The 72,089-nt window shown below is 40.6% G+C and overlaps 1 protein-coding gene across 1 annotated transcript; it reads left to right on the top strand.

Moving 5' to 3' along the window:
• Nucleotides 1-16,994: 16,994 nt before the first annotated feature.
• On the top strand, nucleotides 16,995-65,757 carry sytl5 (synaptotagmin-like 5). Its single transcript, XM_034186213.1, is given in 20 exon segments — nucleotides 16,995-17,259; nucleotides 17,262-17,358; nucleotides 19,911-20,016; nucleotides 20,018-20,127; nucleotides 23,906-24,018; nucleotides 24,149-24,266; nucleotides 29,458-29,589; nucleotides 30,427-30,535; nucleotides 30,941-31,070; nucleotides 32,565-32,665; nucleotides 39,054-39,149; nucleotides 47,412-47,477; nucleotides 49,985-50,163; nucleotides 50,329-50,431; nucleotides 56,305-56,466; nucleotides 56,594-56,723; nucleotides 60,069-60,144; nucleotides 60,146-60,199; nucleotides 60,280-60,488; nucleotides 62,507-65,757. Coding segments are annotated over 20 exon segments (2,253 nt in total). The 5' UTR covers nucleotides 16,995-17,240; the 3' UTR covers nucleotides 62,650-65,757.
• Nucleotides 65,758-72,089: the final 6,332 nt, after the last annotated feature.

The raw sequence follows: 72,089 nt of genomic DNA, 5'->3' as shown, positions 1-72,089 counted from the left end.
CATACAAAGCACCAATCAAATGACAAGGATCCACTCATACGTTATATAAAACCAGTTATACGTCTCATGTGCGTGGATGTGCGCAAGTTTGCTGTTTGGATTTAGGGTTGATTGATTTTTATTTTTTGTTTTAAAATTTGAACCATATTTAATCTCTAAAACATACTGGATTTTATTGACAATCTTTACCTTTATGGTTCAAAAACAATTATGTGACATACATATTATTAAAGTCTGCAAATGCTTGTAAGATGTGTTTTATCACATTTTTTTTTTTTTTGTTAGAACTCAATTTTTTATCACACGTTATGTACATATCATGCCACTAAGAGGTGAAGGTAGTTGGTAATATTTAAAAATTGTATTAATTCTTTAATATGGGACTTGATTGCTGGAGAAATAATTTTAATTTGCACCTGTTTTTTTTTTAATCATTCTGCTGTCTGTTAGGCCGACCACCTGCAGAATGAAAAAAGCGCTACCAACACCCGGTAACATCTTGACTTTTCGACCTCTTTCCTCTGTATCATTGACGGATAAACAAGACAGTCGGTGTGATTACATATGATTGTTGTATAGGGTGAATACTTTCCCTCATTCTTTTGTCAAAGCAATAGGTCACTGCACTTTCCTGGAAGATACACTGAAAGTGGATCTTAAAGCTGACTTTCTGCATTTCCTGCTCTCAGAAGCCAAGGTTTAAACATGTCCTCACTTGTGTTTACTCGGGGAAGAGTGATGGCAGTGGGAATGTGTGCTGTGTACTCAGGGCGGGATTCGTCAGGACGCTACGCCTACTGCAGCTCAGATGCCACGATAAAGACAGGAGAGCGTTGTGCTCACAGTGTGGCAATAATATGATGGAGGCTCTGATAATTGTTGGTTTCAATTTGGTGATGTTGTTGACCAAGTATTAGTCACATACAAACAGCATTCTCCCACTTTTCCTAGCTAGCTAATGTTTGGTTGTATGTTTGGTTCCTCAAAAATTACTACGTTTATGTTTGCTGTCTGTCTCTGTACTTTTCTGCCACTTTTGCGCTCTTTTTCATACTTTTCACTCGTTTCAAAAGTTACCGAACGCACTTTACCGTAATATATGCAACATATAGCATACTGTTGGAGAGCACGTGTTCTTGGCTTGCTGTCAGTGTTGAAATTTTTCAGATTGAGGGCTTACATGAGAACTTACGGTAATGAGAATCAGTGGCGCACTAGTGTGAAACGTCCGTGTTTGTCCTCTGCATTATGACATCACAGGCTATGTTTACTGTAATACACCATATATCATTGGAAAGCCCTTGGTGTTAGCTTTACAATGCCCTTTGAATCATTCAGATTGGACAAACTATGGCGGAGTTATGGTAAAAAAATACGCATATGGAAAATATGGCGTGGGCGCCATCGCCGTAGATAAAGGATTAAATAGCTGGTGGAGCCAATGTCAGAGGTTCCGGAACGCGCTCCGGCTTGCTCCCCCTCAAATTAAGCCCTGGTTAGCATATGAAGCTCAAGGTATTTCTCAGACACAGTTTCTTTCTTCTGCCTTTCTGAAAGGTTAACCAGGTTACTAAGATAGTTAAATAGTGTATAGAGTTGTAGGCATTAATTTATTTTATTTAAAATCTAGTGATTTGCTTGAACAGATCCCATGTAGGTTTGACTGCATGTCATGGCTGATTACCCTTTGAAAATGTATTTGTCAGGCTTTTTAAATTGTTCTTCTACTTTCCAGAGGTCACCTCAGGATATTGTGTCCTCTCTATCATGAGATACGGTCTCATGAGCTACAAATAAGGGCGTCAAACAGTTGTCTTTTGTCACTTGATGGGCATTCCCAGGGTGTGGCCAGCTTGTTATTACTTGGTTTAATAATAGCTCATAAAGGATGGAAAAACCCGACACTGTATGTGCTTTTACTTCATGCTTGACTGTTTCACAGTACCAAGGTTTGCTTAATTTGTTTCAGTCCAACGTCTTTCACAGTGAAGGCCTTGGATCGCTAGTTAGCATGCTAACATCTCCTTAAGATGCCTTCTATATCACTTCCGAGGAATTATCTGGTTACAAAAAACAACATTTTTAGACATAGAAGTGTTTATTTCTTGCTAACTTTTACAAAATATATGAGAAAAATGCCAAACGTATTAGATTTATACAGAAGCGGCTGTTTCGGCACACATTCCACTATCTTGGATTATTTAGTTTGAGCAAGAAACGAGCTGACTTTTTACTTGGATTAGCAGTTGCTGTGTTGTGTTGCTCAGCATTTCTATATAAAATAGACTTCATGTCTATTTGGGCCTGCCTAACTGGCACCATATGAAGGTTTGTCTCATGTCTCTGCAAAATGCCCCATCTACTTGAAAATGAATGAGAAGTCATCACTTTGTCTCTGTCGCTTGCTGTTGTTTGTAGCTAATGTGACCGTAGGGTAAACTTCCTCTCTGGCCTCTCTCGTCTCCTGCCTGGTGGCTACATCCTCATCATCCTTCTCCCAGTATACCATGCATCCTTCCTCTGCACATGCCCAAACTATTTCAGTGTTACCCCTTCTCACTTTGGGCTCTATTTCCTTGAAATCACAATGCCATTTTCAGTCATGTGGGCGTGTTGGTCTAATTCGCCCTATTGAGGTTTCAAATCCTGCAAAATCTCGCAAAACTTCAGAGAGTTCACCGTTCTGCGAAATGCCAGTAACGCTGAAAACTGCATTCCGACAGTCTGATCAGGCTGCAATTTAAAATGCTTTGTATATTGTGCCTAAAACTCTTGTGAATATATTCTCTGGGTTAATAGATGTTGTTATTGTGTTTGTTTTGTGTAAAAATGCAAGAAGCTCAGGTTGTTTCTGTTATTTTCAATGGGAATCTGTGAGCTGCGATCGCTTTCTGTTCATGTCATTCTGGAGGAAAGTGAAGTTTGCTCTTTAACGTCCTGCTTATTGTCCTTTACAACCCTGTTTGTCCTGTTTGTTCCAGAGTAATATATATAAGATGTCTAAAATTCGATTTGCATTTATGCATTTATTATTTGGAATATTTGTTTGAGCAAGATTTCAGGGTCTTATGCATGCAGTGTCTTAATAATGTGAGGAAAAGCATAAAAAAATTACATTTTGGTAGTATAATGTTCATTTGCAATTGTCGTCGTGGATTTTCTATGTTGTGTAGACTGCAGCAACTCTCTGGCACACAAAGGATTATGGGATATCTCAGTAGGGTGAATATGAGGTGTGGTAAGTCACAGATGATGTACAGTGATATTGTCTATCACTTCTGCCTTTAGGACCAGCTCTAAAATCCAGTGCTGTCTAGCACTTGTTTAAAGAGTTCAACACTCAGACACACCTTACAAAAGTGGAATCTCAAGGCACGTGGTCATATTATCGCCAGACGATTGATGTTTTTTGTGTAATATTCAATGTAAATCCAACCCCTTTGTGCCAAGCGCCCGGCTTTGCATCAGTGTTTGTTGTGCTCCAAAAGGATTTGTGCTCACTGAGTTACTCGTCAACATAGAGTTCTTTGTCTTTGTCAAATTGTCCTACTTGCGCTTTCCATCTGATATCCTCCTCCTAATGCTGTCCGTCCTTGTCACTACCAAGGAAAATCGCTGCATCTTCAGCTCTGCCACCTCCACCTCTGCCATCAGCCTTTTTTTTCCGAGCACCACTGCCTCTAAGCAAAACAACATAGATGGTCTCAGTGGTCTTGTCTTCTTTCCCTTTCGCTCCTGCAGATACCCTTCTATTACAAATCACTCCTGCCACTGTTGTCCACCCACTCCACCCTGCCTGCACTCTCTTCTTCAACTCTCTACCACACTCTCCATTATGCTGGACAGTTGATCCCAAGTACTTAAACTCAACCACCAACCGTGCTCCTTGCAAATGCACCATCCTGCTGCTGCCCTCCCTCACATTCACACACGGACACTCTCTCTACATACTATTTTTTTTAAAAAGGATGGACAGGACAATATCTCCTCAAAATTGTAGACAAAATATCTCTGTCATTTTCTGGCTGGTTGCAAGAGCCATTGCAAGTCATTTTGACATTGGCAAAAAGAAGAACATGTTGCACATGTTTTGGTTTGCTTGATTTATTTTGAGAGTCAATAACAAGACAATACAACAAAAATACAAAACGTGTTAAAATGGAATAAATTACAAAGGTCACTGAGATTTTTTTTTCAAAAATTACCATTCCACGCAATTATCCCTCATCTGTGATAAAGTTGATTTTTTTTTTTTTTTATATTCATAAATGGATGTTTAATGCTTTGCTGTTCATATTCATAAGGAATATAAGTTAATCATAACTTACATTACAGAAAATGTAAAAACAGCTCTGCTAAGGTCAAGTTATAGTGTCTTATGGTAGCTTTTTTTTTTTTTCTCGCTACGTTACTAACAGCTAGCGTGTTGCCGTGGGGATCCACGGGCTCTACATTGGGTAGTGTTCATAAAATAGCTGATATTTTTCAAGGGTGGTAAAAAATTGTGAAAAGTTTCTATAATGAGTTGGAATGGTGTGTGATTCCAGAATGTTTTTAGAACCTTAAACCTCAACAGTTTTTAGAACAAGAACTCAGCCCTTTTATTTCCTGTTAATTACATAATTTTTTAATGTTAATTTACTGTCTTAATGTATTTATAAATTGTTTAGGTTCTTGTTATCATAAACACATTATTATTATTATTATTACTTCTATTTTTCATTTGATTTTTAAATGGACCACAGTGGAAATAAGTGTTTTCACTTTCTTGTGTCATCCATGTATTTTTAACGTATTTACAATTATATTATGTACTTACATTGAGCTTACTAAATAAAAGCACTCACGCATGCACTCACGTTTTTAATATATAGATTATTACCACCCCTGCTAGAATGGTGTGTGAGTCCAGAATGTAAATAATGTCCTTTGTTCAGTGTTGTAAGCTAATATACGAGGTCTGTTAGAAAAGTATCCGACCTTTTTATTTTTTTCAAAACCTGATGGATTTGAATCACGTGTGCTTGCATGAGCAAACCTTGAACCTTCGTGCGCATGTGTGATTTTTTTTTTCACACCTGTCGGTTGCATTATTTGCTTGTAAGCAGCCTTTGTGAGGATGGGTGGAGTCTCTCATCGTTTTTTCTTTGCAAGGAAATGGCGGATCAACTGGAGCAGCACGACTGCATCAAATTTTGCCAGAAACTGGGCGACAGCCAGGTGGAAACCATTCGGATTATTCAGACGGCTTTCTGGGATGATCCTCTGGGCATCACACAGATTAAGGAGCGGTACAACTGGTTTAAAGACGTCCGCACAACGGTGGAGAGCGAGCCGCACTCCTGGCGGCCATCAACATGCTGAAATGACCAGATCATTCCAAAGTGAACGCTGTGATGATGTGGGACCGTTGTGTGACTATCCAAGAAATTGTGGAAGAGGTGGACATCAGCACTTTTTCGGCACATTCCACTGTGACAGAAGATTTTGCCATCAAAAGAGTTGCCAGCGAAATTCATCGGCACGAAGCTGATGGCGCAGCAAAAGCGCCACCGTGATGAAGCCTCACAGGACATGCTGTGACATGCCCACCTCGTCCACAATTTCTTGGATAGTCACACGACTGAAAAGCCACCGAAAGCTGTCTGAATCTTCTGAATGGTGGAAGAGCTGGGCATGTCCCAACATGTCCTGTGAGGCTTCAACACGAAGGCGCTTTTGCTGCACCATCAGCTTCGTGCTGAAGCCATCGGCATGAATTTCGCTGCAACTCTTCATGGCAAAATCTTCTGTTACAGTGGAATGTGCCGAAAAAGTGCTGATGTCCACCTCTTCCGCAATTTCTCGGATAATCACACGACAGTCCTACATCACCACAGCGTTCGCTTTGGAAATGATCCGGTCATTTCAGCATGTTGATGGCCGCCTGGAGTGCGGCTCGCTCTCCACCGTTGTGCGGACGTCTTTAAACCCGTTGTACCGCTCCTTAATCTGTGTGATGCCCATAGATCGTCACCGAAAGCCACCTGAATAATCCGAATGGTTTCCACCTGGCTGTTGCCCAGTTTCTGGCAAAATTTGATGCAGTCGTGCTGCTCCAGTCGTTCCGCCATTTTCCTTGTAAAGAAAAAACGACGAGAGACTCCACCCATCCTCACACAAAGGCTGCTTACAAGCAAATGATGCAACCGACAGGCGTGAAAAAAATCACACATGCGCACGAAGGTTCAAGTTTGGCTCATGCAAGCACACGTGATTCAAATCCATCAAGTTTTGGAAAAAAATAAAAAGGTCGGCTACTTTTCTAACAGACCTCGTATGTAGCTTCTCTAAAAATATTAGACCTATCAACATTCAGTTTTGCCACCATTCATCCTTGACCTAAAATACATAAACATGCCAAATGGCAAATGCCAGCTCTTCTCAGTTTGTGCGTGATCAAAATTGCATACACGCACACAGAGCTTTTTGTCTTTTCTGCATTCTTCTGTAAGTGGGTGCTTTTAATTTGACAGAGACTGTGGTGGAAGAGATTAAAAGCTACTACTACTACTTTTTACTTATGGTAGTGGGAGCATGACAATTAGGTCACTCATGGTAACAACAACATAACTCTTAACTAAACTGACTAAACCAATTGAACTATTAAAAAACCCACAATAAATCAATAACATTAATAACACTGTTAAACTAACATGAATCACAATAACAGCATTTAAAACCCCAAAGCCCAGAAATCCCATGGTGCATTGCAGCACAGTGTCCATTGTTTACTGGTTAGCTAAACTCGCTAATTTCTCAAAAAATATTTGTCCTAGCCACTTTCCATTTTTGCAGCGTTCATCCTTGACCCAAAATACGTAAACATACAAAACAGCAAATGTCAGCTCTCCCCGGTTTTGCCGTAATCGAAGTCATACTCACGCAAGCATGCACACAGAGGCGACTTGGCTATTAAAATATAGATACTAGCTATATTACTAATAACAGCAATTAATGATATTGAGCTTAATTTACATTACTGACATTGTAAATACAACATGAAAGTCAAAGGGTAGTGTCATAGAATAACGTTTTTTTTTCATTTCTTTTTCTAATTTTTATGTTTTTGCTGAGACATTGAAGTCAATTAGCGACTCTTAATACCTACCCTATAGAATGGATGCACTCATGTTAAGAAGCCCAGTGACCCTTATCTGGAATAAATGGATTTTAAAAATGGATGGATGGAATGATGGAGGAACAGAATATTTTCCCCACTTTATTTTACTGTTATTATTGAATTTTTGCATGCTGCCACTTACTCTTTTGGGGAAAAATGAATCAAATGTATTTTGCAAATATATCAGCCCACATAGCTCAGAGAACTGTGCATATTGTGCATCAGCATCTGTCACATTCTTTAAGCTCTCGTTTTTTTACCCCCCTGCGCTGCACAATAGCAAAAATTGAAGTCACACAATTTACTTCCTCCAAATTTTAATTTTTAAAAAAACCCAATGAACTATATTTACAACAGTGAATAATTCTCAGCCTCAAAGAAACATTCTGCCTTTTCCACAGAACTGGAGCATCAAGGACACAAAAATATGAATTAATAATAAATAAAGATGTTTTTCTTCTGCACTCCTCTGTTTGTTTGCTTCCTGTTCTTGTCTCTTGGCCAGATGGGCAGTTTTTGCGGTATTCTAATATTACTCAGCCTGAGGACAGTTTGACCTCCTGATGGCACTTTGACCTTAGTGACCTCTGCTGGAGCAGAAAAGATTGCAGCTTCCTGTTTTGAAAAACAGACACTCCTCAAACAATGCACAGCCGCTGATGTGTGAAAGCATTAACAGTGTGACATTTGCAACATTCTGTATCATTAACGACGTGCAGCAGCAGTAATATTGTGACTACACACATTAAAAACATCACAAGTAATCAAAGCAAAGGTAATGCCAATGCCAAGAGGTCACTCAGAGAGGGCACACACTCAAAAAAATGGCTCTTTGGATGAACTAAATTCAATTATGTGCAGGCTTTCCATCTAATAAATATATGTAGTCCCAACTCAAATAAAACACATTCATGGAAGATAATATAATTTAATTTAGTTGGGACTACATATATTTTAGGTGGAATCCATCCAGTGAGTCAGTTTTTTGAGTGTATAACGCAAAGAAATGACTCACTGGATGAACTCAATTCAATTATGGGCAGGATTTCCATCTAATAAATATATGTAGCCCCAACTAAATTAATAAAATTAACTTGCATGGATGCAGTTTATTTGAGTTGGGGCTACATATATTATTAGATGGAAAGCCTGCACATAATTGAATTTAGTTCATCCAAAGAGCCATTTTTTGAGTGTGTGCCCTCTCTGAGTGACCTCTCTTGGCATTGGCATTACCTTTGTTTTGATTACTTGTGATGTTTTTAATGTGTGTAGTCACAATTATTACTGCTGCTGCACGTCGTTAATGATACAGAATGTTGCAAATGTCACACTGTTAATGCTTTCACAGCATCAGCGGCTGTGCATTGTTTGAGGATGTCTGTTTTTCAAAACAGACACTCCTCTGTTTTGAAGGAGTGTCTTCCTCCTGAGCAGGATCCATCCTGCTCAAATATGAGCAGGATGGAAATCCTGCTCATATTTGAATTGAGTTCATCCAATGCATGTTTTTTTGAGTGTACCACCACCAAATCCCAGCAGGGGGTGCTGTTTTACCAAACCACAAATAACAATAAAACCAAACGAGAACTTAAAGACTGTACAGCTGGCAGCTCAGTGGGATCAGGAGTTGGACTACCAACATGTACACTGGGTTTGATTCCCAGTCATGATACCTGTCTGTATCTCTTAAAAAGACACTTAATCTACTTTGTTCCACAGCCTTGGCTGGGGAAGTAACCCGTGATAGGTTGGGGTCCTATTCAAGGGGAGTCCTAGACTTTCATCTACTTTGCTCTATGGTATCCAAAGATATCACAGAGCCCCAGGGCCTGTTACTCTCTTACACAGACTTACATTCAATTTGTACATAATTTTTAGTGTTCAGTTGTCAGTCATGTGCCAACTTATTATTCAAAATTAAATGAATACTGAAGAACTATTGTCGATTTAATGTAAAGATCTGAGTCTACGCTGTCGAAGATAGTGTTTTGGTTTTTTGTTTTTTGTTTTGTTTTTTCAACCAACGTTTAAACTCAAGCATGATATGCAATGCTCTAAAGCCTGACAACTTCTTACATCTCTGTACAGAAAGAACGCATACATCTTCTGCACAAAAAGGTTCATAGGGCTTAACGAGTTCTGCAAAATAGGTGTGTGTACAGCCTTTCAGTGCCTTATAACTCAACAACAAAAGCTTAAAATTTGCTCTAAAGTCCACGGGAAGCTACTGAGGAGAGGCTCAGTGCAGTGTGTAAAACAGCGCCCTCTGTGTTTGTCCGAGGGTAGCTCATAGTCCCGGGTCATTTCAGAGGATGAGTCGCATCAAACTTTTATGAGCCACATAACAAGAAACAACAAAAGGTTCAATGCAAAATAAACAAAGTAACCTTTTTTTTCCAGAGAAGTCACACAGTGAAAAAAAATGTTGTTTTTGTCTTCAGCTGTGGAATCAGATCTTCATTAAAACCCATCAAGGTGACGGAAAAATCTGTGCTTCTGCTCCAGTGCAGCTGCAGCTCAACTTAAAGCAGTGTAATCACTGGTGTCTTGATTCATCGTCTGCTGTAAATGAGGCCACAATGATGTCTGCCACTTCATTAGGACTAATTCATGCAAAGTGAAGAGTAGGGGGGAGAGGATGAAAGGGCTGGAATGAATAAGGTCTTAGAAAGGCTCATGCAAATTATTCCTCTTTATTCAATTATACATTTGCATAAGCACTGGCAGAATTTCATCTGGCTCCTCTTTTGGATCTTATCACCTGATATATGTATCAGTTACCAGTCGTCACAGATGACATCATTAGTTTACTGGCAGCACGGAAAGCGGTTTTTGTGCAGTTCGGACTATTAACTTCCTCACAGCAACACTCTGCACCTTAAGGGACAGTGGCAAAGAAGAGAATACTGGACAAACTGCTGGACACATCGTCATTAACCAGAGGAGCCTCTTCAGCCACAGACTGTTCCTTCCCAAGTGCAGGACCAACAGACTGAAAAACTCATTTGTCCCTCAGGCCATCAGACTGTACAACTTCTCACTCAGTGGAGGAGGAGTAACAGGAAGACAGAGGTCGGGAATGAGAGTAACGGTAGTAGCCAGTAAACCAGTATTCTAATCCAATTACATTTGTTCCGCAAATTTATTTTAACTTGCACGACTAAACCCTTGAGGTTTATAATCTTGTTTTCAAGGGGGTCCTCAATAATAACAACAAAAACATCCAATGGGCAAGACAGATGCAGCAGTACATCATAACAAATATACAAACAGAGCCAACAATACAGTTACAAACAATTACACACAAACATGTCTACACGCACACCCACAACCAATCACACCACACACGCAAAACACAAAGCTCTCTAACACTCTCCCATTAGTACTACCACACAAAATGAATTGTTATGGACAAGCGGAATCAAAAACAGTTACATATGTTTTTAAGGTGTTGTACAAGGCCACTTTTAAATACAGACAAAGATGTTGAAAATTTTCCAGTTTCCTTATTAATTCATGTGACAACAAAAAACGTTTGAGGTGCATGTCTCAGACTATAAGAAGAACCAAAAGGAGTAAAATATTGTTTTAAATATTCTGGATAACTGAGATTAATGCATTTAAAAATAAATATCAACCAGTGAAATTGTCATCTGGAGGATGGAGTGAGCTAAGACAACTATTTATAAAGGTCACAATGGTGAATCATAAAGGGGCAGTGGAGAATAAACCTACACAGACTGTTGTAAACTACATTAAGAGTTTTAAGATGAGAAGATGAAGTATTTGATAAATGATATCACTATAATCAAAAATGGGAGTAATAATTGCATGACAATCCTCTTTCTTACAGAAAAATTAAAGCAATTCATTGACTGATAAAGTAGTTTCAATTGATATGTAATTTTATTGGTGAATAGGTTTGTAAAAAAGAGAAGGATAATGCCCCAATTGTACCTGCTCAACAGGTACAATTGGGGTATTATCCAAAGAAGTAAGAATGAGCTCACCTACTGATATAGAGCTTTTCTTGAATAACATTGAGTGAGATTTTTTTTATTAAGAAGAAATTTGTTAGCTTGAAGCCATAATTGAACTGAGTCAAAATCATGTTGAAGCGAGTGCTGAATGTCAGCATATTAGGTTTAGAACAATAATAATAGTATCTGCATAGAGTTGAATATTACAGTCTTTGCAGATGAGAGGAAGGTCATTAATAAAAATTGTAAATACAACCCCTGGAAAAAATTATGGAATCACCGGCCTCTGAGGATGTTCATTCAGTTGTTTAATTTTGTGGAAAAAAAGCAGATCACAGACATGACACAAAACTAAAGTCATTTCAAATGGCAACTTTCTGGTTTCAAGAAACACTATAAGAAATCAAGAAAAAAAATTGTGGCAATCAGTAATGGTTACTTTTTTAGACCAAGCAGAGGAAAAAAAATATGCACTCACTCAATTCTGAGGAATAAATTATGGAATCACCCTGTAAATTTTCATCCCCAAAACTAACACCTGCATCAAATCAGATCTGCTCGTTAGTCGCATCTAAAAAGGAGTGATCACACCTTGGAGAGCTGTTGCACCAAGTGGACTGACATGAAGAGGATGGAGAGGAGAGGATTATCAAACTCTTAAGAGGGTAAATCATCACGCAATGTTGCAAAATGTTGGTTGTTCACAGTCAGCTGTGTCTAAACTCTGGACCAAATACAAACACATGGGAAGGTTGTTAAAGGCAAACATACTGGTAGACCAAGGAAGACATCAAAGCGTCAAGACAGAAAACTTAAAGCAATATGTCTCAAAAATCGAAAATGCACAACAAAACAAATGAGGAACGAATGGGAGGAAACTGGAGTCAAGTCTGTGACCGAACTGTAAGAAACTGCCTAAAGGAAATGGGATTTACATACAGAAAGCTAAACGAAAGCCATCATTAACACCTAAACATAAAAAAACAAGGTTACAATGGGCTAAGGAAAAGCAATCGTGGACTGTGGATGACTGGATGAAAGTCATATTCAGGGGGGGGGGGGGGGGGGGGGGGGGGGGGGGGGGGGGGGGGGGGGGGGGGGGGGGGGGGGGGGGGGGGGGGGGGGGGGGGGGGGTGATCTCGAATCTGCATTGGGCAAGGTGATGCTGGAACTTTTGTTTGGTGCCGTTCCAATGAGATTTATAAAGATGACTGCCTGAAGAGAACATGTAAATTTCCACAGTCATTGATGATATGGGGCTGCATGTCAGGTAAAGGCACTGGGGAGATGGCTGTCATTACATCATCAATAAATGCACAAGTTTATGTTGATATTTTGGACACTTTTCTTATCCCATCAATTGAAAGGATGTTTGGGGATGATGAAATCATTTTCAAGATGATAATGCATCTTGCCATAGAGCAAAACTGTGAAAACATTCCTTGCAAAAAGACACATAGGGTCAATGTCATGGCCTGCAAATAGTCCGGATCTTAATCCAATTGAAAATCTTTGGTGGAAGTTGAAGAAAATGGTCCATGACAACGCTCCAACCTGCAAAGCTGATCTGGCAACAGCAATCAGAGAAAGTTGGAGCCAGATTGATGAAGAGTACTGTTTGTTACTCATTAAGTCCATGCCTCAGAGACTGCAAGCTGTTAAAAGCCAGAGGTGGTGCAACAAAATACTAGTGATGTGTTGGAGCGTTCTTTTGTTTTTCATGATTCCATAATTTTTTCCTCAGAATTGAGTGATTCCATATTTTTTTCCTCTGCTTGGTCTAAAAAAGCAACCGTTACTGACTGCCACAATTTTTTTTTCCTAATTTCTTATAGTGTTTCTTAAAGCCAGAAAGTTGCCATTTGAAATGACTTTAGTTTTGTGTCATGTCTGTGATCTGCTTTTTTTTCTACAAAATTAAACAACTGAATGAACATCCTCCGAGGCCGGTGATTCCATAATTTTTGCTAGAGGTTGTAAAAGAGGGCCAAGTGAAGAACCCTGGGGCACACTTTTATCTATAGTTTGAAAGTCAGTGACAATTTTGGAAAAAAACACATTAACATTGATGGAGATAGAGTTGAACCAAAAAGAGAAGACCTATCAAGACCAATCAAATGTAATTTTTCCAACAGTAGTAGTGATCAACAATGTCAAATGTCTTGGTAAGGTCAATAAATAAGGCACCAGTAGGTAAATTATTATCAAAGCCAGTAAAAACATCATTAGTGAACTTCAATAAAGCAGAAGTTGTTGAAAATATTTGTAAATCCAGATTGAAATGGAGATAAAAGTCGATAATTAATCTGATCGTAGGTTAAAAATGATTTTCTCAAAAATGTTGACAATGCTATTAATAATTGATATTGGTCTGTAGTTGTTTAGATCGCTATGGTCACCCCCTTTTTGAAGCGAATAACCCTTGCACATTTCCAACAGAGGCAGATCACAGGTGGACAAAGACAAATTAAGAGATCAGCTAAAGGAAAGGAAAGAACATGAGATGCATACTTAGGCCCAACCTTTGGGGTTGTAGGTAAGGTGTAGGTATTATAATACACCATTTGAAAAAGTGTGCCTCGTTTGGACATCGCAAGCAACGTTATCACTTAGCCTACAGCACTGGCAAAGTGAGCACCCAGACGTGACACGTCAGACACAAGTACTCTTCATGGATAATGCACTGCAGTGCAGCGCCACACACACACACCACACATTCAGTGCAAGTCTGGTAGCCTACTTGGCTCGGCCTAAACCCAAAATGTCAATAGTATTTAAATAAGGTATTGTTTCAAAAATGAATTCCAAGTTTAATGATGAACACATCTCAGCCAACTGCACAGACGCTGTGTGCACAGTTACACAGACGCAAAGTGTCAGACACAAGCACCCCATGGACAATGCAAGCAGCAACGCAATGCTTAGTCATGTAAAGTCCTTTAAAATATAAATTCTATAAATATATCCGCAACATGAAAACAGGTTGGCTCAGCGGCCAAATTAAAATTGATAAACAATGGAAACCAAATTAAAAACCATCAGAACGGACACCAACATGATTCATGGCAGTTGCAATATAATATTAACAATTAGGCCTATTTAGAAGAAAAAAGTAATTAATGGTCTCACATTTGATGATTCTTTTAATGCCAGCAGGAGATGACGGGGTTTTTGTTGAACTCTTATCACGTCATCAGTCCAATGATTCAGTTTTCTTTCAAGGGAAAGCACGGAGACTGCATTCAGTCTGTGAGTCAACATGGATGTTCTGGTGGACGTTTTTATCCATTTAACAGTAGAAAACAGCCGTTCGACGGTGCATGTTGTTATTGGCATTGTGACGAGGGCCCGCAGAAGACATTTATTTGAGGAAAAATGTGCTCCCTCGTTTATCGCGGGAATTACGTTAAAAAAACCAGCGATAAATGAAATCTGCGAAGTAGTCAGCGTTAGTTTTTACAATTATTATAGATGTTTTAAGGCTGTAAAACCCCTCACTACACACTTTATACACTTTTCTCAAACAGGCATTAACATTTTCTCACTTTTCTCTCCTGTGTAAACACTCTCTTTTTCTTCTGGGCGAGAAGATTATAAACAGACATACGCAGAACACAATGCGCGTACTCTCCCTTCGCTCGCTGCCTCCAGTACGGATGCGGGACCCGCAAAGAATCCAAGTCCTCTCTCGGTGGCCACGGAGCTCTGCGGCTGCGATCAACATCCGGATCAAAACAGCGAGCGTAGTCTCTGGACCTGTTGCCAGAATTGGCGCAATTCCGCACAGCAGACAGGAGGGCGCGGTGTGATTGGCCCGCTGCTGCGTTTACTGAGCCTGCGGAAAGCACATCGGAGGCAGTGAGAGCAATCACGGCGATGCCGACCGATGCTGCGACCGATGCCGCGACTGGCCTGCCTGATAAGGACACAGAACACAATGCGCCATTAAAAAAAAAATAAAGCATGCAAAATTGCTCTAAAAAAATCCGCGAAACTGCGAGGCCGCGAAAGGTGAACCGCGTTATAGCGAGGGACCACTGTACTCTGAAAATGAATGAATAAAATCACAGATGATGAACCAGATTTCTTGACAAAATGTATTATTGTTGCTCAGTGCTAATGCAATACCATATCATAGGAATACAATGAGGCAACAACAGGTGACTGTCCAGTGTCAACTCAGCTTCTCATTGGATGGGGTGGGCCTGGCTGACAATGGGCGGGCCCAGGCCATCCAGGCCCACCCTTGGCTACGTAAGCCTGTGTGCTGCTATACAATGCTGCTGAAGCCCAATTTCCCTGAGGGAGTCTTCCCAAGGAATCAATAAAGTTTGATATAATCTATATAAGTTGGCTTGATGGTGTGATTTTATTGTGTATAGAGTCTTCAAAGTGCATTGTTTGTCTTCTGTGCCAGAAATATCAGGACCACTTTATATTACGCAGAACACTGGAATTGACATTTCCCCAGCTTAACAGCTCAAAGCCTGGGGGCCATCTATTTCCTGTGCAGCAATTTTCAAATTTATTCAAGGCAGCCTTGTGTGCATAAGTGTGTACCTGCATGCAGATATGCACATAATTAGGACAAGTCTTGTCATTAATTACCTGGAAAGGTAGCGGCTTGTTGATAGAAGCTGGGAAATATGAATGCTGTCCTCCGGATGACAGTTTTGCAGACTAATTGGGAGTGTGTGAGGCTGCTGTGAAGCTGTCAAATGTGTACCAATTATTGGTAGTTTCACTTGTAATACTGCAACTCATTGTCTTATTTTAAATCAGCCTTTCACACAGCTTGACAGACACCTGCATTAAGAAGCAGACCTTTTTACAAATCATTAATGACGGCCATATTTTGTTGACTGCAACTGTGTCTGTTTGTGCATGGGTGCAGTTTGGTGGGGGATAGGAGGGACATGTCCCCCCCCACCTTTTCAGCCAGTGGGGACAGAATATGGTATGCTCCCCCCACCTTCTGACTATATGTGGTACTTGAAACATGCTATGCCAGTCTTATGTGCAAAACCATGTCAGAATAGTATCTTTGTTTCTGCAAGTTTGTATTTTTAGCAGCATTGACTTGTTTAAAACACCTGTTTCTTGTTTGTCACATTTGTAATTTTCTGGCACTGCATTTGCCCAGATTTGAAACCAAAATAGTTGCCTCTAGGGACTAGTGTCTACACATAAGTATCAATGGACCATATGCTAATTTACTCAATTCTGAAAGTTAGAAAAGGAAATCAGAAAAGCTATCTGGGACCTCAGAAAGCCCATCTGCAATTATTGCTTGATCTCCAAAATCAGTCTATGCAAACGAAATTATGTTCAGTATGAGTGTTGTCATTAGTGCCACTTCGAAAATTAAATTCATGATAAGTAATTTATCCTTTACTTATGATCTGTTGTTTTTTCAAACTTATGCAAAAACAAATCTTGAGAAAAAAATACAGTAAGTGATAGTTAATAATAAGAGCCTGTTCTTTCATATTTACGAACACATTTTAACCACATTGCAGTTTTTTGTTTTGTTTGTTTTTTTTAATGAAAACTCAACTATCATTCTTTTGAGTTCTACACATGTGGTGATACCCTTATTTACACCAGGATGTTAATACAATCAGTGCTGACTATTCTCAGAATAAAGTCCTTATATCCACAGTTTCAAATTGCATAAGTCAATGGTGTCCACTTTATGGTCTTTTCAAACATTAAAATTACTGTCTGGTATGCTCAGAATGCATCTGAGCTTATCTAGAAACCGTTGGCTTCTATGGGCTTCGGCCCTGCGGGCATCCACACTTTGTCCCCCAATGTCTAGTTCTAAATTGCGACCTTGTGTTTGTGTAGGTTTCACCAACGGCTGGTTGTAGTTTCCAAGCGAAGGAGAAGAGCACCAGCAGTGGAGGCGCAAAAAGATGCGTCAGCAGTTCTGACTATGACAATGCTAAAATGACAGCAGCCTAAACGTTTAGCCGAACTTCACCGGACCTGTTTGGGAACACGGTGGCAATGCAATGAAGTTGATTATGACGCTGTTCGTGCATCACCCCTACTTGGCTGCTTTGACTGGACGGGTCTAGACTGACAGACCAATGGAGCGGGTCGGGGAGGATTGGACGTCTCTTTTCTGCTGGACCACGAAAGAGAAATGATCTTGAAGGTGCTCCAGAAAGATGAAAAACTGCGGAAACGAGAGGAGAAGAGGATACGGTGAGAATTAGCCCTGTGCTACTGTTTGCCATACAGGGGTATTGTTTTCAGTCCTGTGTGTTTGTGAATGAAAGAACACAAAGATTTTTGATGATTGATGATTTTGATTTGGATAAATTTTGAGAAAAAATTTGATAAACATCAAGGACGCAGGCCGAGGTAAAAATATTTGTCTAGGCTTATAAATGGGGAATATTTAGAACATCTATCTCAAGGAATTGGTTAAAGGTACACCAGTGGTTTTTTTGTGTGTGTGTGTATATATATATATATATATATATATATATATCTATATATATATATATATATATATAACACACACAAAGGAGACAATATAGCGGCTGCACTCTGTGTTGCGTTGTTTTGGTCCCCTCAGGACGCAACTCATAATTCCGGTGTGGAAGTTGGACTCTCTAACCAGAAGGCTAAAAATCCAGGGTTGTGGCCAGAGAATCCTTTTTTTTTTTTTTTTTTTTTTTTTAAGCTGTTTGGGAGCAGGTTTACTAGCTACATATGCACAGCGACACCTGCTGGCTTTCCTTACTATACATACATAAAGGCAAGTGTATACAGCTAATTATGTAAGCTCACTGTCCAAACACTTATGGGCTTGAGTGTACATTAGTGTCCAGAATAATAGTAGTGCTATGTGACTAAAAAGATTAATCCAGGTTTTGAGTATATTTCTTATTGTTACATGGGGAAACAAGATACCAGTAGATTCAGTAGATTCTCATAAATCCAACAAGACCAAGCATTCATGATATGCACACTCTTAAGGCTATGAAATTGGGCTATTAGTAAAAAAAAGTAGAAAAGGGGTGTTCACAATAATAGTAGCATCTGCTGTTGATGCTACAAACTCAAAACTATTATGTTCAAACTGCTTTTTTAGCAATCCTGTGAGTCACTAAACTAGTATTTAGTTTGTATAACCACAGTTTTTTTATGATTTCTTCACATCTGCGAGGCATTAATTTCGTTGGTTTGGAACCAAGATTTTGCTTGTTTACTAGTGTGCTTGGGGTCATTGTCTTGTTGAAACACCCATTTCAAGGGCATGTCCTCTTCAGCATAAGGCAACATGACCTCTTCAAGTATTTTGACATATCCAACTGATCCATGATACCTGGTATGCGATATATAGACCCAACACCATAGTAGGAGAAACATGCCCATATCATGATGCTTGCACCACCATGCTCACTGTCTTCACTGTGAACTGTGGCTTGAATACAGAGTTTGGGGGTCGTCTCACAAACTGGGCCCTTGGACCCAGAAAGAACAATTTTACTCTCATCAGTCCACAAAATATTCCTCCATTTCTCTTTAGGCCAGTTGATGTGTTTTTTGGCAATTGTAACCTCTTCTGCACATGTCTTTTATTTAACAGAGGGACTTTGCAGGGGATTCTTGCAAATAAATTAGCTTCACACAGGCCTCTTCTAACTGTCACAGCACTTACAGGTAACTCCAGACTGTCTTTGATCATCCTGGAGCTGATCAATGGGTGAGCCTTTGCCATTCTGGTTATTCTTCTATCCATTTGATGTTTTTTTTCTGTTTTCTTCCACCACGTCTCTGGTTTTTTTTGTCCATTTTAAAGCATTGGAAATCATTGTAGATGAACAGCCTATAATTTTTTGCACCTGCGTATAAGTTTTCCCCTCTCCAATCAACTTTTTAATCAAACTACGCTGTTCTTCTGAACAATGTCTTGAACGTCCCATTTTTCTCAGTCTTTCAAAGAGAAAAGCATGTTCAACAGGTGCTGGCTTCATCCTTAAATAGGGGACACCTGATTCACACCAGTTTGTTCCACAAAATGACGAACTCACTGACTGAATGCCACACTACTATTATGTGAACACCCCCTTTTCTACTTTTTTTTTACTAATAGCCCAATTTCATAGTCTTAAGAGTGTGCATATCATGAATGCTTGTCTGTTGGATTTGTGAGAATCTACTGGTACCTTGTTTCCCATGTAACAATAAGAAATATACTCAAAACCTGGATTAATCTTCTTAGTCACATAGCACTACTATTATTCTGAACACTACTGTATGTCACCTAATAAGCCTGCAGTGCTCAAATATTTATGGACCCAAGTGAGTTCCTCGGGTCAGAGTACCCTGATAGTATATTTTTTTTAACAGTAATATGAAGTCATATGTCACCTTTCTATTGGTCACCTTGGACTTGTATGACCTGAAAGGTTAAACTACTTTTGAATAGCTGTTTTGAGGAATTGATTCAAGATGGATACTTATAATTTGAATATCAAGTCAGTTTCAAGGTTATTGCTGTTTAACTTAAATAAGATAAGACTTTATTGCTCTCACAGTGGAGTTTGGAGCTAATATGGATGTAACACAGTGGAAGGGTTGGTGTTCATCGGCAATAAAGGAGCTCAGTTTTGGTCAGAAACATCAAATGTCGAGGCCACATAGATTCATATCATTTGGTAATCTACATGAACCATAAGCAGATTGCCGCTCAGCTTTGTTTTTATACTGCTTTTCACTCTTTGTTGTTCTCCTGATTCTTGTAGCAAGCTGAAAAATGAGTTGCTGGAGATCAAGCAGAAAGGTTCCCGTCCAAACCAGTACTCTGGGGAACGCCAGTGTGGTCGCTGCATGAAGAATCTGGGCCTGATTTTTTGACCGTGGTGAGATCTGTGAGGAGTGCCACTTGCGCATCTGCAATGCGTGCCATATAACGCTGCCCCAGGGACACCAGTGGAGGTGTAACATGTGTGCCAAAATCTTGTAAGTGTGACACCACCGGGACCAAAGCAGCAAAGTCTTAATGAGACAAATGGACTCCAGATGTTTTGGACTTTGTTAAATGGCACAACAGCTGTCTCTGTTTGTCTGTGACGACCTCAGGTGTCTCACTGTTGTCATCATCTGCAACAATAGGATTTAGGAAAACTCCACCCAAACCCCAAAACAGTTCAGAATGAAAGTTATTCAGAGAAAATAGATGATTATGAGAAGCAACACTAGTAATTTGGTTTGATTTCTGTCTTTTCTGTCGTCCCACTGTTGTATACTTTCAACATTTACGCAATAGCAATTTGATCAGAGAAAAAGTAGTGATATCAATGTCTGCTTTGACAGCTGGTTGTCTCCAGCTAAATGTTCCAGGTTCAGCCACAATGCTTTTGATAAAATCTGGGTTGCCAATGTAAAAACTGTGAACATGCAAAAAGTTCTTACAAAGGTTCTAACCCAGGTTTTCCAACTAAGACTCTTGTGGCTTACCCACTGCAGGATAGAACTGATTCAAGAGAATGTTCCAATGGTGGGTTCAAATTCTGAGAATCCTCCACAATGACATGCTTTCACTGTCATGGTCTGCAACTGTGAGGTGTTCCATGTTAGATCAAGAACAAACTGGGTTGCATGATTACACCAGAATTGTTCACCATTTTCACGGAAACAATCACCCGCGTTATTGAAGACAACCTACCCCTGGGAATTAACAACACCACCACAACAGATGAAAAGGCTTTTTCAAGATTGGCTTTCTGCAATGAAAATTAAGGCATCTGTGACGTTCTTCCATATGCAGATGACAGCTGTGTTACAGCCCTCTCAGATAAATGTCTACAGCAGATCCCAAATGCCTTCAGTTGCCCATAGATTAAGGTTAGACATAAAACCACTCCAAGATGGCTTAGAACATGTTCCATCCATCACCAGTTGAGACAAGTATCAACCAGCAATTAAACTGAGAGAAACAGTCATATTTGCCAATGCCAGTGTTGCAGGACCGAACGGTCCCCCCTAAAAATCAGTCCGCCCTGCATTCACTGCGCATGCGTCATTAGCTGTGGTTCACGATATCACCTCATTTCTGCTTCAAACTGCACTCCAGTCATTCAGTCAACAATCATTTCCAAGTAAATTCACCATTATTCATCAGAAAAGGCAGAGGAAGTGGTCATAGCTACATGAGCTGCTAGCTGTTGTGTTCACTGACTGTCCGCCATTTCAGAGAGTCACGGAATGTCGCCTCGTTCTACTTAAAATGGCCTCATTTCTGCTGAAAACTGACTTTAGAATGATTAAGAGGTTGTACCGTGTCATCTGATGGCTAATAATCCCATTAATACGTTGATCGCTTTGGGTGAAGACAGTCCGTCCACAGGGTGGCCGTGCTCCGAAATGACGCATGCGCAGCGGAGGCAGGGCGGGGCTGGGGACCGTTTGGTCGTCGACACCAGTATAGCTGATTTCACTCTACAACAGAGTGCTTTTTTACTCTATTTAGACTGGATTAAATGTTAAATTTTACTGAGCAAAATTTACTATGTATGCACCCAAACCTTGAACAACATAATGACTTCATATGAAGATGCTTGAAAAGCTCCATCAATGCTGTCATTCAAAACATCTTGAATATCAGCCTGGATCTGTGTGATGTTATTCAGATGGAATCTTCTACTCCAAGGTGAAACAACGCAACGGTAGAAGAAGAAGAGATTCAAGGACGCCTTAAAAACCAACATGAAGAAATGTAACATCGACTTTAATAATTGGGAAAGTCAAGGACAGGAAATTGTTGAACTCTCATCCGAGAAGGAACAACAACTTTTGAAGCTAACAGATGGGCAAAACTAGAAGAAAAGACAATAAAACACAACGAGAGGCAGCAACAACCAAAGTCAAATCTGTCATCTGAATCTACTTATCCAGATGGTTGAAGAACTTTTAAAGCCAGGATTGGACTCATGAACCATTTAAGAATCCACAATCACATCGACGGAATGGATACCATCATCCTCACCCCAGAGGGGTAATCATGATGAGAGTACAGAACTGATTCTGTAAGTTAGTTGGTATGTCTGTGTGTATCTTGAGGGTGGGGACTAAGCATTTGACATTGACCTATAGCCAGTGTAAATTCTTTTTAGGTCACTCTGTGCTGGTGAGGGCAGTGATTCCCCTCATTTCAACAACTAATACAGTGCCGTTAGGAAGTTTGTATTCGTATAGAAAACTGGGAGCTTAAGTAGATTTTTGGTGGATGGTCGTATGAGGCTGTGTTTGAAGGTGGGATGTACAAAGAGGTGTACTTACTCTTAAATAGTTTTAACAAACAAAGTGTACGTTTGTTAAGACATGGTGACATTGAGATACAAAGAAACACACAGAGAGTTGCACTTGATTTGTTCAGAGCCCATTTCCGCATTTATAAAATGCCACAAACCCCACCAAAAATTAAAGTACTTAATTTACTCATATTTACAGTCAGTCTGGCTAAGTGGGACCCATTGATTAGGTGAAGCTAAGATAACTGATTAAACTGGTGCACTAAACACCATAGAAGAAGAGAGGGTGCACATTTGGGGAAGCAATGCATTTCCCAACCCTGTAATGAAAATAAAGGTTTCAAAGTAAAGGTTTTGAAAATTAATCCCCCAGATTTTCATAATAAAGGATGCACATCATCTTGCCATGCTCGAGCCATATCTGAAAGCTGAGGCTGATCTGACAAACAGTCAGAGAGATATGGGAGCCACTCTCTCGCACTCACACAGACATTTCAGATCATCTCATTGGAATGATACCGCTACACTCGCTAATGGCGGCAGACAAAAAGTTTGCCTTTGGGAAAGAACAGAATTGGTAGTGGTTATAGCCTTTGTCAGTAGCTGGTGTAAAGTGGCCCCAACCATGGGAGTGTTAAGCTCTGACGTAACGCATCATGTGATAAAGCTTTCCGGGTCCAAACAAAACACTTGCGGTTATGTAAATTGACGAGATTCATTTCATAAATGGTCGGTACAGCTGCTACAGTGACAGCAATCAAAACAAAAAGGCCAGGGTAGTCACTTCTGTTTCTGTTTGTCATCGGCTGGGAATCTATAAAAAGACAGCTCCGGTGGGTCGGTCACACATCTGGGAACTCCGCCTGTGAGGTCTGAGCTTTGAAAGAAGCTCAGCTGATGCAGATGACCAACGACCATAAACGGGTGACAAAGCGCGCATTTTTTTTTTTTTGGTGGACCCAGAAGCTAAAAATCACGTGATGTGTTACGTCTCACTTAACAACCAAATACAGCACTATAGAAGAACTAGAGCGTGAACTTCCTGTGCAATGAGATCAATGCAAGATACAGAAAGTGCATTTGTTCCGCTAATATTATAATCTGAGATGATCTCATGCTGCATTTGCAGTAACCCCACCCCCCCCCCCCCCCCCCCCCCCCCCCCCCAAGCATGATCGCTCTGTCTGTGCATTACACGTTATGCGAGAGGCATCTTTCCGTCTGAAAAGTTCTACTTTACTGGCATCTTTAGCACTTGTTTTTCCTCAGAGGCTCTTCTCTCCACCTACATGTGCATTAACCTACAGCAGAATGTCCACTGCAGAAAACCATATCCTGAAGTACAGGCAGAGAGACGGTGGTTACACCGGGAAAAAGTAAACTGGTGCCAAACTCCAGGAATGTGCTGAGTCTCAGAATGACACAGAGGAAGTGGATTTTTCTGCTAAGATCAGGCTGCTCAGGACATGAGTGTGTTTGCACGACAGGGAGCTGAAGGTGGTGACCGGCGAGTGGTTTTTGGAAGAGAGGTCCAAACGCTTTGAGCAGAAGATGCTTTACAGTGACATCGTCAAAGAGACCATCCTCAACAGCCCCCCTGGTGAGTTTCAGCACCAACACACGGAAAACCATGTAATGGTTCCTGCGAAAACTGTTGTTCTCATTAGTTTCTGTGGTTATGCCGGATATCAGCCGATTACTAGTTGATTGTTCATGTTTTACATTACAAGCCACAGACAGAAAGTCTCCAGACAGCACGTCAAGTGCGCCCGAATCGGAACGATCCAACACCCCCAGGACTGGCAGAAGTGGAGTATGCGGTGCCGTAGCTGGTGCCAAGAGGAAAGGGTAAGTCTAACACACACACACACACATACTCCACGGTAAACTAATTTCTAACACACAATTAATCATAAAGGGATTTGGAAGTTGTTCACCAAGGAAACCATCAAATGCTCTCTGCTTCTCTTTTGTCTAGTGTGAGGATTTTCGGATTTCCCTCTGGTTTCGGTCTTTTCATGAATATAACAGCTTGTTACTCGGAGCACTTAAGAATAAAAAAGAACTTTATTAATCCTGAAGGAAACTGTTTTACTGGAGTGCTTAAACAGTAAACATGCCTTCTTTAAAAAAAAAAAAAAAAAAAAAACTTACAGACCAATAGGGCACCGCAGTCTTATTTGAATCCTGCGTGATATCGTGGGGTTTGACCACTTACGGGGACCTCCGCTCCCATTGTGCAACACAGCATAACTTCACACGAATAAATGGTGTATTGTTTTGTTTTCTACTGCAGTCACCGAAGCAGTCACAAAAAGTGGGGTTTTTTTTGGTTCCCAGTAGAGAAGGGAAGACAAAGCATAATATCGTGGGATTTAACCACTTACGGAGACCTCTGCTCCCGTTGTGCAACACAGCATAACTTCACACGGATAAATGGTGTATTGCTTTGTTTTCTACTGCAATCACCGAAGCAGTCACAAAAAGTGTTTTTTTTTTTATTGTTTTTTTTTTTCGGTTCCCAGTAGAGAAGGGAAGACAAAGCATGATATCGTGGGATTTAACCACTTACGGAGACCTCTGCTCCCATTGTGCAACACAGCATAACTTCACACGGATAAATGGTGTATTGTTTTGTTTTCTACTGCAGTCACCGAAGCAGTCACAAAAAGTGGGTTTTTTTTTGGTTCCCAGTAGAGAAGGGAAGACAAAGCATGATATCGTGGGATTTAACCACTTACGGAGACCTCTGCTCCCGTTGTGCAACACAGCATAACTTCACACGGATAAATGGTGTATTGTTTTGTTTTCTACTGCAATCACCGAAGCAGTCACAAAAAGTGTTTTTTTTTTTTTATTGTTTTTTTTTTTCGGTTCCCAGTAGAGAAGGGAAGACAAAGCATGATATCGTGGGATTTAACCACTTACGGAGACCTCTGCTCCCATTGTGCAACACAGCATAACTTCACACGGATAAATGGTGTATTGTTTTGTTTTCTACTGCAGTCACCGAAGCAGTCACAAAAAGTGGGGTTTTTTTTGGTTCCCAGTAGAGAAGGGAAGACAAAGCATAATATCGTGGGATTTAACCACTTACGGAGACCTCTGCTCCCGTTGTGCAACACAGCATAACTTCACACGGATAAATGGTGTATTGTTTTGTTTTCTACTGCAATCACCGAAGCAGTCACAAAAAGTGTTTTTTTTTTTTTATTGTTTTTTTTTTTTCGGTTCCCAGTAGAGAAGGGAAGACAAAGCATGATATCGTGGGATTTAACCACTTACGGAGACCTCTGCTCCCATTGTGCAACACAGCATAACTTCACACGGATAAATGGTGTATTGTTTTGTTTTCTACTGCAGTCACCGAAGCAGTCACAAAAAGTGGGGTTTTTTTTGGTTCCCAGTAGAGAAGGGAAGACAAAGCATAATATCGTGGGATTTAACCACTTACGGAGACCTCTGCTCCCGTTGTGCAACACAGCATAACTTCACACGGATGAATGGTGTATTGCTTTGTTTTCTACTGCAATCACCGAAGCAGTCACAAAAAGTGTTTTTTTTTTTATTGTTTTTTTTTTTCGGTTCCCAGTAGAGAAGGGAAGACAAAGCATGATATCGTGGGATTTAACCACTTACGGAGACCTCTGCTCCCATTGTGCAACACAGCATAACTTCACACGGATAAATGGTGTATTGTTTTGTTTTCTACTGCAGTCACCGAAGCAGTCACAAAAAGTGGGGTTTTTTTTGGTTCCCAGTAGAGAAGGGAAGACAAAGCATAATATCGTGGGATTTAACCACTTACGGAGACCTCTGCTCCCGTTGTGCAACACAGCATAACTTCACACGGATGAATGGTGTATTGCTTTGTTTTCTACTGCAATCACCGAAGCAGTCACAAAAAGTGTTTTTTTTTTTATTGTTTTTTTTTTTTCGGTTCCCAGTAGAGAAGGGAAGACAAAGCATGATATCGTGGGATTTAACCACTTACGGAGACCTCTGCTCCCATTGTGCAACACAGCATAACTTCACACGGATAAATGGTGTATTGTTTTGTTTTCTACTGCAGTCACCGAAGCAGTCACAAAAAGTGGGTTTTTTTTTGGTTCCCAGTAGAGAAGGGAAGACAAGCATGATATCGTGGGATTTAACCACTTACGGAGACCTCTGCTCCCGTTGTGCAACACAGCATAACTTCACACGGATAAATGGTGTATTGTTTTGTTTTCTACTGCAATCACCGAAGCAGTCACAAAAAGTGTTTTTTTTTTTTATTGTTTTTTTTTTTTCGGTTCCCAGTAGAGAAGGGAAGACAAAGCATGATATCGTGGGATTTAACCACTTACGGAGACCTCTGCTCCCATTGTGCAACACAGCATAACTTCACACGGATAAATGGTGTATTGTTTTGTTTTCTACTGCAGTCACCGAAGCAGTCACAAAAAGTGGGGTTTTTTTTGGTTCCCAGTAGAGAAGGGAAGACAAAGCATAATATCGTGGGATTTAACCACTTACGGAGACCTCTGCTCCCGTTGTGCAACACAGCATAACTTCACACGGATGAATGGTGTATTGCTTTGTTTTCTACTGCAATCACCGAAGCAGTCACAAAAAGTGTTTTTTTTTTTATTGTTTTTTTTTTTTTTCGGTTCCCAGTAGAGAAGGGAAGACAAAGCATGATATCGTGGGATTTAACCACTTACGGAGACCTCTGCTCCCATTGTGCAACACAGCATAACTTCACACGGATAAATGGTGTATTGTTTTGTTTTCTACTGCAATCACCGAAGCAGTCACAAAAAGTGTTTTTTTTTTTTATTGTTTTTTTTTTTCGGTTCCCAGTAGAGAAGGGAAGACAAAGCATGATATCGTGGGATTTAACCACTTACGGAGACCTCTGCTCCCATTGTGCAACACAGCATAACTTCACACGGATAAATGGTGTATTGTTTTGTTTTCTACTGCAGTCACCGAAGCAGTCACAAAAAGTGGGGGTTTTTTTGGTTCCCAGTAGAGAAGGGAAGACAAAGCATGATATCGTGGGATTTGACCACTTACGGGGACCTCTGCTCCCGTTGTGCAACACAGCATAACTTCACATGGATAAATGGTGTACTGTTTTGTATTTTGTCTTATAGGGTACTGATATTTTTTTTTATTATTTATTGTGTCAGTTTCTCATGAAATAATGGTTTGACCTCAATTCACCAAAAAGTAAATTCCATCCATTTTCTATACCTGCTTACTCCAGTCAAGGGTCACAGGGGGCTGGAGCCTCAAAAAAAGTAAATTAATAAATATAAATAAAATGCATTTTGTAAATTCAGTGAAAATGCATTAAAGCCAGGTGGTTATTGGATTAACGATTGCAGAGTTGGAATATGGCTTTATGTTAATGAGGTGTGATTGAATGGTCTGTTGCACGTCCGTAGATGCTTCTGCTCTTTTAAAGTGCCCCTCTAGCTGCCAGTAGAAGGTCTTCTTAATGGGCACATTGCGAAAATTGAGCAGACACTTTTGAATGCATGACATTTTATTCGGCACAGTGAATAAGATCAATTAAAAACAATGGGCACACAACTGTTAACTTGCAGCTTGAATGGACATGCAGCCTAACAGCTGTGATTTTGTAGATGCAAACATGTGTGTAGATGCATCTACAAAAATATGCAGATGTTGCAGCTGGAAGTGAGAGAAAACAAACCCTTTCACACTAAATGTTAAATAGATCTGCAGTGTCTTGAGGGTGCAGTATTTGACAAAAGCACAGGAATACATCAAGTGGATGCTTGTTTTTATTTGGTAAAGAAACTTCTGCTGTAATTAGCTTTTCCTCAGGCTGCAGGCTCCTATAAATAGTTCTTGAAAGCAAGATTTCACATCAACAATGTGCATTCTAAGATTAACAACAGAAATAATTTTGCACAAGAAGCCAGATCGACTACATTCTACAGTTCATCTCCATTATTGTATAACTAAAGCTGAATATTCACTGAATATAAATCAAATTGTCCCTTGTCCAGTATTTCCTTGAGCTAATAACAGCAAAAAAGTACATGAATGGTTAGATTAGTTCATCCTGGCCATCTAGTGTAGACAATAACTCAAAAACTCAAAAAATAAGTCACCAAATTAAAAAAGAATATATAATGAGTCACTTCCAGTGAACTTTGATGCACAAAATCAATCTTTTTTTTTGTAATATATCTAAACCTGTCGCACATTACAAATGGTTGTGGTTAGTTTGTTTGCCTTCTGTACACCGGGCATGTGCTCATTACTATTTTCTGCTCAGCTAATAAGGCAGCAACCACAAGGAGAGACATGATACACTCCACCCAGCTAACAAAGAGCTACATGAGCAAATACGGGACAAAATATACTCTATAATTCTCGAAAATACCTTACATTATGTGAAATATACAAGCAAATGGGAAATTTAAACCAGAATTAAAGAATAAATAGAATGTCTGGCTGGGGACTGTATTAAAACCGTTCATCAGTACTGCAAATTAGTGACAGCAAACTTGAAACACTACTTTGAAATGTTTTGAACACTGTTCCAGAATGCGTGTCAAAGGGAAGACATCGGGAGTTGTGCTAAATGTGGCCTCAATAGCTCAACCACTCTTTTAAAAGAAATTCTTCCATATGTTACATTGTTGGACTACAATAAAACACAAGTGAATGAACTAGGACCATTGTTTTTGAATTTCATATTTCAAGGCTGCAGTCAGCTCAGGGTCTGTACATGCACTGTGCACGGTCCAGGGTTCACCTCTTGCCCAGTGACGGTTGTGGTAGTGTCTTAATTGGAATGAGCAGGTTTAGAAAACGGATGGATGAATCATGTATGGTTGGGTGACTAATGGGTCAACAATATTATCTTTAAATTTTGAAGTAACTCAACATCTGGATGCAGATCCAACATCTTTTAACACTTATAATGTAATGTTGCCCTGTTGGTTTTATTGTTGCGAATACCCCCCCCCACTGAGAGTTTAGTACATTTAAGGACTCTGTGTTTTGGGTGAAGGATGAAAATGGACAGAAGAGGAGGCCACTCATACCTGAAGCCAGAGGATGGAGTCAACGGCGCCACTATGTCAGACGGAGATGCCCGAAGCACCAGGACTGGCCGCTCGGCTTCGACACCGCGCTCACCACGGTGAGCACACAAAAACAATTCCAAGGCTGGTCCAAAACAGGACTTCAAAATCTGATTTTTATATTTTGTTTAGTGAGGCGTCACCTTAGTTTTCATGAGTAATTTTTAGCTGCAAACATTAATATCTGTTTTCAAAACACCCTACTACCTTATATATGAGCTCACTGAAAAGGTTTATATTATGAGCCCTTTTAAATGAAGTGTTATTTATATAGATGACTACTTTTATATGCTTAAAAACGCTTTATTGTATTTTTATGCAGTACTTGTATGTGCAATTGGACAGCAATATTTAAATAAATATTATAGTCATTATTATTATAACTAAAATGCCCCCTGGGGAGCATTTTAGTTATAAGTGCTGATAAAATTGGTTACAAAACAAACTCATTGCAAAGATAATTTAATACGATGGGAGTTCAGTTACTTATTCCTTTTTTATTGTTCATTTAAAAACCTCTTTTCAAAAAGTGGCAGAAGTAATGTTTATTCACTGAGCAGCATGTGCTTTTTGTAACATAACAGACGTGTACAGTAGTTATAAAGGGAATAACAAATGGTAAGTTATATCCAAAACACAGTGATTAATTAATTGACTATATATTACCCCTTAGCAACCTGCACGACACTTTGTGTACAAATTGTACATCACGTAAATAGCAAAGTGGAGTGGGACGGGCGCACCAAATGCACTTACACTAGGCACATTAGACAGAGTGATGTAGACTGTCAAGATAGGGCCCATGATGTTGTTTTATTTCCTCCTGTCATTTCTAACCTATTCATATTTTAAGTTCAGGTGTGAAATTCAGAGTGTGTTGATCTACTTTCTTTCAGGGGCGGAATCGTGGCGTTGGAGTCCACAGGGATCCCAGCGATACCCAACAACCTGCGTTCCCATACTCTGGACAGATCGTCCACACCCGGCAACAACCGGAGGGTCAGGGTCAGCAACAACAACACACACACACACACACACACACACACACACACACACACACACACACACACACACACACACACACACACACACACACACACACACACACACACACACATATACAGGGGCAATATTATTTTGTCAGTATTATATTTGTATTAGGGGCCTCACTGGGCCCCTGTCAGTCCTTATTCACCCCTACACACACACACACACACACACACACACACACACACACACACACACACACACACACACACACACACACACAACGAGGGATCCATTGCTGTTTTCACAGCTTGTGTGTGTGTGTGTGTGTGTGTGTGTGTGTGTGTGTGTGTGTGTGTGTGTGTGTGTGTGTGTGTGTGTGTGTGTGTGTGTGTGTGTGTGTGTGTGTGTGTGTGCGTGCAGCCTGACGGAGCAGAGAGCATTGCCAGTTTATACTCCGGTGACAGTTTGCCGAAGAAGACGTCCTCCGGCCAGCAGCAGATAAACTGTGACACCCCCAGCATTTGCGTGTCCCAGGCCTCAGTCTCCTCAGGTATCTCACTTACAGCACGCCAAGAGACGTGACTTTGCTGAACGGCTGCTTCTGATTCACAGTTTCACATCTCACCCCAAGCAAATCACAGAGCGGCAGTTTTGCAGAGATGAGAAGAGAAACTGTAACTGTGTTAGAAGCAGCCGTTTTTATTAGAGGGTGATGTTAGATGACGTTTTGGGCAATCAGTCAGATGTATCTCAGCTGTTGATGTTTCCACTTTTTAAATTTCAGGGTTGGGAATATCACTGTGTCACAAACCAAAATGTGCCTACTGTATATATCAGTGCAGGGGCGGTTTGAGCTTCAAGTGAAGGGGGGGTTGGGTGGAGCGTATTGTGACTTGGTTGAGTGTGCCCAGTACCCACCAAGGAAAATTTAAAAAAATCTATAAGCTTTTTCCTGAATTAAGGGCAATTGAGGTCATAGGTTTTTAATGTGCAGTTTTTATTTTAGTAAGTCAGAAGTCCCTTCAGCTTTTCCCTTGTTTTCACTCGGTGTCGCTACAGCAGATCTGAGGTGGATCTGCTTGTTGATTTGGCACAAGTTTTACGGCGGATGCCTTTCCTGACTCAACTCCACATTACATGGTGAACGGGCAGTGGTGGGTTTGAACCGGGAACCTTCAGCACTTCAGCATAACACACAATTTTCATTTTAAAATTGGAAATCTTCCAGTTCTGCGTGGAGCATCGTCCATTAATCAGCCTTTGTTTATGCAAGACGTTTCCCATATATTATCACACTTTTGATCAGCAGATGGGGGGGGGGGGGTTGCAACCCCCTCAACTCCCCTCTAGATCTGCCACTGCAAGAATCATTTAAAGTCTCACTGCCAAGTCTGACTGTACAGTCTTCATTTTGGTGCCATTTTATTCCTCACACACAAAATCATTACCATTCTGCATTACATCATCCGATGACAGACATTCAAATGTGAGCGTTGATATTTCATTTTTGTTCTCTGGCTTTTGTAAATTCTAGGAATACGAGACCAAAATCTGCTGTCCAACCTCAGCAATTACTGCAACACAGCGAGGGCTGATTTAATGAGGATCAAGGGTCAGAACAAGTATTTCTTCTGCCATTTTCAAGTATAATGATTATTTGCAGCTGGTGTCTCTGACTAATGGAAGACTGAAATGTGTTCTTGGGCTTCAGTACTGAGATCTGAGAGGGTAGAATGTTCTATTTTCCGTCCTGTTACGTAGAAAGTTGTCCTGTGCAGGTAATGTGTCAGTCACATTAAGGCAGCACCAGCAGTTCTCACTGTTGAGCTGCTTTTCTTGTATGGCGTTTTTATATTGACAGAGTTAATTTAATGTGGTGTTTAAATATTAGTTCAAACAAAATAAAATGATGTTTGTTGAATCGTACCTTTTTTTTTTTTTTCATTGTTGGTTTGTTTGCTTTCTTTGTCTCTCGCTCCCGTTTCAACCGGTATTAATGAAGCTCCCTTTATCTTCCTTTATTCCTTCTTCCTTTTCTCACCAGACCACAGTCACTCAGAGATGGATCTGTCAGGTCCAGGATCTGAACCGAGCGATGACACCCTCAGTCTCAGAAGCCGTTCAGTCCCGGGCCTCAACGAGACGGTAAGAGACATCGGTGCTTCCTCTCGTCTTTCCTCAGCTCTATCCCTGCTCACTGATTACATATCACTGCTCCATAACACATCCCCGCCGGCCACAGACCACACACACTGCTGTGGGGAAGTCGCACAATCTCTGAGTAATGGAAGACTCAATTTCAAAGGGTGGATTATGGATTTAGGTTGTTATCCAATCATAGGAGTGTTAGCAGGACACTACTATGCCCGATATCCCAGTTTTTGTCATTATAGCGGGACAGGCGTATAACAGTAAGCTAGCAGAGTGGTGCAAGCAGGGTACGGTACATGCTTCTAGCACAGAAGGTTCTCAGTTCAAGTGCCCGCGGTACCCTTTGTACATCTGGAGTTGTGTCAGGAACAGTGTTACCACAGTTACTTTGAAAAAGTAATCCAATGAATGATTACTGATTACTCCTTGAAAAAGTAACTTAGTTACTTTACTGATTACTCAATTGTAAAAGTAACTAAGTTAGATTACTAGTTACTTTTTTAGTTACTTTCCCCAGCTGTCGACAACAACCCTCTGCCACCTCAACATGACAATGATACCTGTTTTGCCAAAACTCGCTTTATAGTCACCCTTTCTTGACTTCAATGAAAATAAATACTTGTTTTATAAAAAGTAAAATAAAGACCTCTTTCTTGATCTCATATTTAACTGTTGACAGCACTGTAACAGTAAAACTTGCAATTTCTAGCCTACATTGTTTATAAATGTAACTATTAAATTCTTTCTAACATTTTTCTAACATTTAAATTCTCTCTAAACATTTTACTTGTCGAAATTATTATTATTATAAGTAGTATTAGTAGTTGTAGTAAAAAAAGGCTTCAAAACTGGACCTTTAATCCAGGGGTGTTGTGTGTTTGTGTGTGTGTGTGGGGGGGGGGGGGGGGGGGGGTTGCACATCCCTGCCCCACGCCCCCATTCCATCTGGATTCACCCCTGCTTTGGCGTTTGAGGACAAAGAATAGATAACATTTATTTATGCAGAAAACATGACCAGATTTACAGGTAAGAGAGTTTTATTGGGTTTTCACATCATGTGGTCCTCAGAAAGAGTTTAGGTGCATTTGAGTGGAAAATAGTGTTAGTTGTTGACGCGTCGCGGAGGATCAGCTGTTTTTAATGACCAGATACAGAGCGGCTCAGCTCAGAATTCTAAATAAAGGAGGAAAAAGCATAAAAATGTCTTTGTAAAGCTCAGTGCAGGTGTGCTGTTGTCACCGTGCTTTAAGAGGTGAGGATGAGCTGCTGCAGAAAACCGCGGATGAAAAGCTCGCAGCCCGCTTAAAGTGGGCAGTTCAGTCAAACCCCGACCTCCTGCCCACGGACCAAGTTTAATGCTGCTATCGACCCACAATGCAAAAATAATAGTAACGCACAGTGACTTGGAGAAGTAACTTTAATCTTTTTACTGATTTGGAAAGATTAACGCGTTAGATTACTCGTTACTAAAAAAAGTGGTCAGATTAGAGTAACGCATTAACGCGTTACTGGCATCACTGGTCAGGAAGGACATCTGGCATAAACATTTGCGCAAATCAACAAGCAGATCTACATCGGATCTGTAGTGGCAACCCTGAGCAAAGGGGGAGGGGCCAAGATACCTTACTTACTTGTACTAGGAATTTAAATGGTAATTGGACTGCATTTATATAGGGCCTAGGTCAAAAATAATGAAGCCAAAGTGTGACACAACCATCAAAATTTGAAAGTGGTCTTTTTTGTGAAATGTTATCATTTTAGATATGGGTATATATCAGAGTTTCAATATTTCTGTTGGTCTCGGTTCAGTCATTGCTAGAAATTATCAGTGCATATATACTATAATGTGCTAGAGCGTAACGCTTGCAACAACAGTTGGAGGTATCTTCTTTAGTCTGCAGAAGCCTGAAACAAAGACATTCTGTCCATTATTATTGAACAAGTAATATAATTATTATATTGAAGCAGAGTAGGAGATATAGCTAAGGTTTTGACACAAATAAATCAAGGACTTATTCTCAGCGTTACGCTTGCGACAACTTTACCTTGCTTTAGAAACATGATGTTTTTTCTAGGAAATGACATTTCTACCTTTACAGAAATGTATAACTGTGTGTTAGTATGAAACACAAACAAGCAAAATGACAAAATACAAGGTTATTTCTTTAACATTCAACTTTAAATGATAATGCTAAATATCAATGTCACACAAAATTGATGAAAAAAGTGCTTTTTGGGGGTAAATATCGTGCATATCTCTGGAACCGTGCAGAATTTTTCCATGAAATTTTCAATACCTGTCAAAGAGACTATAGGCAACTCACATATAAATCTGGATGGTGCTAAATAAAATAATGGCTTGTTCATGACAAATGCAATGCAAATCAGAAGTTAGGCTTCATTATTTTTGAACTAGGCCATAGAGCTTGGAGCTTAAAGTGCTTTACATTAATGCTTCACATACACACACACACACACACACACACACCAGTGTCAACGTGCTGCCATGCAAGGTGCTCACTACGCACTTGGGGATTAAGGAATTGCGCAAGGGTCCTTGGTGATTTTCCATCCAGATGGGGGTTTAAACCGCAAATCCTCTGGTCTCACACCTACTGCTTAACCACTTGACGAGAGGTCTTAAACTCATTCCAGAAAGGGCAGAGACAGTGCAGGTTTTCATTGCAACCACCCACTCCACCAGATGATTTCACTGATTAATATCACTTTGGGCAGGTGGAATCAGTGAATCAGTGAAATCATCTGGTGGAGTGGGTGGCTGCAAAGAAAACCTGCACCCTCTTGGCCCTTTCTGGAATGAGTTTGAGACCTCAGCACTAGACCATCACCTCCCCAATAGGATTGTAACTCTGCAGTCACATTAGCCACAAGTAACAGAGGCAAAGTGAAACTTGCCATTCATTTTCAGAGTGGTCCTTCTGCAGAGACAAGAGACAATGGTCACTACGCTCACAGCTAGGCATCTGGGCAGTTCTCAGATCAGCCTACATGTGTGCCAAGATTGATGATGATATTTGACCTGATCTTTGCCAGAACAAGCTTTTTAAGGGCAACTGAGGGCTCCAACTTCATCCACATACCAAGTTTAGTAGGAAGCGGGAGATCAACCTAGAAGGACTAAATGGACTGTATTTATATAGTGATTTACCATCTGAATTAGAAGTTCAAAGTGCCTTACAACTATGCCTCACATTCACCCACAGACCAGTGCCAAGGTACTGTTATGCAAGGCCTTCGGCTAGGATCCTCTGGTCTCAAGCCCGCCGCTTAACCACGAGACCATCACCTCCCCACTAGTAGGGGAACAGATAAATGTTTCTCAGCTTTTCAATCAAAAATGTTTTGGTTGTTGAAACAGTTCCAGTTAGAACCAAGGAACCATCGTTCAAATCTGACCGCTTTCCAGCCAGTTTTATTGGAACCATTACGGAAGTGGAATAACACACATCCAATCATGACATCTACACACTTCTCGCTTGTTGTTCTGAAAAGAAGCTAGACTTTTTTTTTAATTGTTTTTATTTAGTTAGTTAGTTTATATGAACAAAAGGAGAAAAAAAACCCCACCAAAAACCAGCCCCAAACAAACAGAGGGGAACAAAAAGGGTGCACACACCAATACCCAAAAGACAAAAAAGGGAAAACGATGCATCATTGAAATCACTGCATGTAATATAAGGTGCCATTTACGCAGGGTCCGACACGCAAGTCATTGCCTGATCACGCCGATCCCAGGACAGAGAAAGAAAGAGTCCCAAATGGCAGCAAACCGTGTGGAAGAGTCCATTCTGGAAAGTCTCAGATTCTCTGTCTGTATGACAGATATCATGTCCGCAATCCACCTTATATACGATGGAGGAGTTGGAGATTTCCACTCGTAGAGGATGAGCCGTTTGGCGACTATCATGCCTAGCCTGAGAGACAACTGTGTAGCTTTAGGGAGACTCATAGAAGCTCTGGAGCAGCCAGGAATGGCCAATTTAGCATCAAGGATGATGGAGCATGTACAGTTGTATGCAAAACTTTGGGCACCCCTGATGATTTCCATGATTTTCCTTTATAAATCATTGGTTGTTTGGATCAGCAATTTCAGTCATATAGCAGACAAACACAGTGATATTTGGGAAGTGAAATGAAGTTTATAGGATTTACAGAAAGTGTGCAATAATTCTTTAAACAAAATTAGGCAGGTGCATAAATTTGGGCACCCAACAGAAAAAATACATCAATATTTAGTAGATTCTCCTTTTGCAGAAATAACAGCCTCTAAACCAGTGGTGTCCAAAGTATTCCAGAAAGGGCCGAGAGGGTGCAGGTTTTCCTTGCAGCCACTGACTCCAGCAGGTGATTTCACTGATTAACATCACTTTGAGCAGGTGGGATGAGTTCATCAGTGAAATCACCTGCTGGAGTCAGTGGCTGCAAAGAAAACCTGCACCCTCTCGGCCCTTTCTGGAATAGTTTGGACACCACTGCTCTAAACGCTTCCTATAGCTTCCAATGAGAGTCTGGATTCTGGTTGAAGGTATTTTGAACCATTCTTCTTTACAAAACATCTCAGGTTTGTTGGTTTCCGAGCATGGACAGCCCACTTAAAATCACACCACAGATTTTTAATAATATTCAGGTCTGGGGACTGAGATGGCCATTCCAGAACATTGTACTTGTTCCTCTGCATGAATACCTTAGTAGATTTTGAGCAGTGTTTAGGGTTGTCATTTTGTTGAAAGATCCAGCCCCGGTGCAACTTCAACTTTGTCACTGATTCTTGAACATTGTTCTCAAGAATCTGCTGATATTGACTGGAATCCATGTGACCCTCAACTTTAACAAGATTCCCAGTACCTGCACTGGCCACACAGCCCCACAGCGTGATGGAACCACCTCCAAATTTTACTGTAGGTAGCAAGTGTTTTTCTTGGAATGCTGTGTTCTTTTTCAGTCCTGCATACCACTCCTTGTTATGTCCAAATAACTCAATTTTAGTTTCATCAGTCCACAGCACTTTATTCCAAAATGAAGCTGGTTTGTCCAAATGTGCTTTAGCGTACCTCAACCGACTCTGTTTATGGTGTGTATGCAGAAAAAGCTTCCTCTTCATTACAGCATCTCCTTGTGCAAAGTGCGCTGTATAGTTGAATGATGCACAGAGACACTGTCTGCAGCAAGATCATGTTGTAGGTCTTTGGAGTAGGTCTGTGGGTTGGCTATGACTGTTCTCACCATCCTTCGCTTCAGCTTATCTGAGATTTTTCTTGGCCTGCCACTTCGGGCCTTAACTAGTACTATGCCTGCAGTCTTCCATTTCCTCACTATGTTTCTCACAGTGGAAACTGACAGCTGAAATCTCTGAGATAGCTTTTTGTATCCCTGCCCTAAACCATGATGTTGAACAATCTTTGTTTTCAGGTCATTTGAGAGTTGTTTAGAGGCTCCCATGTTGCCACTCATTAGAAGAGATGCAAAGAGGAGAAACATTTGCAAATGGCCACCTTAAATACCCTTTCTCATGATTGGATTCACCTGTGTAAGGAGGTCCAGGGTCAATGAGCTTACCAAACCAATTTTGTGTTCCAATAATTAGTGCTAAATGTATTCAAATCAATAAAATGACAAGGGTGCCCAAATTTATGCACCTGCCCAATTTTGTTTAAATAATTATTGCACACTTTCTGTAAATATTAGAAACTTTATTTCACTTCTCAAATATCACTGTGTTCGTCTACTATATGATATATGTAACTGAAATTTCTGATCCAGACAACCAATGTTAAATATAAAGTAAAATCATGAAAATTATCACGGGTGCCTAAAGTTTTGCATACAACTGTGTAGGCGGAAGCCAGACTTTTTGAGGTGTGAACCTAATTTATCTTTTGTCCAAATTCAGTGAAAGGTTCCAGATTCGGTGTACAAACATCATGAGAGGATCAATTAGCGAGGTGTTTGAATGTTAATTTCAGTGTTGCGTGTGCAGACTGAAGCAGGTGGAGGATCTGACGGTCAGTAAGCGGCTGCTTCGTCTCCGTGCTTACAGAATGTTCATTTGCATTCAGAGCGACTCTCAGAAACGCCTGAGAACATCGGCATGCTTAAACATGCGATCCACATCAACACCACCACTCAGATGTTTGTGCTCACATCCTCACGCTGAAGCCGGTGACATTTCATGTGATATAGCCGAGTAAACAAATGACCACACTCTCTGTCTTGGACTTGTCTCATTGAATTTCTGGAAGCGCGCTGCGTCCACCCACGCCGGCCGAGCCGCTCCTGAAAACGTTTCCATTTCAAACAGCCTTTGTCCAGCTTTCTGGATGTCGCCTTTCTTTTGATTAAATCAGACTTGTCTCATCTGCAGGAGTTCTCTGATGAGGATGCGGAGGAGGACATCGATGCTCTGATGTTGGCCCACAGCAAGACAGTCAGCCGACGCCTTAGCATCGCTGTTTCATCGGTAACGCCCATGTTTGAGCTACTCCAAAAACAAAACCAGCACACTAGAATGCATGCAAACGTGCAAACACACACACTGATCCCTTTAACAAGCTTAGATGGCACGTGAGTCCTGGCTGTACATTTCAGTGTTGACTCTGTAAACATAATATGAGCCACCGGGTGAAGGGGCGGCCGGTTTGTGTCAGTAACACAGCATGCTTACACATTCTGCTGGATTTGCTTCAAATAAGTTCACATTAGACTTGAAACATTTTTTGCGTCTGCATAAGAACACATTGTACCTTCATGAACTCATACAGGTTAATGTGGCATGTGAACAGGAGTATTTGATTGAGTTCACAGTTACGGTATTGGCCTGAATATAAGACAGCCCTGATTATAAGACAAGTCTCTTGTTTTCAAGACACTTTTTTAAAAAATGTTTTCTGAACACTAAACTTTTTGGAAGAAATATGCTTTTATTTATAAAGAATTCTAAAATATGTATATGAATGAATGGATTTATTCGGCACACACACAAATCCAAAAGAACAGAAACATACCAGTAATATGAATGTTATATAAAGAAGCCTGTGAGTCTGAAAGGGTGTGGGCAGAAGCAAAGCTTATCAATCAGTCATAACAACATATACACAAATTCACAACACACTACATATCAACACAGACATACCCTTCAATATTCAATTACATTTCAATTCATGTACAAATATGTTATGTATAAAGCGCCAAATCACAACAAATTTGGCCCAAGTCACTCCATAACCCTGCCGACCCCCAGAGCAAGCACTAGGCATGCTCAATGGCTCTAGGGGGTGACCCTCTGCTTGGGCCGTGCATATATACCTGTATACATACATACATACACACACATTATATACATATATACACTTATACACACACATATACACACTCACATATATACCTATATACATACCCACTAACACATAAATAAATATACACTACATATATATACACATATATACATTTATACCTACACATACATATACATACCCCTACACATATACACATATATATACACACACACACACACACGTATACATATATACACATACATACTACATATATGCATATACATATATACACACACATATACACGTACATATACATACATATTGACTGATTGATCATTTATTTTGAGTTTTACAAAATAAGCATTTCTTTGACATCTACATTTACCCACATTGGGTTGAAAAGAACAGGAGATACAAACATACACGCATACATACCCGCGCACTTAACCCGAAAAGTGGTGGGATGAAGATGAACTATATGGTTGTATAAGGTGTGTAAAAGTCCAGTCTGTAATTATCAGATTACTTAATTTTTTTTTTTTTTTACATATTTATTTCCAAGAAAACATCAGTTTTATATTGTGGCCAATATGGAAATTGAGTTATCAGAAAAGATGCTATGGTTTACTGAAAAATAGATGCATAACATTTATTTCCCGTATTTTCTAGAGTATAAGTTGCACACATGGCAAAAAAAGACTCTTTAAGTGAAAAAAACATATGTTGAAGGAAACTTGCATTTTTTTTTCCCCTCTGTATTAACAACTCTTTAATTTGGGATTTTGTACATGGTTGCTGTGTACTTTTTATTATTGGCATTTGTTCTTCCATTATTGGAGTTTATTCTGTTTAGTGCCTTTATTTGTGAGAAAGCCCTATATAAATAGTTAGTATTATACACTTAACAAAAATATAAACGCAACACTTTTGGTTTTGCTCCCATTTTGTATGAGATGAACTCAAAGATCTAAAACTTTTTCCACATACACAATATCACCATTTCCCTCAAATATTTTTCACAAACCAGTCTAAATCTGTGATAGTGAGCACTTCTCCTTTGCTGAGATAATCCATCCCACCTCACAGGTGTGCCATATCAAGATGCTGATTAAACACCATGATTAGTGCATAGGTGTGCCTTAGACTGCCCACAATAAAAGGCCACTCTGAAAGGTGCAGTTTTATCACACAGCACAATGCCACAGATGTCGCAAGATTTGAGGGAGCGTGCAATTGGCATGCTGACAGCAGGAATGTCAACCAGAGCTGTTGCTCGTGTATTGAATGTTCATTTCTCACATTCGCTGGCGTTTGGCACGTTGGAGAGGTGTTCTCTTCATGGATGAATCCCAGTTCACACTGTCCAGGGCAGATGGCAGACAGCGTGTGTGGCGTCGTGTGGGTGAGTGGTTTTCTGATGTCAATGTTGTGGATCGAGTGGCCCATGGTGGTGGTGGGGTTATGGTATGGGCAGGCGTCTGTTATGGATGAAGAACACAGGTGCATTTTATTGATGGCATTTTGAATGCACAGAGATACCGTGACGAGATCCTGAGGCCCATTGTTGTGCCAACATCCAAGAACATCACCTCATGTTGCAGCAGGATAATGCACGGCCCCATGTTGCAAGGATCTGTACACAATTCTTGGAAGCTGAAAATGTCCCAGTTCTTGCATGGACGGCATACTCACCGGACATGTCACCCATTGAGCATGTTTGGGATGCTCTGGACCGGCGTATATGACAGCATGTACCAGTTCCTGCCAATATCCAGCAACTTCGCACAGCCATTGAAGAGGAGTGGACCAACATTCCACAGGCCACAATTGACAACCTGATCAACTCTATGCGAAGGAGATGTGTTGCACTGCATGAGGCAAATGGTGGTCACACCAGATATTGACTGGTGTATCCCCCCCCCCCCCCCCATAAAACAAAACTGCACCTTTCAGAGTGGCCTTTTATTGTGGACAGTCTAAGGCACAACTGTGCACTAATCATGGTGTCTAATCAGCATCTTGATATGGCACACCTGTGAGGTGGGATGGATTATCTCAGCAAAGGAGAAGTGCTCACTATCACAGATTTAGACTGGTTTGTGAACAATATTTGAGGGAAATGGTGATATTGTGTATGTGGAAAAAGTTTTAGATCTTTGAGTTCATCTCATACAAAATGGGAGCAAAACCAAAAGTGTTGCGTTTATTTTTGTTGAGTGTAATTATTAACGAATGCATGATTTTTCAGCATATAAATCACACCAGAGAATAAGTCGCCTTGCAAACTGGAAACTTTATAATTGCCTAGGTTTCCATTGGAAAAGAGATCTTGATCCCAATGGGACTAACCTGGTTACAGTAAATAAAAAAATTAATTTAAAAAAGGGGACTTCTATTCCGGAAAATATGGTAAATTCACACAAAGATCGTGTTTACATGAGCATGGAAGCTCCCTGTAGATATTTTCTGCGCTTGTCCAACTGTGTAAAAACTCCACATAGACCCAGAAGACACTGGAGTGACAGCATGTCATGTCTGTCCCAGAAATACCTAGGGATCATGGCAGGGGAGAGGGGATTTGTGGGTTACATTACTTAAGATGCTCCACTGCAGCCAGGCCTGAATAAGTGGCGGAAAATAGACGGATGAATAGACTTGTGTCCTCTTTATAGGGTGCAATGTTGCATCTATAATCAGGTCAGCTATAACTTTGTTTTTCGCACCAAAGAGAAGCAATAAAACATTTTCTGAAGTACAACCTTGAAGCAGAATCAACATGTTTGCTGTCAATTCAAAAAACAAAACAAAACAAAATCTAATAACCAAATAGATGGAAGTGTGTGACTTAAGATTGTTCCAATCTTCTCAAAGATGGGACAGATTTTATAGCCTGTGAAAATGTTTTAGGTTTTATCCTAAAATCCAATATGGTAAAAAATCTGGTATAGCGAAAATTGATGCCTGAGGAAGGAATCCAACACTACCTAAAATTGAAAAGAAAATTGGGCTTACAACTCAAAAGTTCCATGTGTAAACACACCTCAAAATTTGACCCAATGTGGCACTAGAGTGCTGGAAATACTGATATTCAAGTTGGTGAAAAGAACGACAGGACTGTCGTTAGGAAGCAAATGTACTGGATTTCCCAACTCTTTAATATAGAATTATCATGTTGAAATTAAATATGACACACTGATGGATACACCAACGTTCCCTGTAGTGGGGGATAACTACTTCCAAAAGCCATGTTTTGTGTCCTGTGTGAAGTTAGCTAATCTCTATTGCTAGCTGCTAATAATTTCCAGGATCAAAATCATAGGTGCAAAATTCTAAAAATGCAGCAATCTTAGTCTTTACAGTTTTTAATGTAGTTTAACTATATGTGTTTATAAAGTAGTCCAACAGCCTTGTAAACATTTAAAAATTTCAAGAAATATTTACTAAGACACACATTAGCTGAACTAGCATGTAGACTAATTGAAGTGACTGGGCCATGTTAGCTAGCTAGGTAGCATGTCTGTTATGCAGCTGTAACTGGCTGTAACAGCATGTCAGTGACCCAAACACTTGACTTAATTTAATCTTTGAAGCTGATTTGTCAGCCAAACACACTGGTTGAGGTTCAGTAGTTATGGGAGCGCACCTGTGTTCACACAGGCCAGTTCAATTGTCTGTGAACATACATTAACCCTCCTATTACTTTCAGGTCAGGACACATATTAAGTTATAATATTTCATGAATATTATCCAGAGGAGCCCCTCCTCAGGCATCTATACAGACACTTCCACAAAAGACCCTAGCTCAGGGATGTGCACTGCTTATTGGGTAATAGGGTATTCAGTACTTTGTTTCCCATAATCCCCCTGCGCTTCCCAGAATACACCGCGGTGCTAGCAGTGTTCCGATGTTTCAAAGCCATGTAAACAATGATTAGCAAGGATGTGGATGGCACAGATTCAGGGAGTTCATGAGCGATTATGATGATGCCACGTTCTCTCAAGTTGAGGGGGTTATCTAGAACAGGTGTAGCACCCATGATGAACTTCTGCTTTGCCCCGATGTTGTCTTGTTGTCCACACTTCACGAGATGTGTTTACATTGTGCCCTGAACTGGAACTCTGCTGAAACTGACCTCTTGCATGAATCACGGACCGCAAGACAGCACACGGTTCACAACTGTGAAACAGCAAATGACAAGAACAAACCCCCCCTACCCCTACCCCCATCCCAGCATCCTGGGAACATAGGACCCTTTGTCATGGTCCCGTTATCTACCATATTGATCTGTGGAACATAGGGTCTTGAGAATATAGGGATGACCCTGTAGTCCCGTAGTTGCCTGTAAATCCACAGTACATCTCTATGTGTCACTGATGCAAAATTGGCTTACTGAAATAAATGCTTCATGATTCATTTGAAAACGGGGTGACACAGTTTTGACGCTCACATTGATGTTGTCATCTCGTATACGACTCGCATCCGTCACTGCAGATCACTGTTGGTGATATGAGTGGAAGTGGAAGGAAGTGATGAGGGAGATAATGCGCAGATGGGTGAGTCTGTCAGTGGATCAAGCTTTGGTCTTCTCAGCTCATTGCTAAATGATTCAATTTGTGGAGTGCTTCAGGGGATAATGAAAGCAAAACTGAAATGGTGCAAGTGTCACTCCCGTGATCTGCTTTCTCCAGTAACTCAGCTTCAAGGGAACATCTGTTTTATTGAGTTAACTACACCAGTGTAGTTACTGTTTTGGGCCGTATCTGTTTAACGCATTTATGAAAATATTAATGAATCAGGGGCTTTTTGCAAAAAAACTGCAAAAAAAAAAAATAATAAATAAGTTGAATCTAAAAACAGTTACATTTGGAATTAAGAATAAATTGAGTGAATATAATTTTTAATTTTACACTGATTATTTAAAAACTGTTGTGTGTTAGATGTTATACACGATGAAAAAGGAATCAGTCAATCCATAGTAAACAAATCGGACTATAAACCTCTAGGTGTGTGTTTCAGGCAACTTGTCTGACTCATCAGAAGCATTTTCCCAGTCCACCCAGCTGTAAATAGTACCAGTCTTGGCTGAGGGAGTAACCTGGCGTCCCATCCTGGGGAAGTCATGGACTTTTATTTACTGCACGCTATAGTCTCCTAGGATAAGAACACTCCTGATGGGCCTGTATCGGACTTACTCAGTTCAGTTCAGTATGCTTTACAGGCAAAAACTCTACTAAATTTTAACAATTTAAAAAATTCACACACAGTACTGTGCAAAAGTTTTTTATACATTTAATGCATCATAAAAACATTAAGAATCATGAAAACCTGATATTAATAAACCAAATATGTGAGGAATTTCAACTTTGATGATAATTGACTCGATATGAAAATCGGGTTTTACTTACTTATTTACTGGTATACAAGTTGCACCAGAGTATAAGTCGCAGGACATCAAAACTATTTTAAGTACAGCACCACTTACAGTATGAGTAATTGTGTTTTGCAGTCATTTTAATATTGCATGATCATTTACCTGGCCAGTACACTTACAAAAATTATTGTTATTATATGTTATTAGTAGTAGTAGTATGAAATTTGAAAAAATATAGCTCACATATTTACTTCTGTTGGAACTGATTTTGTGTTGACATGCCAATAAAAAAAAGGTGAGGGGGGTGCATCAAGTACTGTTTAAGATTATAACTCTGGAATGCCTCAAACGTTTGCACAGCATTGTATATATTTCTATATACTCGTATAGGGCCCTAGCACAGGTATGTACTATTGTGTCTTGTGAGTTCCCTCCCAGATAACTCAAATGTAGATTAAATAAATGGGCTCATATCTACAGTGAGGAAAATAAGTATTTGAACACTCTGTGATTTTGCAAGTTATCCCACTTAGAAATCATGGAGGGGTCTGAAATTTTCATCTTAGGTACATGTCCACTGTGAGAGACATAATCTAAAAAAAAAAAAAAATCTGGAAATCACAATGTATGATTTTATTAATAATTTATTTGTATGTTACTGCTGCAAATAAGTATTTGAACACCTGTGAAAATCAATGTTAATAGTTGGTACAGTAGCCTTTGTTTGCAATTATAGAGGTCAAACGTTTCCGTTAGTTTTTCAACCAGGTTTGCAAACACTGCAGCAGGGATTTGGTCCACTCCTACAGATAGTCTCCAAATCTTTCAGGTTGGAGTTCAGCTCCCTCCCAAAGATTTCTATTGAGTTCAGGTCTTAGGAGACTGCCAGCCACTCCAGGACCTTGAAATGCTTCTTACAGAGCACCCTCCTTAGTTGCCCTGGCTGTGTGTTTGGGGTCATTGTCATGCTGGAAGACCCAGCCATGACCCCATCTCAGTGCTTTACTGGGAAGGAGGTTGTTTGCCAAAATCTCACAATACATGACCCCCTCCATCCTCCCCTTCAATACGGTGCAGTCGTCCTGTCCCCTTTGCAGAAGAGCACCACCAGAGTATGATGTGTTCCACCCCCATGCTTCAAGGGTGGGATGGTTTTTCTTGGGGGTGTTCTCATCCGTCTAAACCATGGTAAGTGGAGTTGATTCCAAAAAGCTCTATTCTGGTCTCATCTGACCACATGACCTTCTCCCATGCTCCTCCTGGATCATCCAGATGGTCACTGGTGAACTTCCAACGGGCCTGGACATGTGCTGGCTTCAGCAGGGGGACGTTGCTGCCTTGCAGGATTTTAAACCATGATAGGTCTGTGTGACGTCAGAATTCTTGCTGGTTGGTAGGTGTTCAAATACTTATTTCAGCAGTAACATACAAATAAATTATTAAAAAAAAATCATACATTGTGATTTCCGGATTTTTTTTTCTTTTTTTAGATTATGTCTCGCACAGTGGACATGCACCTAAGATGAAATTTCAGACTCCTCCATGATTTCTAAGTGGGAGAACTTGCAAAACCGCAGGGTGTTCAAATACCTATTTTCCTCACTGTACTTTGCAGTAATATTTTGATTAAAGATGTACATTTTCATGAGTAAATATTTGGAATGTTTTTTTTTTTAAATTATAGATGCTAAATCTGCAGTGCTAACAATTCATCGTATGCATGGAGGAGTGGTGCTTGTTTTTCATCCTGTCATCTTTCTTGTGCGTAACAAAGTCTCCTGCGTGTCCGCATGTCTATGTTGACTTCACTGTAGCTTCCAGATGAGTTGGCTAATCTCTGTGGTTCTCGTCTGATAAGTGCCATGGTAAACTGTGGTGTAATGTGGTTTCTGGTTGTTTCTGCTGGAGACGGGGGTTTTTGCAGTTCTTCCTCGGGGGCCGGGGTTGCTGCGCTCGGGGTCTGCTTCTATCTCTAACACATCAACAAGCTCAATTGTCCCTCCTGCCCTTTCCTCTCATGCCCCCCCCCCCCCACCCCCGCTCCCTCTATGTGTCTCTGACATCATCGGCTGCCAGTCTTCCACTCCCGGCTCAGAGAGAAGGTGGGGCTACCTCAGTGTCCCCGACTCAGATGCTGAGACCGTGAGTCTCTCCTCCCACATCTGTGCATGAATTTATCCAGTCGAAGAGAAAAATGTGCCGCTGCAGCAAAGCATTACGTGATGTTGTGCTGATGTTTCGACTCTGAGGTATCACAATGTGTGTGTCGTTCACACACACACAGGCCATTTTAATGGGGGGATTACACACCTCTATATCTTTTAAGTCTGTAGATTAACACACATACTGTAGATATTCATCAGGGAGGATCCCGTTGGGACATAAATGAAGCAGACTTCAGAGTTGGAGAAACACAGCGTGGCTCCATTCCAACTGTGTAACTTCAACGCCGCCTGAACGATAACATTAAGACCAGTAATTTAGAACTGTTACATCCTGGCAAGAGCAGCGACAGTCACATTTGCAAAATTAAATAAATAAATTTAATAAAATAAAAGCATGACTTTTAGAGTTCTTTTTCTGCGTTTTTTTTTTTAATTGGCAGCCTTCAAATTGCACACGACCATTTTACCCAACTGTCTTTTGTATTTAACTTAATTAAAGTGACTGCAAATGTCAAAAGTTGTTAAACCATTGTGCACATCAGACAGGTTGAATATACTCTGTACTCCACTCATTCAACATTAATCCTCTGCATTATGTCCTACCAGAAAATGTCACACAGCTGACCTTTAAAAATCTCCAAAAACATAAAGTCGGGCATTGGCTGCAGATTTTGGGATACAGTGTGTGACTACTCCATGTCTTTTTGCACCATTAATTCAATTCAGTTCAATTTATATAGTGCCAAATCACAACAGAAGTCGCCCCAAGGTGCTTCACATACAGTGAGGAAAATAAGTATTTGAACACCCTGCGGTTTTGTGAGTTCTCCCACTTAGAAATCATGGAGGGGTCTGAATTTTCATCTTAGGTGCATGTCCACTGTGAGAGACAGAAACTTAAAAAAAAAAAAATCCTGAATCACAATGTATGATTTTTTTAAATAATTTATTTGTATGTTACTGCTGCAAATAAGTATTTGATCCCCTACCAACCAGCAAGAATTCTGTCTCACACAGACCTGTTAATGTTTCTTTAAGAAGCCCTCTTATTCTGCACTCTTTACCTGTATTAATTGCACCTGTTTGAACTTGTTACCTGTATAAAAGACACCTGTTCACACACTTAATCAATCAAACTCCAACCTGTCCACCATAGCAAGACCAAAGAGCTGTCTAAGGACACCAGGGTCAGAACTGACCTGCACAAGGCTGGGATGGACTACAGGACAACAGGCAAGCAGCTTGGTAGAAGACAACAACTGTTATGATTATTTATTAGAAAGTGGAAGAAACACAAGATGACTGTCAATCTCCCTCAGTCTGAGATTCCATGCAAGATCTCAATTTGTGGGGTAAGGATGATTCTGAGAAAGCTCAGAACTACACAGGAGGACCTGGTCAATGACCTGAAGAGAGCTGGGACCACAGTCACAAAGATTACATTAGTAACACATGATGGAAAACCTCAAGAAAACTGACATAGACGTCAAGTCCTTTGAAATTTTAGTGCAAGATTGGTTCTGGAGAAATACCATCAAATCCAGCATCGTACACAAGAAAAAGAAAAGAAAAACTCCTTCAATTGAGACCCCCACCGACCATTCCTTGTCCTGACTGCGGCCGAAAATTCCCACACTCCTATCAGACACATGGGCATTCAAAAACGCATCAAGGAAAATGAAGATGGAGAAGAAAACCGAATCGGACTACGAGAAACTGCCCCACATATAGAGTCCCCCTCAGTGTCCACTTTGGCAAGAGTCATTGGTGAGTATTTTATCCTGTCCTTCCTGTCCTTCAGCCGGGAGTCCAGCAGGCGATGTCAGACTTTGATTCCCCAACAGTAGCCGCAGCACCTCAAAGAGAGAGAAGGAGAGCAGAATTAATCAGCTGGAACTAACAGCACATAAAGCAATAACTCCCAACATTAAACCAACAGAGGAGAACAGAGGTTACCAATGTGGTCGCCGACAGCTAGCGCTTTGCTTCACTAAATGCCCCCCAGAATTTAATATAATGAGGCTGAGACCTGCTTCATCTGGATTTTAAAAAATATGCATATACTGTATTTCCCAGAAAATCTCTGTTCATCGTGTCCCTCAGTGTGACTGTTGCAGTAAAGAAAATTGCACGAGACACATAATGACAGGTTCTTCCGAATGCTATGATGCTGCACCTTTTTAGGGATTTTTTCAGCAATCTATGCAAATGTAGTCAATAAAATTTACCATGCAAGAGACAGTATAGTCATTTTCTTACAACCTTGCTTCAAACTTGTGCAAATGTCATGTTTCTTTATATATATATATTTTTTTATTTTTCTTCATTCTCTTGCCATTTTCTTGTTCTGCCTGTTTTTTCTCATTGCACTCTTTCTTTGAACCTCAGCTAAGTGTTTCTGTTTTCTAGTCCTTGTACCACATCTGTAGCTCTGACACTGACTGTATATCTGACATCTGCTGCTTCTTGTCTTTGACTGAACAGAGTAGTATTAACAGCACGATGAGCATGTACAGTGAGACCGGTGACTATGGCAACGCCAGGGTGAGCGGTGAGATCCTGCTGAACATCAGCTACAGCTACAAAACCGGTGCTCTGAATGTGCTGGTGAAAGAGTGCCACAACCTGGCAATAGGAGACGAGAGGCGACAACGCACAGACGCGTGAGAGCGGACACGGGCTATTATCAAACTTTACTGGTTTATAAACAAAAAAACAGATAGCCGTGTGATATCAGCTAGACTTTTCTTCTGCCGCATTAAACGGCGGCCCTGATGACTTCATATCAGGGAGCGTGACGGACTCACTTTGTCTCTTTTTAATGGCAGTTACGTCAAAACTTACCTGCTCCCAGATAAGTCGCGGCAGAGCAAGAGGAAGACGAGCATCAAGGCAAACAGCATCAATCCTGCTTTCAATGAGAATCTGAGGGTAAGTTTTTGACATTATAATCACTGTAAAAAATATTTTGAAAAGTTAAAAATCTCAGTCCAGTCACATGAGGGGTTATGACCACACTACCACAGGATCAAGACAAAATATCACAGGTGTGCGCGCCGCATTCTCTCAGCATCGCAGAAGAAATGGGTGTCTGCCATGTGTCACAGGCTGAAAATCCACAGCGGAGCATATCCTGCAGATGGTCAAAATATGCTTTTCAACTCCTGCAACCCTAAAATGTGACAACCGGTTTTAAGACGGTCTTCCTTGTTTCAGAAAATCACAGGACTGTGGCAGGACTGTGGCAAGACTGTTGTGCAAGTGTCATAAAACTGTTCTTCCCTCCATAAACACTGCAACAGTAGCCAATGTACGCACGTCTTGTGGCCCCCAATTGCACCACCGCGGTACCTTTCTTTAAAACCAGTCGCCACAGTTTAGCATCATATGACTTCAGGAAATGCTCCAGAACAGATTTTCAGCTGGCGATGCCAATTTTTTTTCTACAGCAGTCGAGAGAATGAGATTTTGTCTTGAACCTGTGGCAGTGTGGTCATAATCCCTGCTGTGATTTCAGGGATATTAGTTGCATCAATGTAGATGAAAAACCTTTCTCAAACTGCGACGTTACACTTGATCAACTAAAAATTTTGATTCAGATCAACTCAATTGCTAAGTTAACAGACTTAGCATCATGACCTCATTGAAAAATAAGCTTTTATGGTATTGCAGATTGTGTTAAACTCTTCGTGATACTATCTTACTGTGATGAAAGATTGGACCAGGAGCAACTTGGAGTGTTTGCGTATTGCTGAAAGGCAGTTTTGGCTTATGGTTAACCTGCTGTACAACAGTTGCTTGACAAAGTTAGAATATTCACTGCACCATTTATCCATCTATCCATTTCTGCTACTTATCCTATTAATCATTGTGGTGTGAGTGGAGTCTATTCCTGCATACCACTACCCTGCAGTGGGGAATAAGTTTCATTACACTAGAAGTCTTTCAGAAAGCGCTGTAACTAGGTTTAAGGATATGATTCCTTCTTTATGTTCTCTAATGTCATATACCAAACAGAGCAGAGTAGCTACCTAAACTCTGTAAGGGAGTTAGAGTATCTTGTCAATAGTTTTACATCCTCATTGAAGACAACTTTGGATGCTGTAGCTCCTCTGAAAAAGAGAGCTTTAAATCAGAAGTGTTGACTCCGTGGTATAACTCACAAACTCGTAGCTTAAAGCAGATAACCCGTAAGTTGGAGAGGAAATGGCGTCTCACTAATTTAGAAGATCTTCACTTAGCCTGGAAAAAGAGTTTGTTGCTCTATAAGAAAGCCCTTCGTGAAGCTAGGACATCTTTCTACTCATCACTAATTGAAGAAAATAGAACAACCCCAGGTTTCTTTTCAGCACTGTAGCCAGGCTGACAAAGTCAGAGCTCTATTGAGCTGAGTATTCCATTAACTTTAACTAGTAATGACTTCATGACTTTCTTTGCTAACAAAATTTTGACTATTAGAGAAAAAATTACTCATAACCATCCCAAAGATGTATCGTTATCTTTGGCTGCTTTCAGTGATGCCGGTATTTGGTTAGACTCTTTCTCTCCGATTGTTCTGTCTGAGTTATTTTCATTAGTTACTTCATCCAAACCATCAACATGCTTATTAGACCCCATTCCTGCCAGGCTGCTCAAGGAAGTCCTACCATTATTTAATGCTTCAATCTTAAATATGATCAATCTATCTTTGTTAGTTGGTTATGTACCACAGGCCTTTAAGGTGGCAGTAATTAAACCATTACTTAAAAAGCCATCACTTGACCCAGCTATCTTAGCTAATTATAGGCCAATCTCCAACCTTCCTTTTAAGATTCTTGAGAGGGTAGTTGTAAAACAGCTAACTGATCACCTGCAGAGGAATGGTCTATTTGAAGAGTTTCAGTCAGGTTTTAGAATTCATCATAGTACAGAAACAGCATTAGTGAAGGTTACAAATGATCTTCTTATGGCTTCGGACAGTGGACTTATCTCTGTGCTTGTTCTGTTGGACCTCAGTGCTGCTTTTGATACTGTTGACCATAAAATTTTATTACAGAGATTAGAGCATGTCATAGGTATTAAAGGCATTGCGCTGCGGTGGTTTGAATCATATTTGTCTAATAGATTACAGTTTGTTCATGTAAATGGGGAATCTTCTTCACAGACTAAAGTTAATTATGGAGTTCCACAAGGTTCTGTGCTAGGACCAATTTTATTCACTTTATACATGCTTCCCTTGGGCAGTATTATTAGACGGTATTGCTTAAATTTTCATTGTTACGCAGATGATACCCAGCTTTATCTATCCATGAAGCCAGAGGATACGCACCAATTAGCTAAACTGCAGGATTGTCTTACAGACATAAAGACATGGATGACCTCTAATTTCCTGCTTTTAAACTCAGATAAAACTGAAGTTATTGTACTTGGCCCCACAAATCTTAGAAGCATGGTGTCTAACCAGATCGTTACTCTGGATGGCATTTCCCTGATCTCTAGTAATACTGTGAGAAATCTTGGAGTTATTTTTGATCAGGATATGTCATTCAAAGCGCATATTAAACAAATATGTAGGACTGCCTTTTTGCATTTACGCAATATCTCTAAAATCAGAAAGGTCTTGTCTCAGAGTGATGCTGAAAAACTAATTCATGCATTTGTTTCCTCTAGGCTGGACTATTGTAATTCATTATTATCAGGTTGTCCTAAAAGTTCCCTAAAAAGCCTTCAGTTGGTTCAGAATGCTGCAGCTAGAGTACTGACGGGGACTAGCAGGAGAGAGCATATCTCACCCGTGTTGGCCTCCCTTCATTAGCTTCCTGTTAATGCTAGAATAGAATTTAAAATTCTTCTTCTTACTTATAAGGTTTTGAATAATCAGGTCCCATCTTATCTTAGGGACCTCGTAGTACCATATTACCCCATTAGAGCGCTTCGCTCTCAGACTGCGGGCTTACTTGTAGTTCCTAGGGTTTGTAAGAGTAGAATGGGAGGCAGAGCCTTCAGCTTTCAGGCTCCTCTCCTGTGGAACCAGCTCCCAATTCAGATCAGGGAGACAGATACCCTCTCTACTTTTAAGATTAGGCTTAAAACTTTCCTTTTCGCTAAGGCTTATAGTTAGGGCTGGATCGGGTGACCCTGGACCATCCCTTGGTTATGTTGCTTTAGACGTAGACTGTGTTTCATAATTATTGTATGGCCTTGCCTTGCAATGTGGAGCGCCTTGGGGCAACTGTTTGTTGTGATTTGGCGCTATACAAGAAAAAAGTTGATTGATTGATTGACTTCTATTTTGTCATTTGATTTTTAAATGCATAAGCATACCAAACGGAAAATGTCAGCTCTCTGTCCGTGATCAAAGTTACAGTTACACACACATATATGTACACAGATGCCGCTTCTCTTTTAATATATTGTGGTGAGCTGTGCAGAAGAATGAAAACTGAGCCAGAGCTTTTTGTCTTTTCTGCACACCCACATACAGAGACAGTAGCGGAAGACATCAAACACACTACACTTCTCACTCATGGTAATGGTAACATGACACTTAACTAAACTGACTAAACCAATTGAACTACAAAAACACAAATCAATAAAACTAACAACACTGTTAATCTAACATGAACCACAATAACATTTAAGACCTGAAACTCCCATGGTGCATTGCAGTACAATGTCCATTGTTCACTGTTGTAAACTAATATCACTTCTCAGAAAATATTTGTCCTATCAATTTTCCATTTTATCAGCATTCATGCTTGACCCAAATTACTTAAGCATTCCAAGCAGCGAATGTCAGCTTGCCCTGATTTCTCCTTGATCGAAGCCATACACACGCACACACACAGAGGCCACTTGGCTATTATAATATAGATGTACTTTATAGATTAAAAGTTGAGGTGGGTTGTGCACTTATTTGTTTTTATTTATTTTTTGTCAGTTTACTTATAATACATATCTTTAAGTTAAAATTCTAATAATATAAGTTAATTTACTTAGAGGAACTTAATGTTTTTTTTTTTTTAACCACACACTCATCTTCAACTGCTTATCCAAGATTGGGTCACGGGGGGCTGGAGCTTGTCCCAACAGTTACAGGGTATGAGGCGGGGTACACCCTGGACAGGACGGCAATCTGTTGCAGGGCTTCTTTTAACCAATCTAGTACAATTTTGTGGAGCCTGTTAACAAAATCAATTTAAAGTTACTAAATCAGTTTTATTGCATTTTATCAAGTTTTAAATGTTAGACAGTTGAACAAACTCAAATAATATTAGAATAAAGAGTGTAGGTTTTTGTGACCATGGTTAGAGTGGGAGGACAGATTGTCTATAAAACAGAGGAATGGTGGTTCAAACCCTGACAAATACTTCTGTTTGTTAAAATGTCTTAAATCAGTTCCAGTCCTACAGAGATTTAAATAATTTGCAATTGTAGCAACTTCTCTCTCTGCTTTTTGCATTCTGTTGACTCTCCTCTCCCTCGCCTCGCCCCCGAATGGTCCCCCTAAAAATCGTCCCCCCCCCCGATGACGCTGACGTTTCTTCCACTTTCTAATAAATACATAACAGTTGTTGTCTTCTACCAAGCTGCTTGCCTGTTGTCCTGTAGTCCATCCCAGCCTTGTGCAGGTCTACAGTTTTGTCCCTGGTGTCCTTAGACAGCTCTTTGGTCTTGCTGTGGTGGACAGGTTGGAGTGTGATTGATTGAGTGTGTGAACAGGTGTCTTTTATACAGGTAACAAGTTCAAACAGGTGCAATTAATACAGGTAAAGAGTGCAGAATAAGAGGGCTTCTTAAAGAAAAATTAACAGGTCCGTGTGAGCCAGAATTCTTGCTGGTTGGTAGGGGATCAAATACTTATTTGCAGCAGTAACATACAAATAAATTATTTAAAAAAAATCATACATTGTGATTTCCAGATTTTTTTTTTTTTTTTTTTTTTTGATTATGTCTCTCACAGTGGACATTTACCTAAGATGAAAATTTCAGATCCCTCTATGATTTCTAAGTGGGAGAACTTGCAAAACCGCAGGGTGTTCAAATACTTATTTTCCTCACTGATCTCAGCGCTATCTGAAGCTTTTGTACAACAATCATTTCCACATAAATTCAGCATTATTTCATCGTAAAAGGTGGATGAAGCGATCAGAGCGCCGCAGCTAAATGGCCTGCTAGCTGATGTGTTCACTGCGTGTCGGACATTTCAAAGCGTCACGGAATTTGGCCTCGTTTCTGCTTAAAACTGACTTTAGAATGATTTAAGAGGTTTTACCTTTATCATCTGATGGTTAATAATCCCATTAATCCATTTGATTGCTTTGGGTGAAGAGACTCTGTCTCAGACGTGCTGCTGTGGTCCGAAATGACGCATTCGCAGATACAAAAGGCGGACTGATTTTTAGGGGTGTACCATTTGGTCTGTGACACCGGGATGGGCGGCGGATGTTCTGTCCAGTCTGCTAAAACCCGGACTCTGGCCTGAGTGGCAGGAGTATCCTTTGGCTGTCGGAGGAGTGAGGCCTGTTGACTACTATTACACAGTGACTCCTGCTGGCCTCTGTCACACTATATATTTTTTTCCAGCAAACCTATTTACTGTAAGTTCATTGAACAATTTCAAAAATTTAGGTTGGTCAAACTAACACTTTGAGCAAACTTTCTCAACTAAACTGATGCACCGAATATCCGTGGATGGAAAAAAAAAATCCAAATGTCTGCAGCTGGTTGCTGGAAATTTTTAAGCTTCTTCAGTGTTTTATTTTTTACAGTGCATACTGCACGTGTAGCTGAACATCAACCTGCTCTTGTCTTGTGTTCGGCAGTATGTGATCAGCCACTCACAGCTGGAGACTCGGACGCTGCAGGTCTCCGTGTGGCACCATGACCGCTTTGGACACAACAGCTTCCTGGGAGAAGTGGAGCTGTCCTTCGATTCCTGGGAGTTTGATTCTCAAATCGAGGAGTGGTACGCTCTGCAACCTAAGGTAGACAGTGGAATCACCGTGAACGTATTTATTGCTCTTACTCGTCATACAAACACACAAAGTCAGAGTTTGAAAGGTTTGTGAATTATGTATGTGCGTGTGTGTGTGTGTGTGTGTGTGTGTGTAGGCGGAGAGCAGTATAGATTCCACAATGCAGTACAAAGGAGAACTGACAGTCGTGCTGAAGTACATTCCTGCAGAGAAGAACCTCATGCTGCCTCTAGAGCAAGTAGAAGGTAAATGAGGACTAACTTAAAGTAACATTCTGTGATGTTAGACTCCAGAGTCATACGTTTTATACAAAGGCTGATACACTTCTGTCTGCAGACTGAGTAGAAAAGCTCTGAAGGTGGTAAATTTAAATTAGTATTCTTCATACTTGATCATTGCACCTCATATTAAATTTCCCATGTCTAGATATGGACAATAAGCTAATAACTAGAGAGCAAAACCTTTAAACCTGCTCAGAAACTAACTCATCCTCATCTCCCCAAACTCATCGTTTTATGCAAATCCATGCATTTGGCAGAAATTGCTAGTTAATAGTAGACTGTCTTTTCTTAAGAACTGACTTTTATGCTTTTGCAATCAATTCTCTCACTGCATAATTAGCTCCAATTACTGCATCATAGACGTGCTGAGTTCTGGAAGAGATCTTATTGCACAAAGAAAGTTTTCTGAAGTTCAGCAGCTCATCTCTACATACTGAATGAATGAATGAATGAATTTATTCAGCACACACAGGTCCAGAACAACAAAAAACATACAAAGAAAGAAAGAAAATAATCCCATGCACCCGAAAGGGTGCAGGCAGAAGCAAAAGCTTGTAAATGCCTACCCCCTTTAACCAAAAATAAATGATAACCCATAATAACTAATACAAAGTAGAAACTGATCCTTGAACTAGAATTTCAAAAACACAAACATGCAAGCAGCAGTGCACCAAAAAAGAAAACAAAATCAGTAAACCTAATTTAACATGCTATAGCAAGTAATCAAATATTTTTGTAGAGCCTTTTAAAGCCAACCAAACTACCAAGTGATTTTATGTTATCTGGGCAGTTATTCCAATATTTACACCTTTAACAGAAACACAATGACTTTTTGCGGTAGTTCCAATCTTTGATTTCTGAAATAACAATGTTCCTCGTAAATTATAACTGGAGTCCCTCATTTTAAACAGGTCCTGGACATGTTGTGGTAGAAGTTTATTTTTTACTTTGAACAGAATTTGTATTATGATATAATCAATGTCCCAAAATTTCTAAATATGCAAACAGACAAACAACGGATTTGTTGGCTCACGATATGGTTTCTTACAAATAATTGTTAGCTTCTTTTGAAGTAAAAATATAGGATTTGTATTAGTTTTGTAGGTAGTTCCCCAACCTTTAATATAGTAGGTCATGTATGAACAAGTAATGAATGATATAAGGTACAGTGAGGAAAATAAGTATTTGAACACCCTGCGGTTTTGCGAGTTCTCCCACTTAGAAATCATGGAGGTGTCTGAAATTTTCATCTTAGGTGCATGTCCACTGTGAGAGACATAATCAAAAAAAAAAAAAAAAAAAAAAAAAATCCGGAAATCACAATGTATGATTTTTTTAAATAATTTATTTGTATGTTACTGCTGCAAATAAGTATTTGATCCCCTACCAGTGTTGTGAAAAGTAACTTTGACAAGTTACTTTTTTAGTTGCTTTATACAGTTGCTTTATGCAGTTACTTCATTAGCAGCATTATGCAATTACTTTATTAGAATCTGCCGAAAACTTGCAACTAATAAGTAATGTAACTAATAAGGTAACGAGTAATGTAACTTGGTTACTTGTATTATTGAGCAATCAGCAAAGTAACTCATCAGCAAAGTAACTAATAGTTACTTTTCTGAGTACTAAATCTTAAAAATAACCAAATTAGATTATGAGTAACTTTATTAATTACGAGGTCTGTTAGAAAAGTATCCGACCTTATTATTTTTTTCAAAAACCATATGGATTTGAATCACATGTGATTACATCAGCCATGCTTGAACCCTCGTGGGCATGCGAGAGTTTTTTCACGCCTGTTGGTTACGTCATTCGCCTGTGGGCAGTCTTTGAGTGAGGAATGGCTCAGAGACTGCTGCTTTGTTTGATAAAAAGTTTTTCAAAAACTGTAAGGCACAACTGAGTGGACACCATTCGATAAATTCAGCTGATTTTCGGTAAACATTTTAACGGCTGATGAGAGATTTTGGTCTGTAACTGTCGCTTTAAGGACGGCCCACGGTGCCTGACGGCGATTTGCGCTTCGAGGCGGCAGCGTCTCGCCGTTTCAAGTTGAAAACTTCCACATTTCAGGCTCTGTTGACCCAGGAAATCATCAGAGAACAGAGAACTTTCAGAAGATGTCGGCATGAGGCGTTTATTCGGACATTCCATTGTTAACAGACATTTTGTAATGAAAAAACGTGCGGGCAGAGTCGCATGTCGGGCCAGACCCGACCGCGGGGGGTCGCGACAGGAAAAACACCTCCGTTGGAAACCTTAACGGTCAAGTTGGAACATGCCCAAGCTGTTAAAGAATTTCTCAGTTACTCACTTGTTGAAAGCCATCAAAAGCCACCTGAATTTTACAAATGGTTTTCAACACGGAGGTGTTTTTCCTGTCGCGGCGCACACAGATTCGCCGAGTCGTCATGGAAACAACTCGGCGAATTTGCGCGCACGTCTTTCATTAAAAAATGTCCTTAAACAGTGGAATGTCCGCATAAAGTCCTCATGCCGGCCTCTTCTGAATCTTCTCTGTTCTCTCACGACGTCCTGGGTGAATTAAGCCTTAAATTAGGATGTTTTCAGCTCGAAACAGGCCGATGACGGCGCCTGGAAGCACTGCGCGACGTCCCGCTCCGTGGGAAGTCCTTACAGCGACAGAAAACCACCCATAATCGCTCCATCAGCCATTAAACTTTTTACCGAAAACAGCTAAATTTCTCGAATAGTGTCCACTAGGATATTCCTCACAGGTCCAGAAAATTTGATAAAGCCAATGCGCGCCGTCTCCAGCAGCGTGTGAAACAAAGGAATTCAGCCGAGAGGGCGGGACCACATCTCAGTCAAGGCCTGCCCACAGGGAAATGACGTTACCGACACGCGTGAAAAAACTCACGCATGCGCACGAGGGTACATAATTTATGTGTGTTTTCCAACTTAAATTATCGTCAGTAAGACCCCAAGAAATTTAGTTTAATTTACAAGTTCAATTTCAACATTGTGTACTCGTGAATTTCTACATAAATCCTGGACTTATTACCAGATATGATGCACTTTGTTTTACGAACGTGAAGCGACATTTTGTTTGAATCAAAATTAAACATTACATACATTAAAAAGAAAATTGCCTAATAAACCAGGTTGATCTGTACCAACTTGGTAGCTTTATTTACACAACTTATGAATTTGTTTTACCAACTGAAGCAATTTCTTTCAGTTTTCTGTTTTTTTTTTTTTGTTTTTTTTTAGTGTACTTTCTCAAAGCTCATCATTTGTTCTTGTTTAAGAACATTTAGTGTCAAACCTGTTTAAGCGGTGTCATATTCTTTCCCCGTAACAGTAAAGAAAGGTTCTTGAAAGGCAAGAAGGTGAGCAGCTTCACACCACCTAAAGGGGGCATGGTTGAGCTGCTAGTCAAGGAGCAAGAACTTAACGGCCGTCAAGTCTGGCAGCACGTCTGATCCTTTCGTTAAAGGGTGAGGTGCTCCCTCGTGAATTGGAGCACGGTTTTATCGAAGTCGCAGCAGTTGCAGTAAAGCTGTACTTTTTCATCCAGGTACCTGCTCCCTGACAGTAACAAGTCCACTAAGCACAAGACGGAGGTGGAGCGGCGCACAGTGAACCCCCAGTGGAACCACACCTTCACCTACTGCGGCCTCCAGCCAGGAGACCTCAACAATGTGTGTCTGGAGCTCACCGTCTGGGACAAGGAGGCCCTGGCCAGCAATGTCTTCCTGGGAGGAGTCAGGCTTGGAGCTGGTACAGGTGTGTGTCCACATACACGCTCCTCCATTACACCACGGTACAGACATGATGAAGCTCTTCTTGGTCACCGGTGAAGACCGCTTTATCACACTGGATACACAGCAAGATTAAAATTAACACTAGTGGAGCATCATTGCCTGCTTTCTGTAACTGGTAATATCCATCTTAAAATCTGTAAGAGTGACAGTCAAAAATCAGCAGAGCATCTTTAAAAATTATATATATATATATATGTGAGTTGATTAAAAGGCCATCAAGATCAGGTACATGTCCTTCAAGAATTACCATTATTATAGTTATTATTATTACCTGCCCTATGGGTAGAATGTGTATGTGTGTGTGTGTGTGTGTGTGTGTGTTGTGTGTGTGTGTGTGTGTGTGTGTGTGTGGTGTGTGTGTGTGTGTGTGTGTGTGTGTGTGTGTGTGTGTGTGTGTGGGTGTGTGTGTGTGTGTGTGTGTGTGTGTGTGTGTGTGGAGGGGGATTGGGATACACGTACATACTGATGATGATGGTTGTTGTTGTTGCTGATGATGTTAGGTTGAATAATGGTGGCCACTTAGAATTTTTAATCCCAGTACCTACAGCCTCTGCATACATTAGGTCAGAGGTCTCAAACCGGTTCCAGAAAGGGCCGAGAGGGTGCAGGCTTTCTGTGCAACCACCCACTCCAGCAGGTGATGTCACTGATTAACATCACTTTGAGCAGGTGGAATCAGTTAATCAGTGAAATCACCTGCTGGAGTGGGTGGTTGCACAGAAAGCCTGCACCCTCTCGGCCCTTTCTGGAACCGGTTTGAGACCTCTGCATTAGGTGATGGCACCCATGGACATAAAGGGCTACAGCAATCTCACATTTCACCCCAGTGTCCTAGGCCTTCACTCTCAGGGTTGAAAGTTAAATTCCATGTCCTTTACCAAAATGCATTCTATAGTGGAAATTTTGGGGTCAGTCTTCAGTAACATAAGTTTTGAATAAATCAGCAAACTGACCTGGAAGGAGTTGAGCCTGAGAATTTTCAGAACCCACTTCCATGTGTGCCACATTTGGTAGAAATTGTAATCAAAAACTTCAAAATTAACCTTTGACCTTAATGCCCTTGACCCTAATAACTGACATTAAGCAAATTTGACCTAACCTGCATGGGCGCAATTTGGTGGGGGACAGGGGGGGACATGTCCCCCCACCTTTTCAACCGGGGGGACAGAATATGGTATGGTCTTCTTAAAACATTAAAATCACTGTTCTGGATTCTCAGAAAGCATCTGAGCTTATCTAGAAACCGTTGGCTTCTGGGGGCCTAAAGCGGCCCCCAGACCCCTGGCCTATGGGCTTCGGCCCTGTGGGCCTCGCACTTTGTCCCCCCAATTTCTAGTTCTAAATTGCGCCCTTGCTAACCTGGACTGAACCCATGTCTGGATGTGTGCCAAGTTTGGTACAAATCAGAGTGAAAAACATCAATTTTTGCTTTTGACCCCAATTAATGACCTTCAGTTACTTTGATGTCATCTGGATGAGTCCGTAACTCATGTCCACGTGTCAGTTTGGTGCAAATCATAGTGGAAAAACTTAAATGTTGACTTTTGACCTGAATGCCTTGACCCCACTGAGCGACCTTTGGCAAATTTGACTTCGTCTGGGAAATTCCAGAACCCACCGACATATATGTAGCTCGATGAACAGCGGAGTGAAAATCAAAATGTCCTGTGACCCCAGTAATTCCATGGATGACAGTCATCCACATACCAAGACTTGGTGGAATTTGGACCAAGGTTCCTGGTGAGGAGTCAGAAACAACTTTTGCTCAAATTACAGCACAATATAAGGCCAAAGTGTTGTACAGAATTTTCAGATATTGATCCAAACATTTTTGCACAACCTGCAGAAAGTCTGAAATTATATTAAATCCTGACACTTAGGGAGACCTCCATAGTCCTTTGTCAGTGTTGGTCAGTGTATGTTTAAGATATTTGTGGGCATTTGTGAAACAAATGTTTATGTGTTTGTGCCCTTTGTCAGGTCAAAGTTATGGAAAGGAGGTGGACTGGATGGACTCTTTCGGGGAAGAACAGCGACTGTGGCAGCGCATGATAGAAAACCCAGAAGTTCCACTGGAGTCCACTCTGATGCTGCGGTCGAGCATGTGCAAGCACAACACATGAGCCGGCCTGAAGCACAGACAGACAGTCCCAGATCAGAGAGAGAAAGAGAATCGTGTGACGAGAAAGATAACAGGAACCGTTGCCTCCTGCCCCCTGAGCCGCAGATTCCTTCTCCTGTCCAGATCAGCCAGTCATGCCTTACACACGCTCATCCACACGTGCCCTCTGCCCTCCAGAACATGTAGTCGTCATGACCAACCACTGCTGTTTACTACTGTATATGAAGAACTTGTGCCGTATGTAAATGAATCTGTCCAATAAGCACACGGTGTGACTCCAGATGTGTCCGTCCATGTCTCAGTGATTCCTGCACAACCGTCATCTCTGCTAGTAGTTTCAGGTGACATTTGCAAAGCGTCAGGTGACGTATGAAACATTCCCTTTACAGCCGAGCTGCACCTTCTTCCGGATCACAGGAACAAGGTGTATTCATTCCATTTTAAACAGCTGTGTACAGGGGTGGAAAGAATAATACTATATAGGAACTACTGTGCTACTCAAACAGTACTCTTATTGTCCTCCTGCATTACTGCCTGAGCAGAGTCAGTGCTGTGATCAGGGTAAAGGAGAAATAGTCCAAACCGTTATTGTTACCGTGGGAGCCCTAACATGACTTTGTGACTGTATTTTAGAAACTTTTCCTGTAAGTGAAAACTTTAAATCAGTCATTTTAATGGAGAAAATCAATTAAGTCAACCCACATTTAACTTTACTGAAGTAACCTTATTATCAAGCACTTATCTGCATGCTTATTTTTTTTTTTGAATATGTATTTTTTAAAGCGCATCTTAGGCCTTTTCTCCACATATTTTGATTTTTGTTGTTGTTGTTCAGTGCCAAATCACAACATAAGTCATCTCAGGGCGTTTACACACAAGTAAGGTCGAGACCTCACGCACCCGATGAGCAAGCACATTGGCAATAATAATAACAATAATAATAAGGGGAGAAAACTCCCTCAGTGTCCTTTTTTGTTTGTTTGTTTGCTTGTTTATTGTTTTTCCTTACAGGAAGAAACCTAAAGCAGACTGGGCTAAGTGGGGTGGCCATCTGCATCCCTGATTTACTGCTATACCAATAACAAAATGTATTAATTTGACACTTTTTCTTTTCTGTTTCCATCTAACATAAATCACTGATTAGCGGTATTGACAGCTTGGTGATGTTAGCGACCCTGTTACTCCACAGTTACTGAGCCAATATGCCGGTCACAATTTCTAATGCCTGCACCTAATCCAGTTGTTTAAAGATGATCCTCCTGCTTGGATGACAGACATTTCCTGGCACCAGGGTTCTTAGAACTGATTGTCAAGTTAAATGTGAACCACCAAATCATGGTGAAATCGAAAAGACCATGAAACAGTTGAGGGCGGGGTAAACTCCAGAAAACTGTGGCATTGGATCTGAGCTCCTCCAGGCAGGTGGAGATTGTGTTCTCCTGGCATCGCAAGCAATCTTTGTTTAAATCTGGCATACGGGTATCATCGCTACAGATTGTTCTCCTAATTTGGAATGGATTGTAACAAGTGTAGGGGTATCACACTGTGCCAGGGAAGGTGCTTGGAAGGACTATCCTTAATAGCATTCAGTCCCAGCTACTTGCTGCTCAGCAACTGGAACAGCACAAGATAACAACCATCAACTGCATTCTAGCCCTGCGAGCACTCATACTCGTACTGTAGAATGCAAGCGTGAATACTGGCAGTAAGTCTATGCAGCCTATGACGATTATCACACAGCGTTTGATTCAGTTGATCGGAATGCTCTCTGGGACATCCAGAAAAATTGTGGGATCCCCAAGAAGTTACTGGACAGCCAGCCTACACTGAATAAAGAAAATAGTTGAACCAACTCAATTGAATTGTTTCAATTGGTAACACCTGAATGAATTAAGTTCTTTGAACTTAAGTTAAGAAGTTAGATTAAATGTAACATTAACTCCTAACCTGTTAGCCTTAGCTTGTTTGGGAATTCCAAGACTTTCCCAAAGCCACATCATGCTGATCTTGCCCTGCTCCACCTCTTTAGCTGGGATCTAGGCAAAGTCAAGCACTGCCAAGATGGTCACGTTTGGATCAACCCCATTTGAGCTTCGAACCAGCTGGTATCACAGTTTATGGTTGGTCCAAGAATTACTTTTTTAATGTGGGTGAAATCTGATTTTTTTTTATTATTATTATCATTATTATTATTTTAAGGACCATATTTTCCAGAGTATAAGTCACACCTGCCAATAAACGCACCTCGAAGAGGAAAAACGCACATGTATGTCACTACAGGGTATTAGTCACAGCAGAGTATAAGTCGCAGGACCTCCCAAACTAGTGAAAAAAAAAAACAACCTGCAACTTATAGTCCAAAATAATACAGTAGATAAACTGATACTTGATTAGAAGAGTACTTGCACTTAGTTACTTTCCACCCTTGCTTGTCTGAAAAAAAAAAAACGTAGCACAAGTCAGGTTACACAACTGACGTTAGGTTTGATGTAACTCCACATAAGAGTGTAAAGGTGTGAAATAAATGCTGCATGGTGTCCGAAGAATCATCGAGAGTAGAACAAACAAAAAAACAAGGTTAGGTTTAAGCACTGATCATTACAGATTTGTACAATTTGGAGGACAAATGTAGTTTTCGTATAGGTCGTCGAGGACGGGGTCTGAGTGGAGAGTGATTCATCATCGAGGCGACGTGGCCTTCATCTCAGGGGAGCCGAGTAACGAGTCAGAGCGATTTCACTGTGTCCCTGCCGGCTCGGCGGTCCACCGTCCCGTGATGAATCCGCTCGGCTCACCAAACTCTGAACACTGAAATTGTTCTCCGTCGTACCCTTTTTCATGTGGAATGCCAGTTTGTCTGCTTGTCCTTGATGAACCTCGTGCTCTGACCTCCCAGAGCAGTTTGAGAGTGCACAATCACAGTCACGTAGTGTTTACTCAACAGCGTAGTTTAGATTGAGAGGGCGCGTGCAATACATGTTAAAACTATAGATGTACAGCATGTACTATCTCTGTGTCTGGTTTCCTCGCATCAGATTCACTGTAATCAAGCTTGTTTTCTCCCAAATGTGTAAGAATATTTGAAATAAACACATCTTTCCATATCCTAGTTTATTGGTGAAATATCTCTGCTCTTTAATGATTTATGTGATTGATTGTTTTTTTTTTTTTAATGAGTGTGCAGCTGCACAGCTGGTTTGCAATCTGGGTAAAACAAGTGTGTTATAATTTTTACTGCCCACGCTGCCTGTCTGTGACCGACTTTGTGAACTTGATTACTAACCAGCACCACAGAGTGAAGCATTAAACGCCTGCAAGCATATTAGTGAAGCCGCGAGGCCTGAGCTCTCCTTAGCGTTGAGCGGTTCCACCTCAGTATCCTTTTACTAAGGTACTAATAATCTTGTCTCCATATACATTTCAGCACCATTTACAAATGTCCTTTTTCTTGTTCTCTTTTTTAATATTATTATATTAGTGATAAAAATGGAGGAGTGGGGTACAATTAGTTAAACCTAACAGCTAACGTTAGCTTATTGAGCTGGCTGCAGCACCGTTTATCGTAGCTAACAATCTACAACCCCTGGCAAAAATTATGGAATCATCGGCCTCTGAGGATGTTCATTCAGTTGTTTAATTTTGTAGAAAAAAAGCAGATCACAGACATGACACAAAACTAAAGTCATTTCAAATGGCAACTTTCTGGCTTTAAGAAACACTATAAGAAATCAGGAAAAAAGATTGTGGCAGTCAGTAACGGTTACTTTTTTAGACCAAGCAGAGGAAAAAAATATGGAATCACTCAATTCTGAGGAAAAAATTATGGAATCACCTTGTAAATTTTCATCCCCAAAACTAACACCACGGTCTGTCTTCCAAGCTGCCTGTATATAGGGCCAGGCTACTGTGTGTGAAATGCAAATTGAAAGCCCTGCCAACTGGGGTTGGATAAAAGATGGTGAGATCTGGAAAGTTCTGTGGTCAAAGCTTCCTGCAATTGCAGAGAGCTGCCAGTAATTGACAAAATGTGGATGCAAGACTGACTGCCGAGGAAGATGCAAATGCTATCGCTTCAGCCTCAAGTGTACACAGGTATGTTCCTGCAAATGTGATGACTGAAAAGAACTTATGCAAACTGTACATCAACAGAGACTTTGTTTCATACCAAAGCAACAAACATGTAATCATCGGTGTTATGTTTTTGGAACTTTAGCAGATTGCAAACATCATTGAACGAGTGTTCATTTACATAAAATTACCTGATTTTTCAATATTTTTTTTTTTTTTTTGACTGCATAATTGGATTTTCTAGGCTCCAAATCATATATTTCCATTGTTACATCTTCCAGATATGGTTATTCAATTAAAATATAGGTAAAACAAGCTTAAAAACCAGTTCGATTGGTGGCCATCTTGGAAAATGGTGGCCATTTTGGTGTTTTTTTTACCTGAATAGCGACCTTTTCTAAGAGAGTAGGTCCTGAAGCACCTCTGTTACAAATTTAGTGCTTGTATCACCAAGTGAAAGATTATTTGAGGTATCTGCTGCACTAAAAAGTCATATATATTTCTACCTATGACTGGGTTGTTGCTTAGCAACAGTAACTGTGGCAACAATACAATCTCACACACACAACCCCCCCCCCCCCCCCCCCCCCCACACACACACACACACATACACTTGCACATGCAACCCCCCACATGTATCTTTCTGGTCTATCTGCAGTGCCCATATACTTAGCAAACATTAGCTCCTAATGCTAAACAAATAGAATTTAAATAGATACAGAGTCTGTACCCTGATTAGTAAAATGGTAAAAGTTTGAACATACATAAGAACAAAATAGAATCCGGCAATAACTGCAATCAACTGAAGTGAATTTTCTAATGTCAAGACGTGAATAATTTCACAAAGAAGGCACATGATATGAAAAGGCTCTAAAGCCTGCTGACTTCTTTTTAACCAACGGAATCGAAATAAAACTCACACCCCTGAGATGGCAGGGCACAACAAGGCACATAAGAATTAACAAGTTCTGCAAGATAGGCTGGTGCGCAACCATGCAGTAAGTCAACAACAAAACTTTAAAATCTGCTCTGAAGTTCAAGGGAAGTCAGTAAATGGAGGCCAAAAACTGGCGTAATGTGACTGAAGCTTCTGGTTTTGTTGAAACTCTAACAGATGTATTCTGAATCACCTGAAGATATATTGTACTCATACATGGTAAATCAGAATATAAAACATTACAATAGTCAGTTATGGAGGATGCACAATTTTGAATGAGAATTAATGTCCATTATTTCATCAGATTTTAGCTCTTTAATTAAAATCATCTTAGCCACCTATATTTCAGACTGTGACCTCTGTGACATTGAAAAAGCCACTCAAGCTGAAAAATAATATATCATGTATCACCACTGGAGGGGATCACTGATAAACATTTGTGAAACTTCCAGACAATGTAGCAGTAGTATTTGCATTTTCTTAAAATTTTGAAATGGAAAAATCAGTTAAGTTGAAAAAAAAAAAAAAAACCATAATATATGGCATTGTACCACTACTGGAAGAACTCGTAATCAAACTTTGGTGAATTTCTGGCCAATTTGGTGCCTTTCCTGTTCTCAGGTAGTGCCCCCTGGAAGGCTAAGGTAAGACTCAGATTGGTTTCTTGAGGACAGTGAGGAGGATGAAGAAAAGGTTTAACGAATAAATGACTGCAGGTGTCATTATGCAATTTATTAGATAGATAGATAGCTGTGTGTGTGTGGGGGGGGGGGGGGGTATGTGTTATAAGTTAAACAGTATTGGTATTGTGGTGTGCAGAGTATGCATCAGCTCTCTGGTGCCTTTTATTGAGGTCTTGGCTACGGGGATGATGGTGGCTTTCAGTGTCCGGCCTTGAACACCATCAGGCTGATGATGTTCTGAAGAACTTGCAGGACCTGATAAGACTGGAGAGGCAGTGGTTGGTTGTTCCTGTTTGTTTTGTCCCCTGCTGCTGGTCTTGAAGCAGGTGAAGAACATCTTGTGCTGATCCAGGAATATGAGGTCCTTCTGGCCTTGTTTTCAATCTGTGATGCCTCTGATGTTCTGCCACATTGTGGAAGTTGTTTCCCCTGAATCTATCTTTGATGCACTGGTTGTATTCTTCCTGAGAACGTCTGATGCCTCTGTGCAGTACTGCCCTTGATTGGCTGGACACACTACCCTGTCCCCTGATCTGAGAGCTGGATCTCGGGTTCTGAGCAGCACTTGCAAACTGCTGTTCAACTACAGGTTCTGGCTGGGGAACACTCTAGTCTGCTTCTTTGAATTAACATTGCCTAGTGCAGAAGCTGATGTGGAATAACACTGGACTCAATGTCAGTGTGTTCAAGTCCTCAAAGAGGTCCTCCAGTGCTGAAGAAGCTTCCCCTGCCCGGATCTGTACTGTCTGAGTCTGGACTTTAGTTCTGCTGATGATGGTCTTGTAGGCTGGGATCAGGAACAGGGACATCTGGTCAGACATCGCTGCCTATGTCTCTTTTCTGTCTATCTGTAGGTCTTCGTGTGTCCTCCTCTGTAATGTCTTGGTGGATGTTGGTCGATGTTTCGCACTGCTTTTGTCTCACTAACTTGCATTTCTTCGTGTGTGATGAATTACTAACAACAATAACTAAAGAAAGTCCACCGATACGCTTTCCTGCTTCATTTCACACATATTTTTGATACGTGACGTCAGGAGAAGTGCAAACAGTAATTCACACATACATATATTCTGACTCATGCTCGCATATATTTTTACATTCCCACTCATGCATGCAGATATGGTACGTAAATGTATATATTCTGACTAATACAGCATTTTAAAACACGCACAAACTCTCAAATTTGCATATATTCTCAGTCACATGTATGTACAGTATATTCTGAGTCACACGTACATTTTGACTCACATAAATATTTTGATACTTTCTGAGTGATGAATAAGATAAAATAAACTTTAGTGATCCCACAGCGGGGAAAATCACTTGTTGCAGCAGCAAGAGTTGTACAGTAGTAAAGAAAAAAAAGATTTACATTAAAGAAAGGTGATTAAAGTATATTGCAATGTTTGCTGGTCGGTGCATAAATACTAAAGTGAACAGATGATGTGAAAAAATAGAATATAGTGAGTATAAGTATGTATAGCCTATAAAATTGTTCACGGACTGGCACCGCCCTATCTATCTGATCTACTTAAACCTTACGTACCGGCCCAGGCTTTGCATTCACAGGACGCAGGACTACTTTGTGTCCTTAGGGTGAATAAAAAGTCTGTAGGTCACAGAGCTTTCTCTTATCGTGCCCCTGTTCTGTGGAATGATCTCCCTGTGTTAGTGAGGCATTTGGACTCTGTGGAGACTTTTAAGTCTAGATTGAAGACACCTTTTTTTTTATATATGATTAGCATATTGTGTTATTATGCTTTTTATTTTTTTTACTTTTTTTTACTCTTTTATTGTGCTATTAATCTTTTAATTATGCTTTTCGATCTTTTGGTCCATTTTGTTTTATTTTTGAGTTGTTTTCTGTGAAGTGCATTGTGGCGACACTGTCCTGACTTGGCGCTCTGTAAGTTGAATAGATTGAAATATAGATATGGTAAAATTATTGCACAGGATAAATTGCACAGTAGTCCATGTAATAAAGCACAAAAGGTGATGGTAGACGTAGTTAATAGTGCACAATCAGCAGGTGGTTACGGTGCTAGAAACATTTTGAGGTATTTTACAGTCTGACTGCAGTTGGAATAAATGACCTGCAGAGGCGTTCTCTTTTGCACAGAGGGTGCAGCAATCTATTACTGAAGGAGCTGTGTAAGGCTCCCACATAGATGAGGGGGGGAATGTGTATGGGCGAGGTATTATATGAATGTGTGAGCGAGACTATAGACTATATACTTACTTGCCACTTCATTAAGTACACCTTTTTTTGTACAGAGTTGAACCCATTTTTTTGTCTTCAGAGTCCAGAGTTCAGAGTGTATTAAGTCCATTTCAGTTATTGTACTCAGAAGAAGAATCAGAATCAGAAGAAGTCTATTGCCATTGCCAGTGAACAGGATTCACAGACTAGGAATTTGCTTCGGTACAATGGTGCAACATTAAGAAGAGATAAAATGCTAGGATAAAATATAACATATGTGTCAAAATAAGATAAAATATAAGATTTAAAAAAAAGAAATATGAAATATGAAAGGCTGTGTGCAACAGAGAAACAGAAAAACAGTGCAGTGGGAGGAGTGCAATTAAAAACCAAAGTACATTGTCTAAAGTGACCCGTGATAAAATGATAAAGTGACAGAGTTAAGCTTAAGGTGACTGAGTTATGAGGAGTTCATGAGTCTAACGGCAGAGGGGAAGAAACTGTTCTTATGGAGGGAGGTTCTGGTCCGGATGGACCGTAGCCTCCTGCCCGAGGGGAGTGGTTTGAATAGACCGTGAGCAGGGTGAGAAGGGTCAGCTGTGATCCGACCTGCTCGGCCCAGAGTCCTGGAGAAGTGCAGGTCGTGGAGAGATGGAAGGCTACAGCCGATCACCTTCTCAGCAGAGGCCACAATGCACTGCAGTCTGTGTCTGTCCCTGGCTGTGGCCCCGGCGTACCACACCGTGATGGAGGAGCAGAGGATGGACTCGATGATGGTCGTGTAGAACTGCACCATCAGCTGGACAGGCAGCTTGGCCTTCTTCAGCTGCCGCAGGAAGTACATCCTCTGCTGGGCCTTCTTGATGAGGGAGCTGATTGTTGACTCCCACTTGAGGTCCTGGGTGATGGTGGTGCCGAGGAAGCGGTGACAGACCACAGTGGTGATGGGGCTGTTGGTGAGGGCAAGGGGGCTGTGGCTTTCCTGAAGTCCACGATCATCTCCACTGTTTTCTGGGCGTTGAGCTCCAAGTTTTTGCTGCTGCACCAGGTCACCAGCCGGTCCACCTCCCTCCTGTAGGCAGACTCATCCCCATCCGAAATGAATCCGATGAGGGTGGTGTCGTCCGCAAACTTGATGAGCTTTACAGAGTCGTGGCTGGAGGTGCAGCAGTTAGTGTAGAGGGAGAAGAGCAGAGGGGAAAGGACACAGCCCTGTGGAGATCCTGTGCTGAGAGCCCGAGTGTTCGAGACATTTTTTCCCAGCCTCACACGCTGACTCCGGTCCGTCAGGAAGTCTGTGATCCACCTGCAGGTGGAGTTGGGCACGTGGAGCAGAGAAAGCTTGTCCTGGAGCAAAGCTGGAAGGATGGTGTTGAATGCAGAGCTGAAGTCCACAAACAGGATCCTAGCGTAGGTTCCTGGGGAGTCCAGGTGCTGCAGGATGGAGTGCAGAGCCAGGTTTATGGCATCATCTACAGACCTGTTGGCTCTGTAGGCAAACTATTTAGGACATAAAAATAATTTTCTTCTACACCACTATAATTGTGTTCCTT

The sequence above is a fragment of the Thalassophryne amazonica genome, chromosome 14, assembly GCF_902500255.1.
Source record: "Thalassophryne amazonica chromosome 14, fThaAma1.1, whole genome shotgun sequence".
NCBI lineage: Eukaryota > Metazoa > Chordata > Actinopteri > Batrachoidiformes > Batrachoididae > Thalassophryne > Thalassophryne amazonica.
The sequence above is the reverse complement of the archived record's forward strand: the minus strand, read 5'-3'. Positions and strand labels throughout refer to the sequence as shown.